The 72,089-nt window shown below is 42.6% G+C and overlaps 1 protein-coding gene across 1 annotated transcript; it reads right to left on the bottom strand.

The window, feature by feature from the left end:
* Positions 1–27,233: 27,233 nt before the first annotated feature.
* Positions 27,234–40,206, bottom strand: STC1 (stanniocalcin 1). Its single transcript, XM_059695960.1, has 4 exons — positions 39,846–40,206; positions 37,710–37,852; positions 36,812–37,023; positions 27,234–30,360 (listed from the first exon to the last, which is right to left on the bottom strand). The coding sequence occupies exons 1-4, from the start codon at positions 39,961–39,963 to the stop codon at positions 30,090–30,092; spliced, it is 744 nt and encodes a 247-aa protein (XP_059551943.1). The 5' UTR covers positions 39,964–40,206; the 3' UTR covers positions 27,234–30,089.
* Between the last annotated feature and the right edge of the window lie 31,883 nt (positions 40,207–72,089).

Below are 72,089 nucleotides of genomic sequence, written 5' to 3'. Positions count from 1 at the left end.
GAATGGGTGTGGATATAAAATAGTTCCAGGCCTTTGGCTAGAATTACCACATGAAAAATGCTGAAATGAACTGTTAGGAGCTATTATGGTAGGAGAACAATTCTGGGGTAAGGAGCGTTCGGGACATGCTGAGTAGGACATGGCTATGAGAGGATACCGTTTGTGTGACTTGTCTTTGACCCTTGCTCTTATTCTCTCCCTATACTCCACATTCATCCCGTTTGAAGTTAAGCTTGCCATAGTGGTAGGGCAAAAAAATGTGGATTTACTGCCTGGTTTAGGGCAACTTTATCCCCAAATCATTTTCCTTGTTGTAGAACTCGCACCATTGGTACTTTTATCAATAGTGTCTGGAGAGCAAATGAAGGCTGCCATACTAGGTTGTGAAGATTGTTTGTGGCTCTACTCTGGAGCCATCATTCATATTGCAGTACAGTGACTGATGCTCTCTGGAATCGGACAGGCCACACTCTAAGCAGCTGTGTCATATAAACAGCCTGATCTTGGCTCCACCTGGACCACTTACTTTCACAACTCGCTTAAATTTTATGACCTTGTTTTACAGAGCTGATTGTGAAGATAAAGCATGTTGTAAATTCTTAAAATGCTAGTCATTATTCACATTTTCATCCCATCTTTGTAATCTATTTGCTAATATTGGGGAGATTTGATGACAGGCTTTGGGTCATATATTTTCTCCCTGGCAAAGGTGGCTGCAGCCAAAGTAAAAAAGTAGAAAGAACAAATCAAGGTTCAGAACCTGAGGACCGACAGTGCAACAGATCTTATTTCTTTTTGTTGGCGGCCTCCCTTTCCCCAACCACCCGATTTCTAAATCTCTGTAAAACTTCCTCAGGGGCTTGGGTTTGCTCTGAAAATGAGATGTAAAGGCTAACAGTTGTTTTGAACTCTGGATGCATGTTAAATCACATGGAGAGCTTTAAGAACCACTGACGTATGAGAATCACCCCAAGTGATTGTGATGTAGTCATTCTGGGGTGTGGCCTGATCATTTGAATATTCTAATGATTCATGATTCTAATGTGCATCTGGGAAGCCAGGATTAAAGTTAGTGCTGGGCAAGTTAGGGCTCTGTTTGTTTTCTTTTTGTTTTGAGACTAGTGTTTGTTATATGGCAAGGCTGAGCTGGAATCTGGGTCTGAAGATAAGAAGGGAGCTGGGGAGCTAGGCTTTCAAAGCTCTGAGTTTTTTGCCTTTGGAGTCTTGTTCTGAGAAGAATACCGGACTGTATTTATGAAATAAGCACATAAATAGTAAGACATTCTATGTTTTTAAGAAGAAGGAAATTGGCAGCTGATATCTCCCTTTCTGTGTTAATGTTGGCCAACACTATTGCTCTACTGAAAATGGTTTAGTTTAGGAGGAGATAAGAGGTCAATATGTGAATAAAATAAGGTTTCCAGATCCAGAAAATAAACAGAATAAAATAAATTCAAATAAAAATTTGAATTTAAGGTAAATGGGGGTACATTTTTAGTATCAGTACGGCCCCAGGCATGATTTGGAACATATATATGTACCAAAGGATTATTTGGTGTTCATCTTAAATTCAAATATAACTGGATATTTTTCCTTTTTCTTTTTCTTTCTGGCAACTCTAGGGTAAAACTACTCAGTGAAGTTGGAAGAAGAACCTGAAACATGTCAGGATGAGCTGATCTAGGAATCAAAAGTCATATTTTGACTATAATGATAAAGGGTTTGTCATTGGCTTAGGTCTTGGGATTAGTCTGGCTCTGAAAGAAAGAACTGAGCCCTAAGTAGCCCACAAAGCTGTTTGAATGCTATGCTCTCTTACATTGATAAAATACATATGCCTTTCCAAAGTACTTTCACAATGCATTCTCTCACGTTATCCTCCAAACCACCACAAGTTTAGCTCACATTAGCCATAGTTTAACGGTGGAAAAAACCCAAGGGCTAGAGAAAAGAGACTATTCTGAAGTCCCAAGTGGGTTGGCATTAAATCTTAGAGTATATATATATATATATATACTAGGGGCCCGGTGCACGAAATTCGTGCACTGGGTGTGTGTGGGGGGGAGTGTCCCTCAGCCCAGCCTGCCTCCTCTCACATACTGGGAGCCTTCAGGTGTTGACCCCCATCACCCTCCAATCACAGGATCGGCCCCTTGCCCAGGCCTGACGCCTCTGACCCAGGCTTCAGGCCTGGGCAAGGGGACCATCATATCCCCCCAATCCCCGGCTCAGCCCCCTGCCCAGGCCTGATGCCTCAGCCAGAGGAGTTGACCCTCATCACCCTCCGATCACCAATCACCGGATCGGCCCCTTGACCAGGCCTGAGGCCTCTGGCAGAGGTGTCAGGCCTGGGCAGGGGACCCCCAGCTCCCCGCGGTTGCAGGCTCCGCCCCTGCCCAGGCCTAACGCCTCTGGCTGAGGGGTCCGGCCCGGGCAGCGGGGACCCACAGCTGCAGCGGCCCCACGATCGTGGGCTTCGCTTTAGGCCCAGGCAAGGGACCCCTAGCTCCTGGGACTGCCAGCTTCGACCGTGCCCAGCTCCCATCGCTGGCTCCACCCCTACTTCCTGCTATCACTGGCCAGGGCGGAAAAGGCACCTGATTCTCCGATCATGGCTGGGGGGCAGGGCAAAGGCGGCCCCAGGGCCGCCTTTGCCCTGCCCCCCAGCTCTTAGCTCCCCCCTGGGTTTCCGATCACTGTCAGTGGCAGGGGGCTTCTTCCTGCTTTCCCTTTCACCTCCCTGCATTGTGCCTACATATGCAAATTAACCGCCATCTTGTTGGCAGTTAACTGCCAATTTTAGTTGTCAGTTAACTGCCAATCTTAGTTGTCAGTTAACTGCCAATCTTAGTTGTCAGTTAACTGCCAATCTTAGTTGGCAGTTAATTTGCATATAGCCCTGATTAGCCAATGAAAAGGGTAGCTTGTACGCCAATTACCCTTTTTCTCTTTTATTAGTGTTGATATTTTCCTACTTGTAGCCCATAGTCATCTCTAGATGAGCAGTAAACAGTCTTAAAATGGAGGTGCCAAGGTTCAGACTCTGAGTGTGTGTGCGCACATGGACAAGTAATTGTAACTGTGTTGACATTCTTAGCAAGGCAGGAATAATTGGCTTAATAGGAGTCTAATCCTGTGAGTTTAAATCAGGCCTCCCTCCCCACTCCCCATTTCATAGCTGAGAATGGAATCAAAGGCAGCTTTGGACATCACAGCTCTGGTGAAGGCATTGCTCACTGGTTTGGGGTCTTGCTTCTTTCTCTGTTACTGCCTTTCTGCCTCCCAGCTCTTGGATTTATATCCCATATCTCATCCACAAAGTGAGATTTCAGGTTCTCAGGTTTCATCGCCATCATCCTCTGGATGCAGCTTGACCTGCTCCCACCCTCTGGTACTTCCTATTTTTGCCATCTTGACTGAGCTCCAAGGCCTATATGGGAATCAGCCTGCTGGGTACTTGGTGAGCTGACGCTCTAGCCCAGCGGTTCTCAACCTGTGGGTCGCGACCCCTTTGGCGGTCGAACGACCCTTTCACAGGGGTCGCCTAAGACCATCTGCATATCAGATATTTACATGACGATTCATAACAGTAGCAACATTACAGTGATGCAGTAGCCACGAAAATAATTTTATGGTTGGGTCACAACATGAGGAACTGTATTTAAAGGGCCAGAAGGTTGAGAACCACTGCTCTAGCTAGAGCAGGGCTTTTGAAAGAAGCAGGTGGTACTCATCTTGATCTGTGAGGGGCTGCTTTGGAAGCAGCCAGTCAGCTAGAGATCCTCTGCAAACTGGTCCTTTGGCCATCTCTGGGCCTTGTCTCCACCCACCTACCAGCCAGGCATGCTGCAGCACAGTTCATGTCCCTGAAGGCAGGAGCCTTCGTGGCAACTGGCTCCAAGTATTTATTTTAACTGGGGTCATGAACATAAGACCCCTAAAGTTTCTTAAGCTGTCAGCGAATGTTTATTAAACACTTTAATTTTATTAATTTGTTTTCCTTCTCTTCCTCTCCTATTTTCTTTTTGCCCTTTGCTTACCCCCTTTCTCTCCCCTGCCTTTCTCTTTGTCCTGCTCTCTCTAGTCTTGAGTCATGTGTATGGCAATAAGGAGCATCCTACGGTATGGAAGGTACAGCTCCATCCAGTAATATTTTTTCACTTTCCCACTTCATATCCATTATGTCCAAAAACTCAGTACTAGGCCAAGCCTGGAGATGTCTCTAAAGCTATGCATGCTCATCAAGTCCTTTAAGTTAAGGGCTACTTGCATGGGAAATGTTTACTGAACCTCTCACTAAGGGTGGGGGAAAGTAAATGAGAGTTATGAGGTAATCATTTGTATACTGGTCAAAGAAACTTCCTGTGTTTACCCCAAAATATAAAAATTTTGGGGGAGAATCATATACAGGAGCTCAAATTCTCTTGGTACCAAGTAACTTTGGAGTCAGAAAAGGTTTTGCGACTCAGATGTGAAATGAAGTAGAGTCAGGGTGCATCCATAGCTCCTGGGCTTTAGGGCAATCTGCTGTTACAATATACCTCCTTTTATTTTATGAATTTTTAATTTCTCTCTGTGAGGTTTAGAAATTTCAGAATAATGTGGTGGGGTTAGATTAGGGGGAAAATTCCAGCTAAGAGTCTAGCTCTGTCTCCCTTTAGGATAGTCCTGGTTTGTACTTTAGGGCAAATTCCAAACTCCTTGGCTTGGCCATTTAAGGTATGCCAGGGGTTGAGCTCTATCTGCTGTTCCATCTTAACTCCTGATGAATGTCATCTGCTTACCCAGACTGCCTCCCTTGCTGCCCACTGAATACTCCTCATGTTTGCCTCCTCTGGATCTCCCTGTGTTTCTGGAATGGGCTCCTCTCTCCATGCTCTCTACATCCTACACCATCTCAAAGCCTAGCTCAGAGGCCACCTTCTCTATGAAACTTTTCTGATACCCTCTAATCTAGGACATTCTTGTCTGTACCATTCTTTGAAGATTCATTATATACCAGGAATGATATTCAAAATAGTAAGCACTGATGATCAAAATGACTCCAGCACAGGGTTCCAAATGCCCTCCTTTTGTGTCTGATACTTCCCATTAATTGCTTGATAATGAGAAAGTCTTTAGGATCTGGGGCATGGGCCAGTGTGGCCTGAGTAACAGGAGCACAGAAATGGTAGGGCATTTGGACAGATGACATTTAGCATCCAGAGTAGAGGTATTTCAAGATTTTAACAGTCAGCTATACAACAAAGCCATAGTAATCAAAACATCATGGACTGGCATAAAAAGAGCATCTAGATCAATGGAACAAAATAGAGAGCCCAGAAATAAACCCACACAATTATGGTCAATTTATATTTGACAAAGGAGGCAAGAGCACACAATGTGGTGAATACAGTCTATTCAATAAATGGTGTTGGGAAAATTGGACAGATACATACAAAAAAAGATTTTAATAGTCGACATAGACTTAACAGTGTGTTAACAGATGGATATCTTCATATCCTATCTAATAATAGAGAAACATGGTAATTAACCGTAACTTCACTACCCTTCCCATCAGCTAATCAGGGTGATATGCAAATTAACTGCCAACCAAGATGGCGGCAGGCAGCTGAAGCAAACAGGAGGCTCGCTTGCTCCAGTGATGGAGGAAGCCAAGGGTTCCCCACCTGCTGCTGCCGGCCTCTGAGCTGCACTCTAATAAACAATGTTGCAATTATAGAAGCTAAACAAACCCCAGAAACCTGCTTTCAGCCAGCCGGCCTCAGAGCTGGAGCTGCAACAGTGTTTCAATTATAGAAGCCAAACAAACCCAGATACCTGCTTTCAGCAGCAGAGGTCTCAGAGCTGGAGCCGAGCCTCAGAGCTAAAGCCGACTCTCGGTTCCAGTGATAGCCATAGAAGATAAATAAATCCCAGAATAAAAAAAAAAAAAGGAAAAAAGGAGAGGTTGGGAGCTTCAGTCACCCACTAGCCTGAAAACGGCCCTCAGCCCCTCACCCAGACTGGCCAGACACCCTAGTGGGGACCCCCACCCTGAAGTGGGTGTGACCAGCTGCAAACCGCCATCATCCTCTTATCCAGGCTGGCCAGGCAACCCAGTGGGGACCCCCACCCTGAAGGGGGTGTGACCAGCTACAAACAGCCATCATCCCCTCACCCAGGCTGGCCAGGCACTCAAGCAGGACCCTCAGCCTGATCCGGGACACCCTTCAGGGCAAACCAGCGGGCCCCCACCCATGCACCAGGCCTCTATCCTATATAGTAAAAGGGCAATATGCAAACTATCTCTAACAGCAGAAGGACTGGGAATGACTGGTCACTATGACACACACTGACCACCAGGGGCAGATGCTCAATGCAGGAGCTGCTCTCTGGTGGTCAGGGTGCTCTCACATGGGAGGAGCTCTGCTCAGCCACAAGCCAGGCTGATGGCTGCCAGTACAGCGGTGGTGGTGGGAGCCTCTCCTGCCTCCTCAGCAGCACTAAGGATGTCCAACTGCAGTTTAGGCCTGCTCCCCGCTGGCAACTGGACATCCCCCGAGGGCTGCCGGGCTGCCAGAGGGATGTCTGATTGCCAGCTTAGGCCCAATCCCCTGGGGAGCGGGCCTAAGCCAGCAGGTGGTCAACCCCTGAGGGGTCCCAGACTGCGAGAGGGCACAGGCTGGGCTGAGGGATCCCCTCCCCACCGAGTGCACAAGTTTTTGTGCACCGGGCCTCTAGTATATATATATCTGTAAATTTTTTTTGTTAATCCTCACCCAAGGATATATATATATATATATATTTTTTTTTTTTTAGAGTGGAAGAGAAGGAGGGGGCGGGGAGAGAAACATTGATATGAAAGAGACACATTGATTGGTTGCCTCCCACACATTCCCTGACTGGGGTGGGGATCAAGCCTGCAACTCAGGTATGTGCCCTCAAGCAGGAATCAACCTGCAACCCTTTGGTGCATGGGCCGATGCTCCACCCAGTGAGCACCACGGGCCAGGGCTCATTCTCCATATGTTACCTGATTTTCTTAACCTGATTTATCTGTGTATATTTTGCATAGTTTTAGAAATAAAAATTTATTTCAGAAATCATCCAGTCCAGTGTTCTTAGTCTAGGGTCTGTACTATAGACTCAAAGGGAGTTCATGGCTTTCATCAGATTTTCAAGGGTGTGGGAACAGAAAAGGTTAGGAACCACTGGTCTGCTCCAACACTCCCACTTACAGATAAAAAACTACAGCTGAGTGAGGTTGAGCATAAGTGCTCTGTATACGATAGTTTTCAGGGGAATGTTTGCTGCCTGCGGTCCAAGTGCTCCTGGAGGCACTACCTCTTACCTAAAGCAATAGGCGAGGCTGGCACTGAAGTGGTGTGCAGATTACCCAACCTACTGGGAGAAGCATTCAGAGACCTGGAGTGAAGAGTCTAAAATGGGTGGTAAGGTCATGGAAGGGGTTGAAAGCAGATATTAATAATTTATATATCATCTATTATATTGAGCTATGTAAGCTTTGTGACAACTTTATGAGGTAGGAGCTGTCATCTCCCCTCTTACAGATGAAGGATGAGGCTCAGAGAGGATATGTAACTTGTTCAAATTCATACAACTAGGAGCACCAGGATTGGAGCTCATATAGTCTGGTTCTAGCTTCTTCATTTCCAACTATAACACCAGATACTGCCTCTTTTTTTTTTTTTTTTATTCCTTGTTGTCAGTATTACAGATGTTCCCCATCCCCCGCTTTGTCCCCTTCCACCCAGCCCCCTTCCACCCCAGGCCTTCATCACATTATTGTCTGTGAGCATGTGCTATGCATATATGCATATATATTTTCTTTGGTTAATCTTTTCCTGTCCTCTCCATCCCCTCCCCCCCCCCCCCCACTGAGATCTGTTATTCTATTCCATGCATTCATGACACTGGTCCTATTTTCTTCATCAGTTTATTTTGTTCCTTAGATACCACATATAAGTGAGATCATGTGATATTTGCCTTTCTCTATCTGGTTTATTTCTCATAGCATAATACTCTCCAGGTCCATCCATGTTGTTGCAAAGGGTAAGAGCTTCTTTTTCACAGCTGTATAGTATTCCATTGTGTAAATGTACCACACCAGCTACTGTCTTTTGAGCTGGGGTGTGGAGCCAGGGAATGAAAGGCAAGGAAGTATAGGTTTAAGTGGTCAGTCTAGTGGGGGCTGGGGGTGGGAGCACTGGCAGGTGCCTCCATCAAGTGCTGCTGCCCTCTTGATGGGATGCTGGGATGCTGGCCAGATGCAAAGGGCAGTGATGGGGTGAACAGAGTTTCTTTAGAGTCTGAAAGCAAATGGCATTCATTTATTCACCCATGTAGGTCCTGTGCTTGGTACTGGGCACACAAGATACATCTACTGCCTGGTGCTAAAAGAACTTGTAGTTTTGTTCTACCTCTGTATCTATTTTTGTTCTTCAGTTTATAATGGTCTTTATTATCCATAAATGAGTGAGATCATGTGGTATTTTTCTTTCATTGACTGGCTTATTTCACCTAGCATCGAACAGACTGTCAAACTACAGTGGGAAGGCCGGGGAGGGTTGGGGAAGGGGGGGGTAAGAGATCAACTGAAGGACTTGTATGCATGCATATAAGCATAACCAATGGACACAAGACACTGGTGGTGGTGGTGGTGGGGGGGGAGTGGTAGGGAAGGCTGGGGAAAGGTCAAGGGGAAAAAAAGGAGACATATGTAATACTCTCTGTAATACTTTAAGCAATAAAACAACAACAAAAATAATAAAAAAATATAAAATGTTAAAAAAAAAAAGAACTTGTAGTTCTTTCCAAAGGAATAGAGAACTGAGAATCTGACAGTTTATCTTTGGGGCTACATCCTCCATTTTCTGGTCTGTTCTTGCCTCTTGACTCCTTTCTCTTTTCTCTCCTCCAAGGCCCAGGGCCCTCACTTTTGCTTCTCTTCTGTCAAACATTCTGCTCTCAGGAAAGGAAGGGAAATCCTGAGGTGTAGGTAACTGAGGGAGCATAAACTATTACATTTCCTGGATATTATTTTAAGCATCTTTTGTCCAGCTCTTCACTTTGAACTTCTGTATCCCCCTGAAGAACCATATAGTCAATACTGCTACGACTGAGCTACAGACACCCATGCCTCATTCTCAAGCCAAGCGGTGGACCCTCCTCCAGCACTGTGTCTGGCCTCACCTCCTCTTGCTGTGCCTGCGCTCCCCTGGGATCTGATGACAGCATCAATCTCCTCCCTGGCACTGCTTGGCTGCTGTCCTGATCCCCCAACCCTGCTCCCAGCTGTGTCAGAATGAGTCTGGCTGGGGATGGGGACTGGGCTGGGCTGCCTTGTGCCAGGGCATCTACCTGAAATGCTTAGGATTGGGAGCAGCTAGGGGATGAATTTGACCATTTCGGAGGTCCAACCAGCCTCTGGAATTTGCATACTTTATCTTATCTTCCCAATAACACAATGTGGCCAGTATTAGTGATCTGATCTTACAATTGAGGAAATGAAGATTAGAGAGTTTAAGATAGCTTGTTTAACCTTGCTATGTGGCTAAGTGGTTGAGTGTTGACCTATGAACCAGGTTTGATTCCTGGTCAGGGAGCATGCCAGGGTTTTGAGCTCGATCCCCAGTGGGGGGCATGCAGGAGGTAGTCAATGATTCTCTCTCATCATTGATGTTTCTATCTCTCTCCCTCTCCCTGACTCTCTGAAATATATATATATATATATATATATATATATATATATATATATATATATATATAGTTTTAAAAAGATAGCTTGTTTAAGCTTACATAGCAAATGAATGGCAGAGCCTGGACTCCACATTCTTTGTCTGATTGCAAAGCCAATATTTTCCCTACCCTAACACCACAGAAGCAGAATCCTATTGTCTAGTCCAAGGTGGCGAGGAACAGAAATGAAAAAGAAAAGCGAAAGGGTTAAAAGTTGAGTGGACGTTGAAATCGAGCAGCTAGGAAAAACCAGGGAGGGCAAGGATAGAACCAGAAACTAAGACAATCACAATGAGTGAAGCTGCAGTGCCCGCAGCTTCATACATCTTGGTCCCATGGTTTGTGTGAAGGGTGGCCTGGCATGGGGGCACAGGACAGCATGGAAACTCCCCCGCCATGCTTTAACCCTCACTCCTGGACCTGCTCGGCTTAAAATGGCCACTTCTTCTGACTCAGCTCCAACCCCCAGGACAGTGCAAGGATAGGAAAAATGGGAACAGAGATTGTAAGACCAGGAGCAGAGCTGGCATCCTGGGATTTTAGACATTAGCAAGTTTGTAGGGAAGATATTTTCTCTCACTGTGGCTGGGGTGGGGGGTTGGTGGCAGGGAGGGGTGGAAGCCCTCTCAGTATTTCTGCCTGTTTTCCATAAGCTTGAGGCTGGCCTCATAAAGTTATGGAGGTGATATTGGCTCCCTGGATTGTCACATTTTGGCTTTCTGACTTCCTCTATAGTTCCTTTCTAGGGAGAATGATCGCCTCCCCTTTCCTCCCCAACACTATGTACTTCCTGGCCGAGACGTGAGATGGAGTCTGCAGGTGGCTTGGAGGAGCCCCAGTGGTCTCTGCTTGGCCCGAGGCTGGAGCAGGAGGATTCCAGCTCTGCTCCGAAAGGCTGCCTGAACTCAGCTCCACTTATAGGGCTCAGGGCTGCGCTGTGCTCTGCTTTTGGGCTTTAGGCAGTGTCTTGAGAACCACAGGGCTGAGAGAAAGGAAACAGGTGGACACCACGTGGGCTGCAGGAAGCTCAAGGTCACCAACTCCCCCTGGGGCCAGGAGGCGATTGCTCCCTTTGGAGAACGGTGTGTTAATCATCAGATCTCCGAGATGTCAGGCTGCAGAGGGAGGAAAGTTAGTCAGGGCTTGTTAGGTTTGTGATGAGGAACCAATTTAGTGCCGGCCAGAGTCACTTTCAGTTCTTCTTGTCCTCAGCTGTTCGATGTTAGAAAGAATGGAACATTGTAATTTGACACCAGGCACATTGCACTGCATTCTGTACTTTGAAGGTGCTTTCCTGGAGCCGTAGATCTTGGGTGCTTTCCTTGATAGCGGGAAGAGAGCGCCTGGTCCAGTGCCTGCTGCTGAGTGGCTCTCCATCAACGTTTATCGAATCATAATTTTATGGAGAAGGGAAGTGACCTTCCTGAGGGTGGGCAGCATATTAGGACCTGAGGAGGCAGGTCTCAGGCAGGGATGCCCTTCTCCATATGGACCGTTGAATTCCGCGCCCAGGGAAACCTCTGCCATAAATATGGCTACCCGAGTGAGCTAAGAGGAATGGCAAATGCAAATAAGCATTTCACATATCACATGCTATTTTCCTATGGATTTGCTAATTTTACAGGTGATTTATCTCATGATTTTTAGCAATAGGCCTTTAGATTTATAACCCTTCGCCCTTAGCTGCCCTGCCAGGTTTGTTTGTTTGGCATTTAATACTCTACAAACATTACATGCTCTATGGGGTCTACATGTTAGTGGGGGAGGCAGTATGGCTTAATGGGAAGAGAAATGGGTGGGAAACCAGGCAGTCCTGGGGTTCAGATCTTGTCTCTACTATGAAATTTTTGGCTAGTTATTTAATTTCTCAGCGTTTCTGTTTTCTTATCTAAAATGGAATCCTTAATATTAATTTTCATCCATTTATAGAAGATTCTGTTTTTAGTGTAGAAGCCTCCCTGCTCCTGCCCCCTCATTTTTTTTTAATAACCATATATTCATTACTTTGCAAAGCTGAATGTTCTTATATTGGCTCACACAAATGGAAATACACATCTGTATTTTAAATAAGATCACCTGGTGTTTATAGCATCTCTAGGGTATACAAAGAACTTTCACATCAGTTTGTTTAGTTTTTTCATAAGGGTCATTAATTTTCACAGCATTCTTATGAGACAGAGATTAGACATATTGTTCATGAGTTAATGAAAGTATAGAGAGGTTTTGGCACTTGTCCAACATCACAGAGAAAGCAGTGACAGCCAGGAGTATCATGGACATCTCCAGGTTGCGAACTCGGTGCCGGCTTACTATTAACTCATGATTGCATGCATGTCTTTTCTCCTGCACTTGGGTTGTGCATATCTTCAGTCCTCTGTGGTGGCACCCAGGGTAAGAGGGTGCACATGTAGCCACTCTCAGATATTGACCAATGACATCCTCACTACCCCGCCCCCATGCCGTCTTGGATTGGATGAGAAGTTACAAAGCTCTCTTCCATAATCAAAGGGGTTTCAGGCATTGGTGTGTTGGTGGTGGCATAGATTTTGGGGACCAGTAATGCTATTCCCTGTGTTATTAAAATGATGTTGTGAAGATGGGAACCTTTTTGCCTCTGGGTGAGGGCTGGTTGGAATCATGGGGTCATATTCTGGGCTCTTTGCATTGAGGGTGGACACAAGCTCTGCTATTGCAGAAGTGGTCTGGTTCTCATAAGCAGCTTCAGGATTGACTCTGGAATGACCAGGTCACCACCTGCTCCCAGACGTGGCCTCTCTGTTAGTGCTGGCCATTTCCAACCGTGGGCTTGACGCATGGACTCTTCCTCCTCAATGTTTTCTGCAAAGCTCGATTGTCTTTAGACTTGCTCATTAGACTTGGGACCAGCCTAGCTCTGTTTTGCCTGCTTTAACCGTGTTTTGATTCCCTTCTAGTTTCCTGGCAGTCTAGACTTGCACCATCCCTGGTTTGGGCCTCAAACACCTCTCTTGGTGTTGACTGCTTCATTTTGCCCCTCCTTGCTATAGGATTAGAAGAAAAGGGTAGTACAGGCCAATGATTCACATGAGGTTTCCTGTGCAAGGTAGGAATTGAACTGGGTCTTGAAGTTTGAGTAACATGCCAACAAGTGGAGGGGGTTAGAGAAGGAAGACGAGTGAGGCAGTGCAGCAGGTGTCATAGCAAAGGCATGGGTTGGTGTTCTACGAACTGGGTTCAGAGTGAGAACACATATGCAGACTCTGTGTATATTTTAATTACAATAGTTTTCTTTCAGAGGCTGGGTCAAACAAGTTTGGGTGCACTGAAGAAAAGCCCACAGGAAACTTTTCTCTTTCCCCAAACTAAATACAAGATTGAGGCTGTGGTTTTACATGTTTGTAAATGCATGTGTGCATTTAACTTCTATAACCCATTTTTTCATCATAAAAGTAGCGAAGTTTTCATATGATTTTTTTTTTTTACTGTAAAAGAAGCAGCTTCTGAAAAATGTATGACTAGTGTTTTGAGTATGAGAAATTGTCAAAAAGATTCTTGGGAAGATCTCTTAACTTCTCTGGACCTTGGCTTTCTGATCTGTAAAATGGGGTAAAACAACTTCTAAGTGTTGTTGAGACTGATTAATAGTACATGTGAAAGCAGCTAGCTCAGTGCTCCAGTAGGTTCTCAAAACATGTATATTTCATGGCTTTTTGTGCTGCCTTAAGTGTGGATTTAGTTGGGCAGGCTGGAGAAAACCAGAGAGCGGGAAAGCTCCTGTTTCTGCTTCAACCTCTTGCCTGGCCAACTGTTCAATGCTGAGTGATGAGAATGTTTCCTCTCCAGATGTGCCTGCTCCCCTGGCCCGGGCTTGAGTGTCTTGATTGCTAGAACTTGCACACAGAGCTAATGATGAGTTATCCTGCCCTTGTTAAAACTCAGCCTGGGGATGTAAAGTGATGTCAGCTCCTTCCTCTCCCAAGTGCCTGTGTCCTTGTCCTCTCTCCCTGTGATGAATTGTAGCTATTGATGGCCTGGAGCCTTTAATGCAAGGTATAGTTATAGCAACTCCCAATTTCATTGAGTTCAGGGTGACCTGATGTTGGGAGTAGCCTGGGCTCTTACTAAGCACACATTGGCTCTTGTTAAGTAGACGTGCTTGTGTGCTTTTGAAGACACATCTTGTCCCAGCCTAAGAACCATGGTGTTTGGTCACAAGTCCCTTCCTCAGATGATCTTTGCACCCTATTATCTCCATCTTACTTCCTACTACAGCTCTTTATTTAATGGTCACCTGCTCTCTTACTGGGTTCCAATTTTTTTCTAGGATTTCTGTCCTTGGATTTGAACCTTTGCTAACAAGATGTAGTCATTGTTCCTGGTCTTTAATTCCTAACTTTTTATTCTTATATTTGATTTAGAAGTTCATTGGGCCTTATATTTTCTCTTTAGTGACTGAAAGTGCTACTGACCATTGTCCAGGCACCAACACTTGGATCTCTGATATTGGATGTCCAGGATTCTTCAATTCTATTTTTTAGATGAGTCCCTGGATGTAAGCCTTTTATAGGTCAAAGTTTACCTGACCACCTTTATCCACCCGGGTGTGCAGAAATGCCTTGCTGGAAGTGCTTCTAGACTCCAAACTCTGCACCCCAGCAGAGATTCTGACTCTGATGGTTGGTTAGAATAGGGGCTGGGGTGATTGAGAGCTAAGGGGAAGTGGAGGCTAGACCTGCCTGGAACTCCTGGTGCTTCTGACACAAGTGGTTCATGGATCACTCACTCCGAGCAACACTGACCAATACCAAAGTTTCTAGAAGTCTGACTTACATAGCAAGGGAAATGTCATGCTGACCAACCAGGGTTGGAAATGATAGGTAAGAATGACTTGTTTTAAATCAGCTTCTTTGGGGAACTGAAAATAGTTTAATTTCCTAAATAAGCTAAATATTCTCTCCCTAAGTTTGTCTATCCTAAGCATTCTGCTTGATTACCTTTATTTTTTTTTTTCCAGAGGAAATTAAGAGAGGTACATTTCAGGCCATACTTTATTCAAATAACTTTAAAATTTGAATTTGTTCAAGTCTGTGTTTATGAATTGTGCCTGGACTTACCAGGTATAGAGTATATTCACAGGTACTATTGTCACTTCCCCTCCCCCAATCCTTGCCCTTAATCTGCCCCATACTCCAGCCAGCTCCACTAAATGTCAGTAATGTTTTTTTGATAAGTGCTTCATGGGTGATCTTTCTCTGAGCCATATTTTTAGAGAAGGAGATGAAAGGAAACTGAAAAATTAAAATCAAGATAAGCGGTTTCTTCCTTGGAATGTTATTAAGAGGATGTGGTCATTTAAAAAGTATTTTCCCGTCTTCTCCCCAGTGTTTGAGAGCTGAAGTCATGGAAGATGCTATCACACCTGGCTTCATTAACACAGCTAGAGTCACCTGTTTCAAGAAGCCCCGGAACATTAACCTTAAATGAAAAGAAAGTGGAACGAAAGGAAAGATAAAGGGAGAGGCTAGGTTTTGGCAGAAGGAGACGCAGGCTCTCAGCCAGGCCCCTGCAGCTACTCTGTTAAATGGCCCCATATATTTATTTTACAGGGAGATAATTTCCACTATCAGAGTATACTGAGTCTGCTATTGTTCAAACAAGATTTAAAAAAAAAACCAGTTAAGCTATAGAATGTGTTGATCTTCCAGGGGGACAGGGAGGGAGTTACTAAGTTAGCAAAGGAAATAGATGGTAGAGATGGTCAGGATTGGCCTCCTTGGGAGCCCAGCAGGACTTGCTGAGAAGGGTCAGAGGGTTCAAGAGAGGTTGCGTAGAGGATTATATACACTGATGCCACAGCCACTGAGCCTGAGGCCAAGGGCGTGTGCTGGCAGAGCAGGGCTTTTGCAGGAAAGGCAAAGTGCTGAGCTGGGAATGTGGTGCTACTGCAGCTGGCAGGATCCTTAGAGCCTTTGCTGGTGCTAATTCTACTTCTTTGAATGTTCCTAAAAGATGGATGGTGTGGGGATGGGGTATGAGTAGTCCTTTGGGTTGTGACAACCTTATAGCCCAGATTTTATGAGATATGCAGATTCCCAATGTCCTTTACTGACTTCATACCCCACCCGTCAAACCGTATGTCCTGACTGGGGTGTTGGAAACCCCCATGCTTGGTTTCTCTGACAGTTTGTGACAGAGTGGCCTTGGGTCCTGTAAAACTTCACTTCCAGGTCTGCTATTTCCCCTCTAGAGTCTAAAAAGGCAAGCGATTCTACTACATTCGAATATTAGAATAGTTTATTATTCAGCAGCATAATGAAGAGTGAGGAATGGGTTGATTGAAAGCGGGACAGCTGGTTTTGCTCTGTTTCCTGAGCACAGGCAGAACCTCCCTGAAAGCAAGCTGCCTTGGCAATGGTCATAGCCAGAGAGAGAGTGAGGAGGGGTGAAGAGCAGGTGTGGATCTATTTTCCCTTTTGGGAAAACAGCTTCATCATCATATGGAAAGGAACAGCAGACTTGCACCCTGGTAAGAAGTGCTTTGCACGCATACAAATTAAGAACAAATTATGAACTATTATTATTTTGTAGGGGTGAAAGGGGTTAATATTCCTGGACTGTGATGAGCAAAGAACCTGGCACTTAGTAGGATCTGGATAATGATGTTGCATGATGTATAAACTACCTTGACCTTGAGTTGTGTGACTCAGCAGTTTTCTTGAAAAACACACATCTCTCTTAAATGTTAAAATTATTGGATTTATATATGAGCAGCTGGTAATTAAATATATCAAGGGAGCTGGCTATGTTAAAGAGGCCATTTATATAAATATATGTAGTGAGAACATGATATTAATATTATGGATACTTTAAGGTCAACATAGAACAGTTTTACAGTAATAAGTGAATAATTTGTTTAAGGCCTGCTTTTTAATGTTGATTTAAAAAATTTTTATTTTTGTCTTATAGAAATAATGCATTGCAAAAATACTAAAAATTATTTTACACCCTCCCCCCAAAACAAAGTCTAATGGCAAGTAAGTCTATGAAACTAAAACAATCCCTATCAACCTTTTTATTATGTAACCTTTTAATCCTATATATGCATTAAAAAATGAGGTCATGTTACATATGCATTTTGCTATTCCTTTTTCACTGATATTTTTAAACCTTTTCTTATGCTTTGTATACTTTTTAGTGACTACATATTTAGTGACTAAATATTCTTTAATCACACTATTGTATACATATATTTTTTGTTAATTTGGTAACAGAAAAGTTTTTGTGATAAATATCTCCATAGTAAAATGTTGTATCTTTTCTTGTGCTACATTTCTATATATGTAATTTGTAGCTTAAAGGCTTTGTAAAATTTTAAGACATTGTACAGGTATTGATAGAATATTCCCCAAAAGGTACTCCATTTTGCATTCCTATCAATAGTGTTTGACTTTTTTCTTCTTCTAACACTGATCAAAACTGGAAATAGTTCTTCTCCTCCTCCTCCTCCTCCTCCTCCTCCTCTTCCTCCTCCTCCTAATCCTCCTCTTCCTCATCCTTTGTTCTTTTTTTTTTTTTAATATATTTTATTGATTTTTTACAGAGAGGAAGGGAGAGAGAGACAGAGAGTTAGAAACATCGATGAGAGAGAAACATCGATCAGCTGCCTCCTGCACATCTCCCACTGGGGATATGCCCGCAACCCAGGCACATGCCCCCAACCGGAATTGAACCCGGGACCCTTCAGTCCGCAAGCCGAAGCTCCATCCACTGAGCCAAACCGGTTTCGGCCTTTGTTCTTATTCTTATTCTTATTCTTATTCTTATTCTTATTCTTATTCTTATTCTTATTCTTATTCTTATTCTTATTCTTATTCTTATTCTTATTCTTATTCTTATTCTTTTATTCTTATTCTTATTCTGTCTTCACCCAAGAATATGTTTTATGAATTTTAGATAAAGAGGAAGGGATTGAATTTGGGAACACAGAAGAGGAACCCATCTCTTTGAGAATGAAGGAGTGTGAAGAATTCAGTTTTGGATATGTTATGTTCTTTGTGGCTATCATACATCAGAGTGGAAGTATCCAGTTGGATATGTGTATCTAAAGCTCAATAGAGTTTCAAGGAAAATACAGAGTTTTGGAATTCTTAACAAATAAATAGGAGTTGCAATCTAGGAGTAGATGATACTTCGAAAGAAGAGTATATAAAGTGAGAAGAAAAGAGGGGCCAGGACAGAGAGCTGGGGAATTCCAGTATTTAAGGGATGGGAAGAGGAAGTAGAGGCCGAGATGGAGCATTTATAGAAAGAAAAAGCATTGTTATGGAAGTTCTTTTGAGGACAGATGTTCTTCAGTGCCAAATGGTGCAGATTAATCCCATAAAATAAGGATTTTGGATTTAACAAGAGATATTTTTGCCCAGTTTAGAGTCATTTCAGTGAAGGTGGATGCCAGATTCTAAAGAGTTAAAGAGTGAATGGAAGGTAAGGAAATGCAAAAATACATGCAGACCTCTCTTTAAAGAAGATTGATTATGAAGTGATGAGAAAAATAGGGTAGTAACTGAAACATGAGATGACTCTGAGCGAAAGCAGGGAGGGAGAGGCTGCTGAGGTAGGAGAGGAACACCTGAGGCCAGAGATCCTGAACGGTGTGGGGAATGGTTGGGATGTAGAACTCAAGACAGTTTGTTATCCTGAGACAGGAAGAGGAATTCTGCCTGTTTTGTGGCAGGAAAAATAAGAAAGGATGGTGCGGATGGGGATGATGGTAGAGGATTGAGGGAGTTCCCATGTGATGGTTTCTATTTTGTCTGCAATAGGAGGCAACATTTTCAGCTGGGCCTTACAGGTGGGAGTGTGGGAGGTTTGAATGGATTGAAGAAGATTCTAATTATTGCTATGGTGAGTGGAAAAGGGAGCTGAACAGGGATGGATAAGAAGAATTCCAGGCAGCACTGAGGGTCCTGTTGGGCTTGAAGCTGCCAGATTTTATGTGACACCTAATTTGTGTATGGCCTTATGACATTTTTTTCTCTAGCTGAGAAGGCAGACTCCAGGGGTGGGATTTTTCCAGTTGAATGTGACAGAAGATTGATGGGGCAAGCTATTTGAGGGCAATGCGATTGCAGAGTTGAAGTGATTAACCATGGGTTCAAGGCTAGGCAGGGAGAGAATAATGATAGGAAGGATTTGAAAGATCAGGAGGTCCCTGGCTGGGTAGCTCAGTGGGTTAGAGTGTCATCCTGTTATGCCAAGGTTGCAGGTCTATCTCTGTCCCTGTCTCTTTCTCTGCCCCGCTTTCTCTCTCTCCAAAAATAATGAAATAAACGCTTTTTAAAAAAAGATCAAAAGAATGTAGAAGGGTCAAGGGCATGGAGGCTGGAGTAAGGTTAAAGAACTGGTGTAGTACAAATGAATGAATCCAAGAGCTGCAAGAGAAAGGGTGTTGCAGTTGGAAGAAATTTTGGATATAAGATTTCAGAATTATACCAGTTTCAGAAAAGGATAATATTTGACATATTTAACTGGTCTGATATAGATAATGACAAGTCAAAGTAATCCATGCAAAGCCATACTATTGTGATGTGCTGATTCCAAGGTGTGCATATCCGGTGGGTCTGAGGAAGGAGTAAGAGTTTGAGACCGGGATGAAGCATCCCCATGAATGTTTAATTTATCCAGACTGATGATATGACTTGAGAGGATAAGGGAAGCCATGAGTCTGTTACCAACAGCATCGATAAATGAGAGGCAATGCCTGTCCATATCATTCCAAGGTAATTTGGGGCTAGACAACAGCGCTAAAGATAGGAGGAAACTGGTATAGCCAGATGGTCTTTGTCTTAATCCCTTAGCGGGGGCTATAACAGAATACCAAAGACTGGGTGGCTTATAGACAAAAGAAATTTATTTCTCACAGTTCTGGAGGCTGGAAGGCTGCTGGCAGACTTGGTGTCTGGTAAAGGGCCATTTTCTGGTTCATAGCTGGCCATCTTCTCACTGGGTGCTCATATAGTGGAAGGGGTGGGGAAACTGGAATCTCTCTTATAAGGACACTAATCCCATTCATGAGGGCTCCACCCTCATGACCTAATCACCTCTCAAAGGTGCTACCTCCTGATTCCATCACTTTAGGAATTAATATTTTAGCCTATAAATGTTTTATGGGGGAGGGGAGAGAAACCAAAACATTCAGATCATATTAGCTTAAGCCTCAGTTGGTTAGAAGATTTATAGAACAGTGGCAGAATCATTGTCTGGAGCAGCAATGGGAGAAAGAAGCATGTGAATCCCACTCACCAACTTGAAATTTGGAAAAGGTAGCAACCATTTGGGAAGATTGCAGGGGACAATGTTCTCTGAGGAGCTAGAGCTCAATTAAGACAGGAAACTGAAGGTGACAGTGAAAGAGAGGGTGAAGATACAGTAGGCTGTATTTACCCTGGAATGGGCAGAGTTTGAAAGAAGGAGAACAGTAGGAGGTTGACACAGGACGGGACATAAAGCAACGCACTATGAGAGTTTGTGGGCAGGAGGGGCTCAATGTTAGAGAGGCTTAGATCTTGAGTAGTGACTTTTGATGACCAGGATATAAGGCATGAAGAGATTAGCAAGCTGCAAGATTTCCAAATAATTCATCCTAACAGTCTTCTAATGGATGGGGGATGGAGTGGAGAGGAGCTCAGGCAGTGTGGAGGGAGTGAGCCATGGCCTGCAGTGACTGTACTTTCAAGAAATCCCAAAATGGGTGAGTAGGCTGTCATTAGAATTGGTTCCAAGATTTTGACCAAATGCTGGAATCACCAATAGTCTCTTTTTTTAAAATTTATTTATTTATTTTTTTATTAATATATTTTTTATTGATTAAGATATTACATATGTATCCTTGTCCCCACGTTACCCTCTACCCCCCCCCCCCCCCCCGCTCATGCCCTCACCCCCCCCCCATTGTCCGTGTCCATTGGTTAGGCCTATATGCCTGCATGAAAGTCCTTTGGTTGATCTTTCCCCCTTACCCCCACCCTCCCCTACCCTCCCTCCAAAGCCCGACAGTCCAATCAATGCCTCTCCGTCTCTGGATCAGTCCTTGTTCATCAGTTTATGTTGTTCATTATATTCCACAAATGAGTGAGATCATGTGGTATTTATCCGCTCTCCAGTTCCATCCATGCTGTGGCAAATGGTAGGAGTTCCTTTTTCTTCTTCCTCTTCTTAAAGAATCCCTTTCAGCATTTCATATAATGCTGGTTTGGTGGTGATGAACTCCTTTAGCTTTTTCTTATCCGTGAAGCTCTTTATCTGACCTTCTATTCTGAATGATAGCTTTGCTGGATAAAGTAATCTTGGTTGCAGGTTCTTGCTATTCATCACTTTGAATATTTCTTGCCACTCTCTTCTGGCCTGCATGGTTTCTGTTGAGAAATCAGCTGACAGTCGTATGGGTACTCCCTTGTAGGTAACTGACTGTCTTTCTCTTGCTGCTTTTAAGATTCTCTCTTTGTCTTTTGCTCTTGGCATTTTAATTATGATGTGTCTTGGTGTGGTCCTCTTTGGATTCCTTTTGTTTGGGGTTCTCTGCGCTTCCTGGACTTGTAAGCCTATTTCTTTCACCAGGTAGGGGAAGTTTTCTGTCATTATTTCTTCAAATAGGTTTTCAATATCTTGCCCTCTCTCTTCTTCTGGTACCCCTATAATTCTGATGTTGGTACGCTTGAAGTTGTCCCAGAGGCTCCTTACACTATCTTCATATTTTTGGAATCTCTTTTCTTTTTTCTTTTTCGGTTGGGTATTTTTTGTTTCTTTGTATTTCAAATCTTTGACTTGATTCTTGGGATCCTCTTGTCTGCTGTTGGATCTCTGTAAATTATTCTTTATTTCAGTCAGTGTATGCTTAATTTCTAGTTGGTCCTTTTTCATGTCCTCCATGGTCTCACTATACTTATTGAGGGACTCATTAAATTTATTGGCGGTTTCCATAAAATTCTTGAAAAACCTTATAAACGTGGCCTTGAACTCTATATCCAGTCGTTTGCTTTCCTCCATTTCTGCCATTTGTGACCTGTTTCTTTGTCTCTGCATTTTGGCTGCTTCCCTGTGTTGATAGAGTGGCTTTGTGTGCTAGGTGTCCTGTAGGGCCCAGTGGCTCAGCCTCCCCAGTTACCTGAGGTGGACACTCTTGGTGCACCCCCTTGTGGGCTTTGTGCACAGTCTTGTTGTAGCTATGCCTTGGTTGTTGTAGGATCACTGGGAGGAATTGACCTCCAGGCCAATTGGCAGTGAGAATCAGCTGTGTCTGCAGTGGGAGAACTTCTGTGCTGGAGACACCCTTCTGGGGCAAGACTTGCTTCAGTGGGGCTTTGGTGCTCACTGAGACTGCCCCCTGAGTGTGTCCCTTATGGATCTGAGGAGTTGTGATCTGGATGGTCCCCCTCTGACCACTGGGTACAGTGGCTCTTGGATCTAAGGATGTGCTAATTTAGCCTCTGCCTGAGGTTACACAGCAGGAACTACGAAGAGAACTGCAGATTCCCCTTCCTTTTTTTGGAGTTTGGAAGTGCCCTGATGCTGCTCAGCTGTGTAGCAATGCAAGCTGCTGTGGGGCCTTCTCTTGGAAGCTCTGGGTCTATCTGGCCCGGCTGCAGTTAGGTAATTACAGGTTGCAAATGGCCGGGGCATTCATATGCAAAAGCCTCTGCCAAAGCCTGGGTGGGGCGGGGTCTCAAGGAATCAAAGGGGGGAGGAAGCAGCTATGGGGGAGCCTCAGCCCCGCCCTAAGGAGTCGCGAGTCCCAGTGTCCCGGTAACGGCTGCAAGCACCTCTGAGGGAAAGCCGCCCTCAAGCTCGCCCGCTGCCAGACAGACCAGTTTCTCCCCGTATGAGTTCTGGGTTCCCAGAGACTTCCCGGAACTGGATTTCAGAGCCGTCGGGAACTTGTGTCTCCCTCGGGATTCAAAAAGACAGCCGCGTCCTCAGGTGCCAGACCCTTTCTGCACGCGCGGGCCCCCGTACCTCTGCACTCCACCTCCGCAGCTCCTCTGGCTCTCAGTGTGCTTTTCTTTCCTTCTAGTTGTAGAATTTACACTCAGCCAGCCTTCCTGAAGTTCTGGATGATGTCCGTTTTGTGTTTTTGATGTAATTTTCAATTGTTGTGGGAGGCAGCAATTTCCCGGTGTTTATCTATGCCGCCATCTTAGTTTCTCTCCACCAATAGTCTCTTCTGGGGCCTATAGTGTATCTGTTTTTCTACAGTGGAGTACACTTGCATTGTGACTTAATTGTGCTGGAGTTAAGAATCACATTCTGTCCTCAACTGGAAGCCACAAATCCCTTAATACAGAGTGGGGAGCAGAAATGCATTTAGTTGGTGAGCAAGGGTTTGAATTATGAGTTCTCAACTTAGCCTGCTGCATGGTGCCTCCAGCTACAGTGTCCAGTAACATAACACATGGGTCTTCAATTGATACTTATTCAATAATTGGGCTTTGATTAGTTCTTTGCAAAATGGAGTGATGTATGTTGCTCTTTGTAATTTACAGTAGAGTGGCTTAGCCAATAATTCACTCTGGCCCTCAAGTTCTTCTCTGGGGTAAAAGAATAAAAGGACCAGCCCTGGCCGGGTAGCTCAGTTGGTTAGAGCACTGTCCCTAAATGTCAAGATTGTAGGTTTGATCCCCAGTCAGGGCATATATAAGAATCAACCAATGAATGCATAAAAAAGTGGAACAACAAATCATTGTTTTTCTCCCTCTCTTCCCCTCTCTCTCTCTTTCAAGTAAATAAAAAAAAAAATCAATGGAACCTAAGGAATGCAATGCATGGTGGAGCTTTAGTATAGGGAAAAAGTAGTGAACTCATGGGTATTATAATAACTACATTACCAAATAACTGAAGATACAAGAAACAAGAAAACATGAAGTAGCTTACTTTGCAGATGGTCATATTCCTTCTGGGTTCAGCTCTAGTCTGATGCCTTACACAGACTTAGCAAATATCTAAACATGTTTGTTGATGACTCTTTTGTTTCTCAGGTTACAAGGAGAAAGTAACAGCAAGTGTACAGATTTATCAGGGCTAGTGATGGAAAGAAATATAGTTAACATGGTCTTGTTACAAGCTGGAAGACTTAAGGATACTGAAATGGCACCTGGAGTTAGATTCTCTATTCACCATGGCAACATACCCTCCATCCCCCAGCATCCTACTGGAGGAAAAGTTATGGAGTAGTTGTTGATGGTGGAAAGGTTTCCTTCCTTCCTTCCTTCCTTCCTTCCTTCCTTCCTTCCTTCCTTCCTTCCTTCCTTCCTTCCTTCCTTCCTCCCTTCCTTCCTTCCTCCCTTCCTTCCTTCCTTCTTTCCCTTCATTCACAAATGCTTAGTACATGACAGCTTTGTGCTAAGGACTGGGCATACAGGAATGACTAAGTCCTCTCTCCTTGCAAGCAGTCTGCAGTGCAATTTGCTATAAGCTAGCCCATGTTGGATAGGCTTCCCAGGTGATACAGGCTTTGGTGAAAGAAAAGGGGTTGGGCAGAAGAATATTCTGAATGATAAGTGTGAAGATAACATATGAAGGTAATGAGGCAGAAATAGTCATGGTGTCTTTGTGGGGAAAATGAGAAGTTAACATTAACAGAATCAACGGTGCATGCTGGATAGATGCACCGTTTCAGGGGCTTACATTTGAAGTCGGGATGTTTGATATTTTCTTCTAGGCCAGTGGTTCTTAACCTTCCTAATGCCGCGACCCTTTAATACAGTTCCTCATGTTGTGGTGACCCCCAACCATAAAATTATTTTCGTTGCTACTTCATAACTGTAATGTTGCTACTGTAAACAATATGTAATTATATATGCGTTTTCCGATGGTCTTAGGCGACCCCTGTGAAAGGATCGTTCGGCCCCCAAAGGGGTCGTGACCCACAGGTTCTGCCTAGAATCTAGGCAGTGGGGAGCTACAAGAGCAAGGAAGTGAAATGATCCTGGTTGCACTTTAGCAACACTCTTGTAGTGGCACTGTGAAGGTCTCTAGGATTGAGAAACTGGTCTAGTCATGTTGAAACAGCTGGAACCTTGCTACCCAAAGCATCCTTCATCAGCATCAGCATCACCTGGGAGCATGCTAGACGTGCAGACTCTTGGGCGTTGACCAGAGGTACTGAATCATTTCATTGAGATTCCCAGGTGATTTGCATGCTGGGTAAATCTGAGTAGCACTGATTCAGGAGCTATGCTGAAAGCTCTTAGAGCATTTTTGTGGGCTCCAAGGGAAGGGTGATCAATCTTTCTTTATTCTCTTATATCACAGATTCACAGACCATTCCATAATGTTTTTTGAAAAGCTCATAGAAATTTTTGAAGGTTGATATATATTTTAAAAAAAATTTTAAAGTGTATTTCAATAATTTGAGAAATTCTTTACCTTTATGACTTTTCAAAACAGTTTAGACCAGTGGTTCTCAACCTTGGCTGCACATTAGAATCACCTGGGAATCTTTTTAAAATCCTGATTTCTGGGCCTCATCCTCCAGAAATTCTGTTTCTTTGTTATGGGGTGGGGCCACAACATTAGTAACAAAGAAACAATTTCCGGAGGATGAGGCCCAGAAATCAGGATTTTAAAAAGATTCCCAGGTGATTCTAATGTGCAGCCACGGTTGAGAACCACTGGTTTAGACTGTTAATGTGTGAATGGGTTCCAGGAGGTGCACACAGAGACTCTCCTATCTGTGCTATTTTTAGTTCTTAAGCTTGGTGATGGGATGCAGGTGTTCATATATTATAATTTTTCATTTTTGGTAAATTGCAATATTTTATCATTCCAATTCATAAAATCTTGATTAAGAAGTAATGTTTAGTGATTTACAAAAGGAAAAAGAGCCAAAACCTTCATCCAAAATCGTACTTCAAGACCCATGTCAGGGATGGGAGTAGAATCTAAATGATGCTGATAGTATTTATGTAAATGGGAATAGTTACATTCATTGAGTGCTCAATAAATACTAAGTGGGGGCACTTGCTATGTGCTAGAAACTTTTACATGCTTTATATAGAACTCAATGCTCACACCCATCTAGTAGATAGGACCTATTACTTATCTCTGTTTCATGGACATATTTGCATATGTAAAATAAAACACTAATGTATGAAGATATCAGACACTTGGCTCAAGGCCACAGAGATAGTTAAGGAATGAGAATTTGAATTCAGTTCATGGACATCCCAGGTCTACATGCTTAAACACCACTCTATAGTGTAATATATAACCTCTCTGCATAAATAGATATTATTGCAGAATGTTGAGGATGAAAGGTCTTAATGAAATAGATGCACTCATTCCCTTGGCCTGGTCAGAGAAAAGCAAGTGCAATACATTTTTAGCCTCTGAGTGATATCTCTTGTAGTATTTGTTAACTGTCCTGTGCATACCTGAACATGGGGAAATGCAATTTGGAGCTAGGAATGAATGATATTGAGAAAAATGTCCCCATTTGAATATTAAATATGGGGGAAATCCACCCAATTATGATCCACTAATTAATCCACTCATTAGAAAAACACACCCTGGTTGAAAAAACCTCACCAGAGAAGGCTCCCATTTTTTGTGTAACCATTTGTAACCATCCTTCAGACCCAGCTAGCTGTCATTCTGGTGTGAACACTTTCCCCGTTCCTCTCCTTTTGCTCTCATCTCTCTACTTGTGATGATAAGAGCCAACTAACACGTATTGAGCATTATAGCTTATTGGACATGTTGGAAGCACTTCACTTATTTTATCTCCTTCTGATACCTTTTGAATGGTTATCACTCTCCTCATTTTACAGAGGAAGAAACTGATGTATTTCAAGATTAAATAACTCATCTGACATCATGCAGTTCATAAGCGGCAGAGCCAGAATTCAAATCCCAGAAGTCTGACCCTGGAGCTGGCTGCTTGTCATCACTGAGCTATCTGCCTCCCTGGTCACACTGGTTCAATGGTCCCCTCTTTCAACTCTTTCTGAATCATTCCTTTAAAGTCTTGAGAGTATCCTGCAGTCTGGGCGCTGTTTCAGTGCTGGGAACACATTGGTGAGCAGGCAAAGGTGCTTCCAGTCTAGGTGGAGGGTGGAGGCCAAGGCTCTCTAGAAAGCGAGGACAGCCTCAATAAAGGCCTGGAAGGAGAGGGAGGGAATCTTTTCTAGAACTGCACGCCTAGCATATAGAGTTCATTAAATGGGAGGAAAGGTGAGCCTTGAGGCTGGTGCACTGAGCAGTGTCCAGACCATAAGCTTCTTCTGAGCTTGTAAAGAATTTGGGTTGCAATTTTACTGTGAGGGTAATAGGAGCCACTAAATGATTTTAAGGGAATTCGGAAGATGTTGATTTTAAACTATGTTCATTTGCATATTGATATTTTAGTGTCAATTGGTGAATTTTAAGAAACCAATCAGCCATTAACTTTGTGTTCAGAAAGTCTCATTCAAGAAGTTTTTAAAGAATAACAATGAAAGACATTGGGGGAAAAAAAACAATGAAACGTAACACTTTATTATTATTTTTATCTTTGAAGGAATTCACCAAAGGTTTCATATTATGCTATGGCATCTTTAATTATAAAAATAAGCAAATAAAATAACTTGCATCTGTCATTACCATGATATGTTTCATAACCTTTATATGCACATGGAGCTTAAAAATGTAATTTAACAATAAATAATGACATATACCAGATATGCTCACTGTTTATTCCAGTACTCAGCTGAAAACCTAAATATCATTTAAATTATAAATACATAATGCAAATATAATGGCACAAAAATGTCTAAAGTGCAACCAAATCACAATAGAAGAATCATGCAAACTGGTCTAGGTCAGCCCGAATCACTCTGCAGGAAACACAGGATGAAGCTTGGGATGTTTCAAGGAAAGTTAGGGCGACTGGGATGGGGAAAGAGAAGCAAAAAACTAGCAACATTGTGAGAACTGCTTCTTTCTGGATGTGTAGATATATGTATTATAAATACATACATAAATATCACTGTGGGGAGAAAAGGGGGTGGGTACCACGGTGTGAAGAGGTCACAGCAAACAAAGAGAATGTACTGGACTGAAGAGAGAATTTTGCTAGGAATACTCATATACTACTTGTCGCATTGGGGTCCTGGTTTTGTGGGTTTGCGAAATGGACACAACACACACACTTTAAGAGCTTTTCTGTTTTGGAGAAGTCAGTGTTACCTGGGGTTAGGGGGCACGGGAGGGTGGGAGGGGGAGAGTCGACTTAGAGTACGGTCTACCTGATTTCCAAGAGGCTAAGGCAGTGTCCATATGTTTGGGGACCTGGGGATAGGGCAGTTCTGAGTATAAAAATGCTCTTAACAATCTGATGTCAGCACGCTTAGAGGCTGTGTGGGGACAAAGGCAGCAATGCTTGTGCTGCTGCTGCTGGGTCTGCTGCAATCGTTCTTGGTCCTTGAGCAGCACGTTACTGGTTTTAAAGGCTTTATGGTAAAGTTGTATTGCTTTTCATTTTTCTGGAGATGTTCCCTCCCTCCTCCCACCAGGATCCTTATCACTTGATTTGGTCAAATCTTGAGTTTAGCCTAGTGAGAGTCAAGCACCAATAGTTTCTACCTAAGCGAGTTTGGAGTGGCCCTTACAGTCCTACCCGTCCACCCTCCTCCTCTCTCAACATTGACCTTTGGTGGGCAGTGACGTTCATGAGGGACTGTTGGGTTCAAGGACAGTGACCCTGAGAAACTACTGTTGTTCATAGATAGGTTAATCATTTGGCTTTGGTGGCCGCCATCTTGTAAACATCACGGCAGAAACGATCCAACCACCAGCTCTTTTTTTCCCTCCCTCTCTCTCTTTCGCTCTCTCTCTTTCTCTTATTTATTTATTTATTTATTTATTTATTTATTTATTTATTTATTTATTGGCAATCCTACAGAGATGGCCCAGCTGCCAGGACTACTTTGGCAGGCAGCGTGCTACAGGACAAAAATGTAAGAGGAGTCTATTAAGGCTGGACAGGACAGCCCAGGGTTATTTATACCCCCTCAGCCCCAAGTCCCCCAAACTGAATACCCAAAGGCTCATTGACTCGTTCCTGATCGATTTCATGGAAAGTCTCCCACCTCAGCAACAGTTTGCCTGAGTACTAGGCACTGATGAAAGGTGGTGAGGAAAGAACTGCCACGTCCCAAGGTATAGTAGGCCTTCTCACACTCTTAGTGGTCCAAGCCAAAGGGATGCACTTTTTGGTTCCTGTCATTCCCAGTTGGATGTGACAGAGCTGTTTCAGGATAGGTCTAAGTCAAGAGTAGCCTCTGAGTTGAGGTGGGCTGGGAGATTAACATCTTACCTGGGGTCCTTCAGATAAACCTGTTGGTTTTTCCTATCTCATACAGGCCCATCTTAAGTTTTGATGTTGACAAAAACTACTTCTACCCCCTTAGTTATAAAAAAGGCCACAAGGAGCATTTATGTGGATATCTGGAAGTGAGATAGTTATTCCATTCCCAGGAAAAGAAAAATAAAGCTAAGTTACAAAACTAAATCTATATGCAATAAAGTTATTATATACTGCTTTGTTTAAGCAGAGTCCTCTGGAAATTTATGTACAGTACATTAGTTTTCAGCTATTTATATTCCACAGTTAGACCTTAAGATTCTCTGGTTTTAAGACAATTGTTAAAGATACTTTAAAGCTCTGAGCAGTTACAGTACATAAAGATGTTAGCTTTTTGTTTTTCATTAGATGCAAGAAGAGGCAGGCTCAAAGCCTGGTTGGAGAGCCAGGCTTGAGCAATTTGGTAAATGTATTGGAAAGGAACTTAGACATTGGAGGATCAAGACCATAAGACACTAGCTCATGAGAGATCAAGAATTCAAACATGACATTCATATTCGTCCATGGCCAGCACAGATTCATAACACGAATTCCATTTAACATCTTTATGAGCATTTAAGACATGCATTTAAATTAAGTTGCTTCTTATCAGCTAACTCTACTGGGGCAACCATTCTAAAGGGCTCCACATCTTCAAATTACAAGGGCAGGGGAATTACATGAACGTTTTGTGTTTGAGAGTAGTTTTGAGGGGAGCTGGGAAAAGACATGGTAGAGGAAAGTGATAAAAGAGGGTTTTTTTTCTCCTGAGGAGAGGCAGAAAGATCACACATATTCTGCTGGTGGGAATGCTGCCATCGAGGAATGTTGGGATATTGGTTACAGAAGCCTAGTTTCATGCAATTTTTCTTTAAGGGGGCTAGAAAATAGGAACTACTTAAAAAAATCAAACCAGGCACAGTACACTCAAAGTTGGTGTGTGAACACCCTTAAATGACACTAGTTTGGTGAGGTTGTGAACACCACTCCCTGGTCATGCACTCTCTGGCGAGGTGCGTTTGATGTGGGAGGGAGAGGTCACCTCACCTCGGAGGTTCCTGAGGAGGACTTTCAGCTTCTGTGGCTCATTGGTGCGCCTCCTGTTGAAGTCAGCTCGTGGGTGTGTTTGGGCACAGTGATCCGTCTGCAGGATGTGAAAGAGGCTGGCCATGTTGGGCCCAATTTTCTCCATCAGGCTGTCTCTGATTGTGCTAACAGTGTCTCCATCACATTCCAGTAGGCTTCGGACAAGTCTGTTATAGTATCTGCATTGGGAAAGAGAATGCAGGAAATGGTCATTCAGTGAGAACAAGGCAAACTGGCTTTCATCGGGGTTCCAGCCAACACCCATCCCAAATGGCCAGGCCATGTGAACCCAAATAGTTTACCAGCTGATCGTCACCTTGGCCTCTAATCTTTGTGCAGTGTCTTATTAGTTTGAGTGCTTCCTGGATTTACAACACAATGCAAGACAGGTCTATCTTCAAGTTTAGAGCTCAGGGAGTTTACTTTGGATAGTAGGCTGACGACAATGTGTAAAAGTTTGAGAAATAATTATAGAGCTAGATGGGGTTGTCAAGATCATTTAGTGACTATTTAATCATCTCATTTTACAGAGAAGAAACTAAGGTGGGACAGCTGAAGTGACTTGTCCAAAGTCACACACTGGGTTTATGGTAGAAGCAGGACTTCAACAAATATCAGGAGGTAAGCCAACACTCGACACATATTAATAGTCATTGCGCATCCTTCACCTTTTTCACCCAGCCCCACAACACCCCTCCATCTGACAGCTTTCAGTCTGTTCTCTATCTGTGAGTCTGTTTCTACTTTGCTTGTTAGTTTATTTTGTTCTTTAGATTCCACATATGAGTGAAATCATATGATACTTGTCTTTCTCTGACTGGCTCATTTTGCTTAGCATAATACGTACTCTTCAGGTCCATCAAAGCTGTCATGAAGGTGAAGGGATTAAGGAGAAAACCAAAAAAACTCATATACACAGACAGCAGCATGGTAATTACCACAGGGGATGGGGTGTGTGGGAAGGTAGAAGAGTATGGGAGGGAAAAAAGGTGATGGAAGGAGACTTGACTTGGGGTGGTAAACACACAATACAAGGTACAGATGAATTGTTATAGAATTGTACACCTGAAAACTCTATAATTTTATCATCTAATGTCACCCCAATAAATTCAATAAAAATAAAACTAAAAAGGAAATAAAAAAATAGACTGCACATAAATTTGCAGTTATTTTGATGCCTCTTTGCTATTTTCCTTTTTCTTGGTGGTGTATGGGCATATGAATACATATTCAGACTAAACTATCTTATTTTATTTTATTTTATTTTATTTTATTTTATTTTATTTTATTTATTGCTTAAAGTATTACAAAGAGTATTGCATATGTTTCCTTTTTTCCCCCCCGCCCTTGACAATACCCTGGCCTCCCCTACCCCGCAATGTCTTATGTCCATTGGTTATGCTTATAGGCATGCATACAAGTCCTTTGGTTGATCTCTTACCCACCCCCCTCCTGCCCCCCCACCCTCCCCGGCCTTCCTGCTGTATAAACTTCTATCTTTAAAGGAACCTCCTGTCTTCAGTGTCCTTGTTCTCCAAAGGTATACTGTAGTGAGAGGGCCAAATTCCAGGCAAGGAGACTATTTACATGGAAAGATTAGTGGTCTTCAGTGGTTCATGCTTCACTAATCCCAGGAAACCTTCTCTCACTGGTCTAGCCTTAGCTGGCCTCTTCCTTTTTTTGACATTTTATAGATATTTGGTTAGCATCACACAGGTCAGCATATGGTAGTTTTGTTTTCCTGGGTAGACTCTAACCTTATTGAAGGCAGGGGTTTTGTTCTTTTCTTTATACTCCTCATGTGCCAGTATCCTAAGGCAATATTGCCCATTCACTGTTGATTTGTTGGTTTAATTTTGTGGCCACAGAGGAAACAGAGGTTTAAAAATATAATTCTCTCCCATAAGTCATGATTCCCACAAGAAAAATTATCTGTAGGTCTGGAAAGTTTTACCCAGGCTTGTGCTTGGTATAGATTAACTTCATCTTTGGTGCAAGTCCTTTAAGCATCCCAAACACTGCAGCTAAATATTATGGCTCAGAAAGGATTAAACTCTCTGATATTTACAACATATAAATTATTTACCCTGTTCTTTGGGAAGACAGTTCAGTTATTTTCAAATTTGAGTTGGGATACGTTTGCTCCATGTTGAGGTGGTGACAGTTGTCAAAACCCATTAGCTCTGTGTTTACTAATAAGAGACTGTCCTGATGGCCGTGATCTGAAGTATTGATGTGGGGAGACCCTTTCCTCAGAGGAACCTGAGCATCACTGGGGCCACAAGATCATCCGTGAAAAGAAACCTGTTTATTTTTAACTCACCTCACAGAGCACAGGATCAAACATCTTTCCAGAATAACTTAACCCCCAGAGAGGTCCTTTCAAGGATGTACAGTAAATAGGGTGGAATGTGGGTAATGAAGCAAAGCGGTCACCCTTCTGTGAGTGAGCAGAATGAATTTGGGGACCAAAAGAGAAGTGTCCTGTCTGGGTTTCAGACACAGTCCTGGCCCCACCCCACACAGGAGGCTGGATTAGATCCAGCTGTTGTTAAAATTGGGATTCTCTGGCACAGAAACACATTTTCTACCCTTTGGAATGATAAAGCGCATGAGTCAAAGCAGAGCTCACTTGGATGGGGAAGTGGGGAGAAAAATGGTTTTGGAAAAACTGAGAATAATCTACTTTGTAGCAATAGCTTCAGAAGTCCACATAACCACGTAGGTCCCTAGCCATCTCTTTACTTGTGGGTTCTGCTAGCTCATGGGTCCCCTGGATCTCTGTGTCGAGTTCACAGGGTGATTAGATTATAGAGAATGAGGTTTCTGATTCTTACTCCCCTGTCCCCCAAATAAGGACTTGATAACTTAGAAGTTCCCCTTTCACTTCTAGAAAGAACGATTCACACCAAATGACCTCCCAAATGAGCTGTAGAAGATGGTCTTTGCTTAGATCAACATTGAAAGTCTTGTTTGGCTGAAAAATTCTAACACCAGTTAGAAAACACAGCTTCTGTAGCTGGCCTTGCCTATTGGAGGCCCTGGCCCCACTTTGTCAAACCCACTCTCCTTCTCCTGCTCTTGCCTTTACTGTTGCTTCCTCTGCTAGCACAGATGTCTCATCTGCGCTTGGTATTTCTTGATGATGGCCCTTGCCAGCCTGGTTGCTTTTAGTGACTCCCTCCAAATCTACCCTTAGCTTCTCTCTTGGACCTTTTTAGCTCAACAAGGGCAGGCTAAGAGGGCTCCTTGGAACATGATGCTCATGGCTTCAATAGCAGCTTCTCCAAGTGTGGAAAATCTGTCAGGCTCTCCATTTGCCAGAGTGAGCGGCAGGTGAATCCTGGCCATCTCCATTTGGGGCTGGAATATAGCATTGAACTCTGGGACTATGTGAGTTAATGAGATAGAACTTTCCAATCTATAGCCACTAAGTGAGATTATTGAAGAGATTGTGTCTCCAGGAAAAGTTGCCTTAGTAACTGTCACATATTTACTGAGCACCACCTTGTATCAAGTAAGATGTGTCTTCTCTTTGAGGAGAGAATGCACACAAATCTAATTGTTGATCACCCTGAGGCACATTTATTCAATTCTGCTTGGTAGTCTATTTCTGGATGGTGGATGTATTCTGCAGGCCTTACTGGCTGCCATTTTTGAAGCAGAAATCAAATAGCTTGGCTCAAGGCCATGTGAGTTCTAGGCCCAACTTTGTCATTTACCAGCTGTGTGACCTTCAGCAGGTCACTCCCCTCTCTGGGCCTCTGTGCTTTAATCAGTAAAACGAGGCAGTAAGTCTAGATAATTTCTATGGTCATTGTCAGCTGTGACATGCAATATTTCTAGTGATTTGATATGTATTTCCTTCTCAATTTAATAGAAACAGTACAGTTCTGTCTAAGTCCCATCCTTTGCAGGAAGAGTTAGAATGAATCAAGATTTTTTTCTTCACCTTTATGGTGTGGCGGGGATCTACAACAAAGACTTGATGGGCTAAATGTTTGGATCATGCAGCCTAGAATGACTTTTTAAAGCAAGTTTCTTCCTTCCTACTTTAAAAATTCCATCACTAACTTTTTTTTCCTTCGTAAAGAATAAGATCAGATATTCTCCATAGCTACTGTTTCAGCCACGCTTACCCAAATACACACATACTGCCTAGGAACGCTCTGTGTGAGGGTTTATAAATAGTCCTTTGTTTCCCTTGATCAATATTATTCTTCTGTTTCCTGTTCCCTATGCATGCCCTAGAGAGCTGGAAGTGTCGCCCGTTTTCCCACTCTGGATGTGGACTGGTCTAGTTCCTTCCCCAGCCTCACACTGCCCAACCTGCCAATCAGTTTTGCTTGCTTCTCTCATGATTGCAAATTGAGCCAGGGGGGCACTCCAGCTATCCTTTCTCTTCGAGTGCATTTCTCTCATGGAAAACTTCCTTGTTCTGGCTCCTGGTCTGGTCACAGGCTTTTGGATTCTCCCAGGCCCAAATCTCAGGCTAGATAAGTCACAGGAAGGTGGAATGAACCTGTAACTACTTCCTTTCACAATTCTGTGCCAGTTGGCATAAGTTAGCGTGTAGCTATGGTGGGACAGAGGCTGGGAAAGCAGGATGTTTCAGGAGAGTGAGGAGCTTAAATAGAGCAAATCAAGCCCAGAATGGAACCGGAAATCTCTACAGTTCTCAGCAGGAATAATGTTAGCCAGTTGAAGTGAAATAATTGGAGAAAGGTAAGAGTTGCATGGAAGGTTCTGATCTTTCAGAGGTGGCCATCCCTCACCCCCCCGTTCCTAATACCTGCGATTCCCCTAAGATTAAAGAAAGAGATGTGACCATTTTCTAAGGGTGGTGAGATGAGGCACTAAATGAAACTAATAATGGCCCGATTAAAACGATTACTGGTCTCTTCTGAGATAGTCAGGATCACCCGTCTAGAATCTGTGCCTCCTTTCCATAGACCTCTCCCTTCATCATGGAGGGCAATGCTCACTTAAAATAGATTAGCATTGCCTCAAATTGGTTACATGCCACATTATAGATCATGAATTGTCATCAGGTCCTTAAAGATCAACATATATAATAATGGCTTTGCTAACATACTCCTACCCCTCAGCTACTACACAAACAGCATCCTTTATCCCTAGCCCCAGGTCAGACTAAGCACTCTTTATTTCTCTTCCCTCTGGTGAAGGGTGTCTCCAGCAATTAGCCAGGTTCTTCCCTGCCCCCCCCCACCCCCCCAGATGTAATAAGAATCTTCCTATGAGAATTTTAAGACCGAAGTCAATATAAAGAGACAGGCCATTTGAGATCAATGCTGGATATGCTTTTCCTGTCTTGAGGAAATCAGTGAGGACCCATGGCACAGTGGCTTTCAAGGACCAAACAAAGGATGTTTATTAATCGACACCAGGTTCTGAAGAGCACTGACCTGCAGTTAAGAGTGAATCGGAAATTTTACAAAGTTTTAATGTCAGGGGGCTTAACCTTTCCCGATGAAGGAGCTCCTTTCCTCACCTCCCAGTTGCCCTTACGAACGTGCCTGAATCTCTGGGAAACCCCAGAGGAGTAGGCTGTTGCCACTGTCTGAGGAAGGGTGGCAGCCCCTGGCTGGGAAACTAATCAGGTTAAGTCCGCATTAGCTCCCAGATAGTCAGAGTGACATGCATAGGACTGATCTTTGTGAATATGTAAGGATTTGTTTGGAGAGACAAAGAATCATAGCACTTCAGGATTGGGAGTTAAGTTTTAGTCCAACGCGGCATCGCAGTAGACTGAACTTGACCATCCCTCCATGCCAGCCCTGCCAGTGTCTCTCTTAACTTGATCACGCCTGAGGAAGCCCAGGTCTTGCTGGGAACGTTCTAGGCCATGAAGTGAGGATGTCAATCCCCCTCATGTGTTAGGTGTTCGGTACTAGTTGGTGAAGACTGAGCCAGGGGCACAGAAAAGCATGCTGCTTAGGCATTACCAGCTCAGTGGCTTTGGGCCACATAAGGTGAGAATGTAATCTGGGGAGTCACCGGGACATCATTCCAGGAAATCTAGGACTAGAGGAACGGGATAACAGTGGCCTGGAAGGGAACGTGGGAATCATCTAGATTAGCCACTTCACTTTTCACAAAGGAAATGTCAGTCCCGGTGAAGTGAGATGGCTTGCTCTCGGCTACCTAGTGAAATATCTGATTGGGCGTGGGGCTCACTCAGAATGCATGCAGGCTTAAAGGACTGCATTATGACATTTGACCAGAGTTTTTATAACGGCTAATTGTGCTGTGCATAGTCATTCAGCCAAATTTGATGTCTCAAAAGCTGGTTTTCATAAACTTCATCATTCCCTTCAGGCTTATGGCAAGAAACTGACCATGAAAATATACCTAGGGTTGCTGAAAATGAAGCCTTCCATTAGCTACATGGAAAGACTTTTCCTATAACAGTAAAGAAAAAAAAAAAATCCAGCCTGCTTAAGCTGTCACAACCAATCGCAAACACATTTTTCCTGCAAAAGCTGGGAAGACTGCAAGCTAAAATAAGAGCATGACTGTGGCAATTTAAACCCCCTTCTGTGTCTGGCTCTGCCAGCCAACCACTCCCTCTTCCACCCTAATTGCAAAAAAAGTAGACTCGTTTTGTACCTGTTGGAGAAGTGGTTGGGGAGCTGCACGACTTCTGTGATGGCTTCGGGGTTCCGCTTGGCGATGCTGCACACGTTCAGCTTGCTGTAGCACTCCTCCTGCACCTCAGCAATCATCCTCTGGAAAGTGGAGCACCTCCGAATGGCGAGGAAGACCTTGGCGGTGACCCCGTTGGCGATGCACTTCAAGCTCTCCTTGACAAATGCTTTTCCCTGCCAGGGAAAGGGGTCGGAGGAAAACCTTTAGCTCGAGCTGACAAGAGAGGACGGGGCCTACAATGTGTGGAACTTAGGGGGCACCTGGCACTGTCCTGTGCCATCTGCATGTCCTTGCAATGAGAAAACTGTGTGCGTGGCCAGGATAAAAAATGTCCCTACTCTCTGAGACTACCTTGAAAACGGAGCTCCATGGAAATAAAATGAGACAAGAGGGGAAAAAAAGAGAGGAACTATAAACTACCACCCTGCAGCTTAAAAATAGCCACAACATGGCTTTGGATACTTGGGATTGATACTTTGATAACTCAAACTACAAACTAGTAGTTAGTATGCTAGACCATACAGTGAGAAGAACTTATTTGTTAGAAGAATATTTTTATTTCCTCTTGATAAAGCACCCCGCCTTATAAGACAGCCTCTGTCAGCATGTTACAATCGTGCCTTAAGAGTGGGTGGGGAATGTCTTCTATAGAACCTATATCCAGGCCAAAAATGTGTGTGTGTGTGTGTGTGTGTGTGTGTGTGTGTGTGTGTGTACTAACACATCGACGATGAGCATTTAGAGTGGGGAGTCTAGGAAGGAGAGCTGGTTCCCTACAAGACTGGTTCCTAAGCACAATAGTCTAACACACTGTTAAAGACAAGCAGCCAGGGGGAGTAAGGGGTCAAGGTCTTATTACCTGAGTGTCAAATTTAGCAGCGCTGTACAAGAAGGATTTACAGATGTCATACATCCCATCTGTGTCACAGGTGGAGTTTTCCAGGCATGCAAAAGCCCCACAGCCAACCTGCAGAGCACTGTTGAGGCAGCGAACCACTTCAGCTGAAAAAGACAAGCCCGTCCAATCTGAGTCAGACGAGAGGGCGGTTCCAATGGGTCAAGTTGGTGTGGTGGAAACATTCAAGGACATGGGGTCGGAAGAACTTACAGTAGGTGTCTGTGATGGGCCAGTAGATAGACTCACTGAGAGGGGTGGGTGGTGAGAAAGGGAGGGGCCAGGTGGATCCCTTCGGCTTATAAGAGCCAGGGCACTTGAAGGAGAGGGGATGTGTTTTCCCTCTGGGCCACATGCTCCAGCCTCACCATTGCCACAGTTTGGGGGGCTGGAGAGGAAGGTTGGAGTCCGTGGGATGCATGATGCTTGAAACAGCTCTGCAGAGCCAACGGGCATCACTTAGAGCCTGCAAGTAGGAGAGGCAAAGCCGTGGCTGGTGGTCAGGGTTAGGAGGTGCAAGGGCCAGGGAGTCCATTTGGCTCCCGAAGATGCACTCCAGAGTAATAAGGATGGAATTTTAGTCTAAATGGCGGAGAAGAATTTGCCAGGAGTCCCTTCCGAATTAGGGCTTTTAACTTACCTTCATACGGGCAGATGGGAATTTGAGCCGTCCATGTTTCACCCCCACCCCCACCACAGGACAGTGCTTAGAGGTATGCACAATGTCTCTCATATTAAAAGCCATTTTTTTTAAGAGAGAGAGAGAGAGAGGAGAGAGAGGTATGGAATAAAAAGGCCGAGGCACCCCTTGTGCAAGACTGGAAGAAAACCGCAAAGAACTTGCATGAGGCTTTCTACATTCTGGATAAGATCTCCCATAAAAGTAATTTCTCTCCTCCAGAAGGGGGTGTTCTGGCAGGCAGCTCTGCAAGAAATGATCTGCAGCCTTCATGCCATAGGATTCTCCTCCGAGATCAAAAGCACGGTTCGGTTAGGCGTCCCCTCCCCCTCCCACCACCCGCAGCCTCTGGGATGTTACAAGTCATTTCCCTAATTATATATTTTCACGGGTTCAAATTATAACTTTGCTTTGAGCAGTTTTAATATGCATTAGGGTTGCTATTGTTTTAGGCAAGCTCGAATTGTGAATCACGGCATCTCTATAGCAACTAAGTACAAAAGGAAGTGAGGCAAAGCCTGCTCGCGGCAGGGACCTGCTCTTGCGAGGGGAGCGTCGTCTGCAGCATTTGGACACCTGCGATCCCAGCTCTGCTGACAGTTGGGGGAGCGAGGCAGCGATGAATGGGGAGCCAGGCAGACGAGCAAAGTCAAAAGGCAGAGGTGCCGGTGCCGGCTTCCTAAGGACTCTCTTCCCTTGGAGGCCAAGCTAGTACAGGATGAACTGCTCCCGGAGTCAGGACTAGAGTGAGACCTTCCCTAGGAGATACAGCTGCTGTTTCACAAATACTCCTTTCCCAGGGGCTCGCTGGCCAAGGGCGGCATGGGCGCCTGAATGGAGCCCGAGAGCGAGCGAGCCGGGAGGAAGAGGAGGAGCAGTGTGGGGGGTGGGATGTGTAGGGTTGTCTCTGAATCTGCTCGGGATTTGTCAGACTTGAGGGCTATGGCTCCGTAAATCAATCTGCAGGGGGAGATTTCGGCGTGCTCTCCGAAGGGGTGGGGAAGTCAAGTTACAGGGTCTTAAAGGTGAAGAAAGAGGGGCATCAGCCCAATCATGTCTCACCTTAAGATCAGCGTTGGCTTCTGGAAGTATAGAGAGCGCTTTGAAGCATGCCAACATTCAAGCCTCTCCCCGCCCCCTCCCCGCCGAAGAGGGTACGTGCCAGATTTCAGGCAATCAGGCTAGGCTTATGCAATGAAATACCCTCAGCAGAGCGCCCAGCTTCTTCGTTAGTTGCGTGCAATTTATTAAACAAAGGAGCTCCACTTCCTAAGGCTATTGGATTACCCTGGCAGTTTAGGGCCATCAGGCATGAAGCACATTTATTATCAAGATCAGCCGGCACAGACACCGTTGCAAAAGCGAGAGGCAAATGAGGACAGCTCTTTGGGGGAGAAACCGGTCCTGGGTTTGCCGCTTACCTGAGTTCTGAGCTGCCACCCGGGGTTTCCTGGGGCTCACAGAATCATTCTGCTCCGCCTCATGGGTTGCAGAAGCACTGATCACCAGCACCAGAAGCACTGCTGAGTTTTGGAGCATTCTCTGAGAAGTTTCCGCTAAGTTTTTGGTTTTTTTTTTTCCTCCCCCCCTTTCCTCTTTCCCTCTCCCGGCTCGAGGGAAGATGTGGATCTGGATACACTGAAAGCCTAGGTGAGGATTCGATGAGGATATTTTTGTTGCTGCTGATGCTGCTCCCGCTGACGCTTCCGCTGCTGCTGCTGTTGCTGCTGCTGCTGCTGCTGCTGTGGCTGCAGTCGCTGCTGCTTGCACCTCTGGCTTTTGCAAACTGGGGGCCCAAGAGCTGCACCCAGGGGTTTTATAGCCGTTCTTATCGGTCCTTAGGATCGGGGACCAATCAGGTCCCTCAACTAGTCTGGTTAGCCAATCGAGGGCAAGCCCATTGGTCTGGAGCTGTTTGACTTCTTAGAAATATTTTCCAGCAAATTAAAAGTACCTGCTGCCAATGCTTCATATGTGCGTGTGACTGTATGTGCATAGACGTGTGAAAAAGCTATTTTCATGGCATTAAAGGGTAACTTTGTATTGCTGGAACCAAGGGAAAATCATGTGGCCATCTCAGCTCCAAGGGGCTGTGGAAATCTATCCATCTTTTTTAAAAAAATGAGCTGGGGGTGGGGAGTGGGGAGTGAGCAGGATGGGGGAGTGTGCTCTCTTTGGATTTTCATTCAATCTCGTTAGAACAGTTTTACTCTAATTTTAATAGCACATTCTCTGTTTTGTAAGCTACACACACACACACACACACACTCCCTCCCCGGCTTCCCAGCATATGCATGTTCACAGGTCTGTGATGCATTTTGATTGTATGTGAGTATTCTGAGTTCTCACTCACATATAGGAGCCCCCAAGGAGGGACCTGTATGAGTGGAAGGGCCCTGATGAACAGGGGCATGGCAACTCTGAGCCATGGCCCCAAATTCCCTGTTGCTTAGCTTCATGACCCTGGTCGAGTCTTTCTACCTTGCTCCATCTTTGTTTCCAAGCTGTGAAATGTCAAGGCTGGAGTCTAGCATTCCTTAGACCTCTAACACTATGATTTTCTAGTCGCACAAATGAACCTTGACCCCCATCTTTTTAGTCACCAGCGGTGACTAAAACTCCAGAGTGTTAGTTATCATGGGTACACATATGCACTTCTACATGCATGACACTCAACTGGGAGACAGCATGAATGCCTGGAAAATTAATAAACTGTGTGTCCAAGCCCAGCAACTTCATAATCACATTGAAATAATAAGCTGGCCAATGCAAGACTAAACCTGCTGGGGAAACCAGTTCGTTTCTTGGGGTGGGGGAGCGAAGCGGGTGGGGTGGCAGGACTGGTAGGAAGGGGTAGTAAAAGCCCAGAATGTGTAGGACAGAAGACTGATAAGCTTTAGACTTAATGGGAAAATTACAGTGGTATTACAGCGGATCATGCTTCGGTAGAAGCTCAGATTTTCTTATAAGTGGGCTGTAGGCAACACTGAAGCTTGTCCTTAACTTGTGAAGGTGGTTAATCATCCAGAAATCCAGAAGAGGATTTATCAGGGTGGAGAGGGGGTCATTAGGGCTGGGTGAAGTGAAGGGATTAAGCAAAAAAAAAAAAATTATTTAAAAGATTTCAGAAGGTAAATGAGAAAGGGCCATTGGAGATTCATACAGACACAGGCAGAATGATCTTGCAAAGAAGCAGAGCCAGCCATTGGTTTCAGTTTAAATCCCCAAATCTTCAGGGAAAGGTAGAAGAAAGAGTGCCAATTTTATTCACTACACAGAAGAATCAGCTCTATGTGTGTGTGGGCAGTGGATTTGCTGAGTGATTATAGCCCCCCTTGCAAAAGAGAAGGTTGTTTGGAAAGTACGAGAGATAGAGGAAATAAAAGATAAGAGAAACATCTAAAAAAAAGAAAATTTGAAATTTCCATGAAATAAGTACATTTTAATGATATTAACTAATCTGATTGATATGTCTCAAGTAGGGTCTAGGGCCGAATGCTAGGGTAAAAGAGAAGAGATATAGAGGAAGGAAAAGTAATGATTCTTGTCACAGGAGCACTTGCAGTCAAGTTGAGAAGATGTTTAACCTCAGCCTTATCTCCTGAAGGCTCAGGATGTCAGAACCTGGCATGGTATGGTCAACACCGGCTAGAGATGTGGGCAAGGCTCATGCAGGGACCTTCAAGGAAGGATCCGTGAGGGAAAGATGTGAACTACTGTTACTTATTGATTTCAAGAATTTAGGAAAAAGCTATGATATTTTCTTTTTAAAAAAGGTCATATTCTGGAAGTCTCAGAGGTTGATTTTATTGTTCTTAGTCAGGAGTGGTAGATGTATAGTTGAATGTTCTCTTCTAGAAGAAGAGGAGAGATGCATGGATTTGCCCTCAGCCCCTCCAAGGATCTTGATTTCTGTTCCTCAGCATTCTCTACCTGCTTAGCCTCTCTTCATTGTTAAATGCAGTGTTGTTGGTTTCTCTTGTTGGACTTTCCCTGTGTTGGTCTACTGGCTTAATATGACTTACTTCCCACCACCCACATTCTTATTCTCTGGTGCTCACAGCAGAACACATTGTCCTACAAGTGTCAGGACGTGGTTTGTGTTTCCTCTGATGTTGATTTATTGCTCCTTATTTCACTCCCTTATTGTCATGTGCCTGGACGTTCATTGCTGGGTGTGCAGAGTGTCTCACAATGACAGATAAATAAGCTGTCATCTGAAGAAATCCAATAGTGGTCAGTTATATTGGCTTGCATATAACTAATTTCAATGAATTTGAGAACATCAAAGGACCGAGGTGGAGTCTAAGAGAAACACCCAATGTCAAGTTTCTTCCCAGGAGTTCATGGATATTTGAATGTCCACAGTCATTGAGTTCCTGTCTTGAACTTTAAATTAATGATAGAAGAGTCTTTGGAACCCTGCCGGTGATGTCCTTTGTAACTTCTCCTGGGGGGAGGGGTATGATGGAATATAGAGGAATTTGAATATTAAATTTCAGAATTCAGATCTTATCCTGCAAGCAACAGGGGTCGGTAAGGGTTCTTGAGTAGGAATTGTTAAGTGATGTATTGAGGTTAATGTTTGGGGAAGATCTTTTGATTATACTTATGATGGTTTGGGGGAAGAAAAGAGTGAAGGTTATAAGACCAGTTAGTCATATCAGTTTGTGTTGATGAGGTCCTGATGATGATGTAGCAGTAGGAAAGGAAGAAAGGAAAAATATGATAAATATTTTAAATAAAATGGAAATTCTCAATTGACCTAAGAAGTCTATAGAGAACAAAAAGCTTTCACCCAGTTTAATGATAACAAAGATGATGTATATTTCTTCTTTATTGGTTATAATTTTATTTGACAAGGCTATCTAGCATCTCCATTAGGCAACCACTTTCTGTTACAGTCATAGACTTACCTAACAAAAGACTTGACTGGGCCCTAGCCAGTTTGACTCAGTGGATAGAGCATCAACCTATGGACTGAAGAGTCCTGGGTTCAATTCCGATCAAGGGCACGTTCCTGGGTTGCAGCCAATCAATGATTCTCTCTAATCATTGACGTTTCTCTCTCTCTCCCTTCCTCTCTGAAATCAATAAAATAAATGATAAAAAGACCTGTCTGGGCTATAGATAGATGAAGAATCTTCCCAAGTCTGGCTGAACGAGGTGGAGGTGCCCCCAGGTGCAGTGGTGGGAGGGGAGGGGAGCCTTACCATTGCCCTTGAGCAGGGAATGTGCAAAGAAGTGGATGGGAGAATCTGCCAACACCCAAGGCAGGGTGGTGATGCTTTGGCTATGCCCGTGCAAGGCTGGTATGAGTTCAGTGAGAAGATTAAGCCAAAAATATCTCTGGGGCTTTGTTGGATTTGGCTAGCTTCAAGCTAGGCAGTGAACGGCTCGTTGCCTTCTTACTGAGAGGAGCCCAGGAGCATGGTTTCTGGGTAAATGTTTCTTTCGCTGTGAACAGAGTACAAGCCCCGTCAAGGTTGGTCTGACACAGAGACCAAGGTTGGAGTGTCATTGTCATTCTGTTTTGGGAATTCTGAGCTGACCGCACTGTTGGACTGTTGAGCCATGCCTTCCTAAGCTAAGAAGGAGAAAAAAGGAGGAAAATGAGGGAAAAAGTTTATTTTCATTTTATATGAAGATACCAGGTTTCTGTGTGCAGTCTCAAATTCCTGTGGGAATCTTTGCCTCTTTATTTGTCTTTGATTGCTTTAAACTCTGCCAGCGAAAGAGAGGGAATAGATTGAGGGCAACCTTCCCTTCCCACCCCCCAGTTTAGAGAGGGTTTCTGAGTGTTTGGCACAAGGTCAGGTGTTGTGGGAAATTCAGGGAAATGTTTGACCTTTTCCTGTGCTCCACGAATTCCCAAGCTATTTCTTAATGCGTGAATGTTGTAGTTGAGGAAGAATGCCTGTTTTCTGAAAATATAATACAGAAGTAGGTTGGAATAGAGTTTACAGGTTTGGATTCAATTACCATTTACTGGGTGTCTATCTGCTCCCTGCCAGGCATTACTGCAGATGCTTCTTATCTCCAAGAGAAGAAATGCTACCCTTCTCCCCACAGGAAGGGGAGCAAGGTCTCCTGAGATTTGCTTATTATAGAAGTAGCCTGGGTCCCTCAGTTGTGTGAGCATCACCGTGGAGGAGGGGGTATCTAAGCTAAAAGCACTGCCCTTGGGGTGGAGGTGTGGCAGGAGGAAAAAGAAATAGATAGAATGACCTTACGTGTCAAACCAGAACAGGAACATTGAAATTCACCTCTACTCCTGTGAACACTGGCTTCTCATTTTTTTAGGTATAAGCTACGATGTCACTTTATATCAGGGAGAACAAATTCATAGTTCCAAGGCAGCCCGCAAATCTTCGGTTTCACACAAGGATCCTGAAACAAGTGCGATGAGGATATGATATGTGTCATTGACTCTGCCATTACCAAGAGCCCTTTGGCAGACCTAAAGTGCCATTATGCTGTGGGGACACATGAGGGCGCTCGAATCAACCAGCGGCGATGAGAAGTTTCTCTTACATTAAAAAAAAAAAGAAAAGAAAGAAAAAAAAAGAAAAGAAAGTGAATCCTGCCTACCTTAGATTGGCCATGGTTTCAGGCCATCGGGATGCTTGCTAGGGAGATAACTTACACTCTTGGTCTAGATCATTCACCCGTAACCTAGCTGCTGAGCTTACAGACTAGCATGGCCCCACACATTTGGGAGTTCTGCAGTATATAGCATTCCACACACCAGCCTATTGTTGCCTACTAGGGAAACAGTCTGCAGGCAAGTTTCTTAAGTATTCTGCCCCAGTACTAAGGGGAGCCTGATACCTGTATCTAACTGTTCAGGGCAGATAAGATGACACATCAGATAACACATGTTCACTACTTTGAAATCCTTGGTTTAAAAGGGGATTGCATTTCTAGGTGGTAGTGAGCATTGCTCCTCATTAGTGAAGAAAAAAACGTCTGTGACCTGTTTTTCTACTTAGCATTCTTTCTTCCAGTGGTCTGTGGACAGAGGTCAGGGCTGAATAACTATTCACTCCATTTCTGACATTTTTTGTGGCTATCCTATTGTTTGGAAGTCTTCCAGGGGAGTGTGGGAGGCAGGGTGGGGCATACCTATGCATGACTCCTCTCCAGCTTCTTTGTCCCACCCTCAGACATCTGTGTGAAGAAGACATCTGCACTGTTAGATGCTGGGACTGCTTGGGAGTGCTCCAGAGGCGGGGCAGGCCTGTCACACTGCTCAATGCGAGAAAGCCTTCCACCCAGTGTTTAATGCAACACCCTCCAGTTAGAGATCAGGGCTTGCCACTTGCAGCCAACCAATCCATCCATCGATGTGTACTCCTTAGGCCTCCTGTTCCTGCAATGCTGTTAGCACTGTGACATTACAGACGGTGCAGTGTGGGGAAGAGAGGGCGGCATGGACCTGGACGCAGGCAGCAAATGCTCAGTGTTAAACTGTGCTGTAATGAGTGAGACTGATGGATGATACCAATGAGTTTGTGAAATAGAAATGGGAAAAAAAATCCACCCCAACAGCCGCGCTGAAGCATCATCCATATTTATCCCAAAGCCAGCTTCTCATTTGCAAAATGCTGTCCAAGTATAAAGAGGTGTCTTGCAGCCATTCCTGAGTGCTAGACACATCTATTATTACTAGTTTATTGGCTGAGAATGGGGGATGTGGAGAGGGAGCAGCTTTTAGTTACCTGGCAAGTCAGCAAAGGGGCCAGACTAGGAGATTATAGACTTTTTTACTTGATGTTTGGAAATCTTGCCAAGAAATTTATTATGGCAATTCAAATGCATTTTATAATCAAGTTGCATTTAATATGCTTTAGGCTAAAGTGCAATTAAGATAAACCAGTTCCTGGCTCTGGATGGGTATCATGGGAATATCAACATATTCCGATTACTCTATCAGAGTAATAAAGTGCAGAATGCAAAGTCAGAATGTAAACTGCAAGGCTTTTATAATGGTAGCAAAATGGTCACCAAGTGCCATTTTGTTTGCTTTCACGGATCATGTTTTTTGTCAGCTGTTTGGGAAAGGAACTCTCTCAGCCCTTTTTAAAATTAATTGTAAGGAAATTTAGTGGAATAAATGGAAATCCAAGTGCAAAGGAAACACTCTCTGGCCTCAAGGCAAGTGTTTTCTTGAACATGTCATTCTGCATTCTCTAGTGACAATAGGAAGGGGGAGGAAGAGAGAGAAAAAGCTGCAGCTTCCGAGGAAGTGGTGAAATCCTTAAGGGCAAAAATGTCATCAGGGGAGTCACTGTGCTAAGACAGGGACACTTAGTTCACAAGATTGTGGGGCAGTGCATATCATCTTCTCAGACAGCAAATTTAAATACTATGTCATTGCTTCTTTTCGTATTTGTACTTATAATAATATTTCACATCGTTGTAATTCGATGTCTTTACTTTTTCTCTTTATTAGATTAACAAAGGAAGGGCAATTCCTGTGCTTGTGTGTGTGTGTGTGTGTGTGTGTGTGTGTGTGTGTGTGTGTGTGTCCGGGGGAGCTTTATTCTTCATTTGGTGTTTAAATGACTCATAGAAGACTTTGGAATATGGAAAACAATGAGAATTGAGCCACACTGTTAAAGTCAAACATTAGAAGTGAGATATTAAACAGACCTTGAGAAACAGATTGATTTGAAGGAAGGGTCAATGTCTTGGTCTTTTTTAGTCATAGCTTCTCTCTCTTTCTTTTCTTCCTCTAAAGAAATAGAGAAACAGACTGATAGTTTAGTCTTATTCTAAGAGTCTCAATGTCTTCCTAGACCACAGATAAAGACACATAGAAATAGAATCCTTTCTCTTATGACTTAGGTGTCCTCATGCACAAACTCCTCATCTCAACCCCAGCTTACCCTGAGCTGAATGAGAGTGACCCTGAGCCAGGTGCAAGGAACTGCCTTCTGTTCACAAGGCTCTGAGAATTTGTGCCCCTCCTAGTGTGTCTCCTTTCAAAAAATGAAATCTCTTTAGAAGTCCTTACAGAAGCTCTAAGATTTTCTTTCAGTCCCTCTCACACCCCTTTCCCCACTCCTTAAAATGTTGCCTTTTTCCATGAATTGGAAAGACCCACTGAAAGCCCATAGCTCTTTTTGGAAGCCACCAATGCAAAGCCACTAGCTGTAAAATAGGTGCTTATCACAGGGTGAGGCAGATTTATACAGAAGAAGCTGTGCCTTCTGCAGGATTCTGTGGCTACTGCCAAAAAGGATTTGGTACTTGGTTAGGAATCCAAACCCACTTACTCACTGGGCACTGTGGACTTGTGGGAAGTATGTGTGTGTGTGTGTGTGGGGGGGGACCCCGAACCTACCTCACTATTAAGTGGCTAAATAGGACTGCTATGATCATGCTTGGGGCTTGGTTATAATTTTGGTTCTTAGTTGAAACTTTCCAGCCCCAGGGTGTGTGTGTATACATCATACAATGTGTATAAATGCTTTAAAAGTAACCAACAGCTTTTTAAACTGTTAGGCTCTCGTTCTAATGGAGCTCCTGAATCACAGCATAGCAAACATGTCACAGTGCATCCACATTCTAGGAAAAGTATTATTTTTATGTAATTATACATGATGTTTGAACAGAAGTTTATGATATTTTATATTTTGTAGATGTTTACTAAAATATGTTTCAAATTTCTTATTGTATTTTGTCTTTTAGAACCAGCGAATTTTCTCTCCAGTTCTCAATCATCTTTAAGAGCTTGAAGAGCTCATAGTCATTGGGAACAATCCTTGGGGCCACATACAAAACCTGAGAAGCTCAGGAGAGGCCAGCATGGTGAGCCCTACAAAGTAACCACATAGGATGGTCTGAACATAAAAGTCCTAACTGAAAGTGGGTCGTGGAGAATAGTCATGTCCAAAGTCTAAAGCTTCCCTGACAAAGGTCAATCTTTACCTTACGTGAGCCTGTCTATTGTCTTTCTGCATCTGAGATAACATAGCTTTGAAATATCAGAGCTATGATATTTCCAGACCTCTGAAGACACAACCACTAGGCACCAGAGCAGAGGCCACAGAACCCCTCATTGTTATCTTGTTGCCCACATCTCTACGTACTATAAATATTAGTTGTTAAATATCTTATACCTTCCAATGTAAAAGAACTATGTGCTTTTCTGTTTTGCCTTTTTTTCCAATACCAGAGGTATCCCCATTTTGCTTTCTCCCATCTCCTTAATCTACCACCAATGGATTTCATTGGTATTTATCCTTATGTCTTCTTTTATTTGAATGTATAACATAAGTTGCAAAACTTCCATTCTCCAGAAAATTTTCTCAATTTGTTCAGATTTTGTTTCCCAGAAATTGCTGTCAGTGTGCCTCAATTATACTCAAATATTCTCTGCAGGTTTGGATGTTTCTTATGTTGACAGTGCTACTATGTCTTGAATAAGTTGGTTCTGAGCTTTTGGTTTAAGAAAGAGTTATCATGCAGGACCCAGAGATTCATTCTCTTACACCAAAAGTTCCTAACATACATAGCATAGGGGTGCCAGAAGGACAAGAAGAGCAGCAAGGATTAGAGAACCTATTTGAATAAATAATGACAGAAAACTTCCCTGACATGAGAAAGAAAAAGCCACACAAGCACAGAGAGTCCCAAACAGGATGAACCCCAAAAGACCCACCCTAAGACACCTGGTAATTACAATGGCAAATGACAAAGAGAGAATCTTAAAGGCTGCAATAGAGACAGAGAGTTACCTACAAAGGATCTACCATTAAATTATCAAATGATTTCTCAACAAAAACACATCATGCCAGAAAGGAAAGAAATGAAGTATACAAAGTAATGCAAAGCAAGGGAATGAATCCATAAATACTCTATCCACCAAGGCTATTATTCAAAACTAGAGGCCCAGTGCACAAACATTTGTGCACTCTGGTGGTTTCCTCAGCCCGGCCTGTGCTCTCTCACAGTCTGGGACCCCTTGGAGGATGTTCACCTGCTGGCTAAGCTGGCAGTCAGACATCCCTCTGGCAACCCAGGAGCCCTCAGGGGATGTCCACTTGCCAGCAGGGAGCAGGCCTAAGCTGCAGTTGGACATCTTTAGCGCTGCTGAGGAGGCGGGAGAGGCTTCTGCTACCACCACTGTGCTGGCAGCTGGCAGCCTGGCTTGTGGCTGAGCAGAGCTCCCCCTATGGGAGTGCACTGACCACCACGGGGAGGGGCATCTCCTGCATTGAGCATCTGCCCCTGGTGGTCAGTGTGTGTCATAGTGACCAGCCATTCCCAGTTGTTCTGTTGTCAGGGTCAATTTGCATATTACCCTTTTTATTATATAGGATAGAGGCCTGGTACATGGGTGGGGGCTGGCTGGTTTGCCCTGAATGGTGTCCAGGATCAAGGTGGGGATCCTGCTGGGGTGCCTGGGCAGCCTGGGTTAGGGGCTGAGAGCCATTTTCAGGCTGGCTACACCCCCTTCAGGGTGGGGCTCCCCACTGGGGTGCCTGGTCAGCCTGGGTGAGGGGCTGATGGCTGTTTGCAGGCTGGTCAAGCCCCCCAGTGAGGACCCTCACCCCATGGGGGTGTGGTCAGCCTGGGTGAGGGGCTGAGGGCTGTTTGCAGGCTGGCCAGAGCCCCTTCAGGGTTGGGGGGTCCCACTGGGGTTCCTGGCCAGCCTGGGTGAGGGACTGAGGGCTGTTTTCAGGCTGGCCACACCCCCTTCAGGTTGGGGGTTCCCACTGGGGTTTCTGGCCAGCCTGGGTGAGGGGCTGATGGCTGTTTGCAGGCTGGCCACAGCCCCTTCATGGTGGGGGGGGGGGGCTCCTGTTAGGGTGCCTGGCCAGCCTGGGTGAGGGGCGGAGGGATGTTTTCAGGCTGGTCACACCCCCTTCAGGTTGGGGGTCCCCACTGGGGTGCCTGGCCAGCCTGGGTGAGGGGCTTATGGTCATTTACAGGCTGGCCATGCCCGTGGGCTGGAAGCAGGTATCTGGGATTTATTTAACTTCTATAATTGAAAGTTTGTAGCCTTGGTCCCGCTCAAAGCCTGGGTTGCCCTTGGTCACCCAGGTTCCAGCCCCTCCTTGAGCGGAGGCCACGCCAGCTGGAAGCAGGTATCTGGGATTTATTTATCTTCTATAATTGAAACTTTGTAGTCTTGAGCAGAGCTCAGGGCTGGCCAGGGCAGGCGGGAAGCTTGGCTTCCTCCACCCACAGGGGCAACTCAAGCCTCCTGCTTGCTCCAGCTCCATGGCCGCTGCCATCTTTGTGACAGACTGACGGAGTGAGGGAGTGATGGTTAATTTGCATATTACTCTTTTATTAGATAGGATTGAAAGGGTAATCAGGAACTTCACAGATAAAAGAAGGCTAAGGGAGTTTATCACTACCAAGCCATCAATTCATGAAATGCTAAAGGGACTGTTGTAAAAGAAAGAAAAAAAAAAGGAAGAAGGAACACAGGCACAAACACAAAAATGGCTATAAACAAGTATCTATCAATAATAACTAAACATAAATGGACTAAATGCTCCAATGAAAAGAAATCAAATGGCTGAATGGATTAGAAAACATGACCCATATATATGCTGTCTACAAGAGACCCATCTCAGAACAAGAGACTCACACAGACTGAAAGTGAAGGAATGGAAAAATATCTTTCAGGCAAATGGAAATGAAAAAAAAAAAAGCTGGGGTAACAATACTTATATCTGACAAAATAGACCTCAAAGTGAAGGCCATAACAAGAGATAAGGAAGGCCACTTCATAATACTAAAGGGATCAATACAGCAAGAGGATATAACTCCAGTAAACATATATGCACCCAATGCAGGAGCACCCAAATACATAAAAAAACTTCTGGAAGATATTAAGGGAGAGATAGACAGCAATACAATCATAGTAGGGGACTTTAATACCCCAATGACATCACTGGATAAATCCTCTAGACAAAAATCAGCAAAGAAACAGCAATTAAGTCCATCACTAGATCAGATGGACTTAATTGACATCTTCAGAACATTTCATCCAAAGCTAAAGAATATACATTCTTCTCAAGAGCATATGGGACATTTTCAAAGATAAATCACTTATTGGGTCACAGGCAAAGTCTCTCCAAATTCAAGAAGATTAAAATTATATCAAGCATCTTCTCAGACCACAATGGCATAATATTAGAAATCAACTACAATAAAAACAATAAAAAAATTCAAACACTTGGAGGCTGATAACATGCTATTAAACAATGATTGGGTTACCAAAGAGATCAAAGAAGAAATTAAAAACATCCTGGAAACGAATGACAATGAAAACACAACAATCCCAAAACCTATGAGATACAGTGAAAGCAGTCCTGAGAGGGAAGTTCATAGCATTACAGGCCTACCTCAAAAAACAAGAAAAACTGGTAATAAATTATCTAACTCTACAATTTAAAGAATTAGAAAGAGAGCAACAAGAAAAGCCCAGAGTGAGCAGAAGGAAGGAGATAATAAAGATCAGAGCAGAAATAAATGACATAGAGACAAAAAACCAACCAAACAAAAACAAACAACAACAACAAAAAACAATACAAAAGATCAATAAAACCAAGAACTGGTTCTTTGAATGGATAAACAAGATTGATGAACCTCTAGCTAGGCTCACTCACTAAGAAGCAAAGAGAGAGGACCCAAATAAACAAAATCAGAAATGAAAGAGGCAATATAACAACAGACCCCACAGTAATATAAAGAATTGTAAAAAAAAAAAAAAAAAAAAAAACATGAACAACTCTATTCCAACAAACTAAATAACCTAGAGGAAATGGACATATTCCTAGAAAAATATGACTTTCCAAAACTCAACCAAGAAGAATAAAAGAAATCTCAACAGTCCGATAACTAAGGAGGAAATTGAAGCAGTCATAAAAAGACTTCCAGCAAACAAAAGCCCGGGACCAGACAGCTTCACAGGGGAGTTTTACCAAACATTCAAAGAAGAACTAAAACTTATCCTCCTCAGACTATTCCAAAAAATTCAAGAGGAAGGCACAGTTCCAAACTCTTTCTATGAACCCAGCATTACCCTAATCCCAAAACCAGATAATGACACTACAAAGAAAGAGAATTACAGGCCAATATCCCTGATGAACACATAGATGCTAAAATCTTCAACAAAATTCTAGCAAATCGGATTCAGCATTGCATTAGAAAGATCATACACCATGACCAAGTAGGCTTTATTCCAGGGATGCAAGGCTGGTACCATATCCACAAATCAATTAACATGATATATCACATAAACAAATTGAGAGACAAAAATCACATAATCATATCAATTGATGCAGAAAAGGCTTTTGACGAAATCCAACACCCTTTCCTGATAAAGACTCTCAGCAAAGTGGGACTAGAAGGATCATACTTCAATATAATAAAAGCCTTATATGACAAACCTACAGCCAACATCATACTCAATGGGCAAAAACTAAAACCATTTCCCCTAAGAACAGGAAGAAGACAGGGGTGCCCACTTTCACCACTCCTATTCAACATGGTACTGGAAGTGCTAGCCATAGTGATCAGATAAGAAGAAGAAATAAAAGGCATCCAAACTGAAAAAGAAGAAGTAAAATTGTCATTATTTGCAGATGACATGATATTGTACATAGAAAACCCTAAAGACTCCATCAAAAAACTACTAGACTTAATGAATGAATTTGGCAATGTAGCAGGATACAAATTTAACACCCAGAAATCTATGTCTTTTTTATACACCAATAATGAACTCATAAAAAAGAAACTAAAGAAAAATCCTATTTACCATTGCAACAAAAAAATTAAGATACCTAGGAATAAATTTAACCAAGGAGGTAAAGACCTGTAATCAGAAAAATTACAGGATCCTGAAAAAAAGATAGAGAAAGACATAAACAAATGGGAGAATATACCATGTTCATGGATTGGTAGAATCAACATCATTAAAATATGCATACTACCCAAACAATCTATAGATTCAATGCAATACCCATTAAAAGGCCAATGGCATACTTCAAAGACCTAGAACAAACTCTCCAAAAATTCATCAGGAATAAAAAAAGATCCCGAATAGCTGCAGCAATCTTGAGAAAGAACAAAGTTGGAGGGATCACAATACCAAATATCAAGCTATAATACAAAGCCACTGTTCTCAGAACTGCCTGTTACTGGCACAAGGACAGACATATATACCAATGGAACAGAACAGAGAACCCAGAAATTGACCCAAGCCATTATGCTCAATTAATATTTGACAAAGGTGGCAAGAACATACAATGGAGTCAAGACAGTCTCTTCAATAAATGGTGTTGGGAAAATTGGACAGATACATGCAAAAAAAAAATGAAACTAAACTACCAACTTACACCATACACAAAAATAAATTCAAAATGGATAAAGGACTTAAACATAAGATGGGAAACCATAAAAATCGTAGAAGAATCCATAGGCAGCAAAATAGCAGACATTTGTCATAGCAACTTCTTTACCAATACAGCTCCTAGGGCAATGGAAACTAAGGAGAAAATAAACAAATGGGACTTCATCAAAATAAAAAGCTTCTGCACAGTGAAAGAAACCAACAAAACAACAAGAAAGCCTACTGCATGGGAGAACATATTTGCCAGTGTTATCTCTGATAAGGGTTTGATCTTTAAAATTTATAGGGAACTCATATAACTTAACAAAAGGAAGATAAACAATCCAATAAAAAATGGGCAAAGGACCTAAATAGACACTTTTCTAAAGAGGACATACAGAAGGCCAAGAGACATATGAAAACGCTAGAGGCCCGGTGCACGAAATTGTGCATGGGTGGGGTCCCTCAGCATGGCCTGCGGGGATTGGGCCGAAACCTGCAGTCTAATGCTACCTACTGCTCCTGCCTGCAGCTCCCGCTCATCCTGGACCCACTGTGCTTGCCATGGTCTCATGAGTCAGTCCTGATCAGGAGAGGCTTGCACCACTGCAGTGGCGCTCGCCAGCCATGAGCCCTGCATCTGGCGCCCATCCCAAAGGGGTGGGGGGAGTGGTTGGAACATGATCGGCCATCCAAACAGGTGGTGGGATACCCTTGCAGGTCTGGGGTCCAGATCTGTCCTGCTGACGTTTGTGCTGGTTGTCGGGAGCTACCTGGCAGCTGCTTTTACGTCGTTTTTTCCTTGCGGAGCATCTAGGGAGGGGAAGTGGCTAAAGTGCCTGAGGCTGACTTCCAGGAGGCCAGTGGCACTGTCAGGATCTTGCTGGTGGCACTGGTCCGTCGGTGCCTGGCCCATTCTCCAGAGATTGTACCTGCAGGACTACTGGGGGAGTGAGTGGCTGCCACCAGACTGGTGGGCTGCTGGGACAGGTAGGTCAGCTGAGTGGCACTCACGCTGTGGGAGTGCACTGACCACCAAGGGGAAGCTCCTGCGTTGAGTGTTTGCCCCCTGGTGGTCCGTGTGCATCACAGTGACCAGTCAACTGGTGGTTTGGTTGTTTGGTCGTTCAGTCACTTAGGCTTTTATATATATAGATGCTCAAAGTCACTAATCATCAGAGAGATGCAAATCAAAGCAATGAGGTACTATCTCACACCTGTCAGAATGGCTATCATCAACAAATAAACAAATGACAAGTGCTGGAGAGGATGTGGAGGAAAAGGAACCCTCTTGCACTGCTGGTGGGAATGCAGACTGGTGTAGCCACTGTGGAAAATAGTATGGCATTTCCTCAAAAAATTAAAAATAGGGAGAAACCAAGATGGCGGCATAGGTTAACGCCGGAGATTGCTGCCCTTGAACAACCACTTCAGAGATATAACTAAAGGACAGAACTGACATCATCCAGAACCACAGGAAGGCTGGCTGAGTGGAAATTCTACAACTAGGAGGAAAGAGAATATCATACCCAGACTCAGAGGAGGCGCAGTGCTTAAGTGAAATACTCAGGTGCGGAGTGCGCGCGCGGAGCGGGCTGGTGGCGGAGGGCTCGGTTGTTGTTTCCAATCGGGAGGGAGTTTCAGACTCTGAGCTCCATATCCTGGCGAGTCTCTGGGGACCAAGACTCAAACGGGGGAAGTGGGACTGTCTGGCTTCGGTCGGAACTCGAAGGCAGCTTTCTCTCCGAGGTTTGCAGCCATTGCTGGGACTCTGAGAGGCAGAGCCCCTGGGGAAGGAACTGAGAGCCGCCATAATTGCTCGCTCTGCCCGCCCTGTAGATCCCCGGGGACCCGCCCCGGGCGCAGAACCATTTGCTGGATAGCCTCAGGCAAAGGCTAGATTAGCACCGCCCTAGAGATCCAGCACAGAAGCCCTCCCACTGAAGACACAGCGGACTCTCATAGCCAGTTAGCCTGGAGGTCAAATCACCCCCAGTATTGCCGACATCAATCAAGGCTTAAAGGCAACAAGACTGCGCACAAAGACCACTAGGGGGTGCACCAAGAAAGCATAAAAAATGCGGAGACAAAGAAACAGGACAAAACTGTCAATGGAGGATATTGAGTTCAGAACCACACTTTTAAGGTCTCTTAAGAACTGTCTAGAAGCTGCCGATAAACTTAGTAAGGCCCTGGAAAAGACTGGTGAGACCGCCGATAAATGTAGTGAGATCCTCAAGAAATCTAATGAGACCCTCGATGTTGTGATAAAGAACCAACTAGAAATTAAGCATACACTGACTGAAATAAAGAATATTATACAGACACCCAACAGCAGACCAGAGGAGTGCAAGAATCAAGTCAAAGATTCGAAATGCGAAGAAGCAAAAAACACCCAACTGGAAAAGCAAAATGAAAAAAGAATCCGAAAATACGAAGATAGTGTAAGGAGCCTCTGGGACAGCTTCAAGCGCACCAACATCAGAATTATAGGGGTGCCAGAAGATGAGAGAGAGCAAGATATTGAAAACATATTTAAAGAAATAATGACAGAAAACTTCCCCCACCTGGTGAAAGAAATAGACCTACAGGTCCAGGAAGCGTAGAGAACCCCAAACAAAAGGAATCCAAAGAGGACCACACCAAGACACATCATAATTAAAATGCCAAGAGCAAAAGACAAAGGGAGAATCTTAAAAGCAGCAAGAGAAAGAAACCGAGTTACCTACAAGGGAATACCCATACGACTGTCAGCTGATTTCTCAACAGAAACTTTGCAGGCCAGAAGGGAATGGCAAGAAATATTCAAAGTGATGAATACCAAGAACCTACAACCAAGATTACTTTATCCAGCAAAGCTATCATTCAGAATTGAAGGTCAGATAAAGAGCTTCACAGATAAGGAAAAGCTAAAGGAGTTCATCACCACCAAACCAGTATTATATGAAATGCTCAAAGGTATCCTTTAAGAAGAGGAAGAAGAAGAAAAAGGTAAAGATACAAATTATGAACAACAAACATGCATCTATCAACAAGTGAATCTAAGAATCAAGTGAATAAATAATCTGATGAACAGAATGAACTGGTGATTATAATAGAATCAGGGACATAGAAAGGGAATGGACTGACTATTCTTGGGGGGGAAGGGGTGTGGGAGATGCGGAAAGAGACTGGACAAAAATCGCGCACCTATGGATGAGGACAGTGGGTGGGGAGTGAGGGCGGAGGGTGGGGCAGGAGCTGGGAGGAGGGGAGTTATGGGGGAAAAAAAAAGAGGAACAAATGTAATAATCTGAACAATAAAGATTTAATTAAAAAAAATTAAAAATGGAACTTCCATTTGACCCAATAATCCCACTTCTAGGACTATATCCCAAGAAAACAGAAACACCAATCAGAAAGGATACATGCACACGTATGTTCACAGCAGCACATTTTACAATAGCTAAGATTTGGAAACAGTCTAAGTGCCCATCAGCAGATGAGTGGATTAGAAAACTGTGGTACATCTACACAATGGAATACTATGCTGCGGTAAAAAAAGAAGGAACTCTTACCAATTGCAAAAGCATGGATGGAACTGGAGAGCATTATGGTAAGCGAAATAAGCCAGTCAGAGAAAGATAAATATCACATGATCTCACTCATTTGTGGAATATAATGAACAACATAAACTGATGAACAAAAATAGAACTAGAGTCATAGAAGCATCGATCAGACTGCCCAACCTATGAGGAAAGGCGGGGGTGAAGGTGTAAAAGATCAGCTAAAGGACTTGTATGCATGCATATGAGCATAACCAATGGACACAGACAGGGTGGGTGAGGGCATGTGCTGGGGGGTAGGGGCAGTTGGAGAGAGGTAAATGGAAGGAAAAGGAGACTTATGTAATACTTTAAACAATAAAGAATTTAAATTAAAAAAAAGAATATAGTTAACAACACTAGAGTAACTATCTATGGTGCCAGGTGGGCACTTGAATTATGGGAGGGAACACTTTGTAACCTATATGAATGTCTATCCACTGTGTTGTATACCTGAAACTAATACAAAAAAAGTGCTGAATGCTAACTGTAATAAAAATAAAATTTAAAAAAAGGAATAAAAAGAGAAAGCTTTTAAATTGTAAAATCCAATGTTTCTCAAATGTAATTTTAAAAAATGAGTACTACTTATTAATACTCAGGACTAGTGTTCTTTGGAACTAACTGGGGAATGCTGGCTTTAAACCAATGAACTGCCACTCACCTTCTCTGTTTCCCTTGGTGCTGCTGTGGCCCAGCAACCTCAGGCTCCCTGTGTCGTTAGCAGACATGCAGAGTTGTCAGGCTAGGCTGCGTGCAGATATGTAGGAGTGCTGGGATTTTGGAATTTCTCTGCTGGGTTCAGCTCCTCATTGGCCAGCTCCCCTCACTGCTTCTAATAGTAATTACTGCTGAGGTTGTTACTGGCTACCCAAAATATTGCAGCCAAAGGACATCACCTGAGTTGCACTTTTTGGTGTTCTTTTCATTGTCCCATTGAAATTGCTCTTGTTTCTTGCTAGGGAATGCCTCAACCTCTGATTGAAGGTTATTTTCTTGTCCTGAAAAAGGGAAGAACGAGCATAATGACTGCTTTGATGAGTCTGGGAGAGTGCCATATTTCTTGGCTTTCTCTCTATGTAAGGAAAGCTATTACTACTGCCTATGTGAGGCGCCCCAAGCCCCACTGCTCAAAACTTCTAAGCTTCTGCCCTTCCCCACCCACATGTAATGTAGTGTGTGTACACCTGGTAAAGGTTACAAAATTTAACTTTTTAAAGCACCACTTTCATGAAAGGACATCTCTGTACCATCTAAATAGTTGATTCTCAATTAGTGAGGTTTTTGGTCTGGATTATAAGGCTATGTGTGGTTATGGTCTTCTCATGCCTGTTCTGGGAGTTATGGAGAGAACAGATATGTACACATATATATGCTTCAGGGTTTACAACTGTGTGAAATGACAACTGTAAACACCAAGTTATTGAAATTAAAAGGATTCTCCTTATTATTTTTTGTTCTTTCACACTATGTCTAAGCCAAGAACATCAGCAGGGATGGGGAGAAAATATGTGAAATATTAAATAGGCATTTAATGTTTTATGAGGGTAAAAGTCCAACCATATTCTTATGTATAACATTATGTTCCAACTCTGTTAATACCATTAGTTTGCTTAAGTGGTAGCTATAGGCTAAGTGTTACAACTCAAAAATTCAAGACAATAATCAGAATTAACCTGGGAGAGTGGTCAGAGATTTCCTAGAAGAGGAGGTGTTTGGACTACAGTGATAGTGGGGTTGGAGAAAAATGAATGGATCCAAGAGACATGTAGAATATTGGATCAATGGAACCAATATGTTTTCTCCTTTGTTCTACATTAAGCATGTCAAACTCAAAGGTTAACACAGGCCAAATAAACAAAGTTTAAGTTTATGTGGGCTGCAAAAAAAACAAAAGCTTCAATTTTCATAGAAATGTAGGTTTATTTCGATAGAGACATGCTGAATACAAAGGGCTGAAATAAATGAGTATCTGTTAACATAAAATAATAGAACACTTGAATAAAAATTAATATTTATTCTTGAACATTAACTTACCAGACACTGAATAACTGCACAAATTAATAAGTGTAACACAAATAAACCTATATTTCTTGTTCTCCAAACGCAAAATATTTCCTGTTGCGCACACCAAAAACGTCAGTCTAAGACTAATGACGTGGCAATCGGCTGCTAAAATATTCGCTGGCTGCTAGTATTAGTGGAGAGAAATGGTGCGCCTGCGCATACGTAAGGTGCGTAAGGGAAATGAATGCAACGCAATTATAGTAATCGGTCATTAGTGAATGTTGTACTTCATTATTAATAATTATGTATAACAGGATATTGTAAAAATTAAATTACGACATTTTAATTAAAACGTTTCTTACATACCGTGATATTGGCTGGGATGCAAAAATATTCGCTGTGGGCCGCATGGGGTCGGTCCGTGGGCTGCCAGTTTGACATGCTTATTCTACATCATTCTGGCTACAGAACTGTTCATTGAATATCTTTGTTCTTTTTTTAGTCTCCTATAGGTTATTGAAAAACGGAAATGAAAATATACATCTAGTTTAGAAACCCACCTAAAGCAAGTATCTCTCCAGTCATAGTAGTTTTAATAATTATTTTTGTGTTAAATTACTTTATATAAAATAATGATTTTCACATTGTGAAAATTTGCAATATGCAAGACTAGGAAATAAAAAAAGAAAAGCCCTACTTTGTTTCTCACCTTTGTCCCTTTATACAGTTTCTATACACCTTGACCTTCTAATGATTGTTTTCAACAGTTTGGTGAATGTTCTATACAATGATCTCATTGTTTTAAAATTTAAATGGAATTAAAATGCACATATGGCTTCATAATTTGCTTTTTTTCCTTTTAAAAGCATTTCATAGACACTTTAAATGTACACAGACATTATTTTAAAACTATTTTATATAATTAATGTGTAAAAGTTATAATCAATTCCCTAATGAGGGGATATTTAGCTTGTCCCAATATTGTAAATTATTCTACATCATTGTTAATGACTTTTGGGGCACTTCTGTAGAACATTCCTCAAGGTGAAATTTCTGGGCCAAGGGGTAAACACATAAAATTTGATGGAGGCTAAAAAAGCATCCTTTTTTACATGATACTTTTGAACACTCTATGAGAGTATTTAATCCATACACTCACCAATGCTGAAAATATCAGCAATTAGAAAATACTTGGTGAAATAAAATTGTCATTTTAATTTATTTTCTAGATAACCATTATGTCTATCAAAGTGAATTCTTTCCTCATTTTTATTTTCATTCTTGCTTTATTTGGACTTTCTACTTTTTAAAGCATAAATGAACAATTTATGTTTTTCCTATAAAGATTATTCATCTATATTTCCATTATATTGGTATAAAAATTTCCCCAGTATTCCATTTGAATTTGTAAAATTTCCCTTGTACCTGTGACAAGACCATTTGTTGGCTTTTAATATTGCTTATTTGTAACTTCTCTCTGTTTTGTTAATCATACTTGACAACAATTTGTTCATTATATTGCTTTCAAAGCACCATTTTGTTTTGTTGTTTTTTCTTCTAGTTTTTTAGATTATTAATTTATATTTTCTCCTTTATTAATTTATTTTTTCTACTTTAAAGATGCTTATTTTGCTGTTTTATAGTATTTTGATTAGAAGTTTAATTTATTTGAAAAAGTTATTGTTAGATAATGCATTAAGTATATTTCTCTGAAAGCTATTTTGACTACATTGTAAAAATTTTGTTATCTGGTGCACTCATGTATCATTTCATTTTCTCATTTGTAATTTCATTTTGGAATCCCTTGAAAAATAAATAATTAGGTCAACTCTAGTTTTCTAATGGTATCACTAAGTTTTTCTTATTTTTTGTTCTAGTGATGGCTAGCATTAATATTCTTCCTCAAGAATATTAGCATGCTACAACTTTTGCTTTTTCTACTTTTTGCCACATCCCAAATTGTCACCTGGAATTTTAGATCCAGATTCATATTAATATTTCAAAGTTATAGGTCAATACTTATTTAGCTTTAACTATACATTTTAAAAAAATATATTTTATTGATTTTTTTACAGAGGAAGGGAGAGGAATAGGGAGTTAGAAACATGGATGAGAGAGAAACATCCACCAGCTGCCTCCTGCACACCCCCTACTGGGGATGTGCCCACAACCAGAATCAAACCTGGGACCCTTGAGTCTGCAGGCTGACGCTCTATCCACTGAGCCAAACCGGTTAGGGCTATAAATTTTTATTAGATTCTCTAGTAATCACTATTTATACATACCATATCTTCTTCTTTTAAGGCACATTTAATTTGGTTGTTTGTTTTGATGGAGTAAGTTGTTAAGTCATTCTTTCACAGAGATTCTCTGGTAAATTTTCTGGGTTTTAACATGCTGAGAACATCTTTATTTTTCCTCATTTAGTATAACCTGGTCAGATATAGAACTCCAAATTCAAAGTAATTTTCTCTTAGATCATGGCGATAGTTCCCCACTATTTTTTAGCATCTTGTGTTGCAGGTGAGAATTTTGATTCCTATTTAGTTTTCATTTCATTGATGGTCAGCTACATTTTTTTTAAAATTTTCTGGAAGATTTTGGTTTTCCTATTTATTTTTAGAGATCTGGAATTTTATCAAATTTGTCTAGTTTAAGGTTTTTTGTTTTGATTTATTCTGACTAATTTTTTGAAAGATAAAACAAACATTAACATGACTCAAAATTGAAAAGGCACAGGGCTATTTGGTGAAAAGAGTCCCTCTCATTCAATTTCCAGCTGATATAATCAACTTCTTGTGTATCCTTCTAGAGCTATCTCCGCCCGCCCGCCCCCCCCTGCCACTGTGGTAGCTTATTATGTACACTGTTCCATGCTCTTTTTCTCCCCCATTTAACACCCTGGAGAACAACATATCAGAATATTTGAATTTTTTTTAAAATATACAATTCTGGATAATTTTTTTTCCTTTATGCACTTCAAAGATGTCATTCCATTAAATCCTTGTGTGTGTGTGTTTATGAGAAGTTAGTAGTCTTTCTTAATTATGTTCCACTGAATGAAATTGGTCTTTCTTCCCCTCTAGATGATTTCAAGATACTATCTTTGGTGCAAGATTATAATAATCTTCACGAGAATGGTTCTTTTTATATTCATCCTGCTTAAAGTTTACTGAACTTCTTGGATTTGCAAGTCAGTGTTTTTCATCAAACTGGGAAAAATTCAGCCATTATTTCTTCAAATAATTATTCTGCCTCATCTGACTCTACTATCCTCCTTAAATTCTCATTACATATGGTAAACCATTTTATATTTTCCTACAGGTCTGTAAAGATGTGTTCATTTTTCTTCAATCTTTTTAAATCTTTACCATAGATATTACTCTGTCCTAAGACAGACTGGGATAAACATTCAAGATGACACATTCACATGACTAGTATTGAATGCTGGCTGTCAGCTGGAAGCTCAGTTAGAGTTGTCAAATACTCCTACATGTGGCCTCTCCATGTATCTTGAACACTCATCACGGCAGCTGCATGAGTGTTCCAATATAGAAGCTATAGGGCTTCTTATAAACTTGCCTAAGAGGTTCCATAATTTCACTTCCACTGCCTTCTATTGGTCAAAGTGTTCTAAGTTCAGACCATGGGAGAGTGGCAGAGTCGCTGTAAAGAAGAGAATACAGGGTGGAGACATTGTTGTAGCTATTTTTAGAAAATAAAGTATGTCACAACTTCTACAGAGTCTTTTTCTGCTAAATATACCATGTGGGCCATCTTGGTTCTGGTTTTACAGATTACCTTTTTCCTCGATGATAGGTTACATTTTCTTGTTTCCTTGTGTGTTTAGTAGTTTTTAATTGAATAACAGACATTTGGAATAATACACTGTAGTGATTCTGAAGATACTTTGGGAAGTGGATATTCCCCAAGCCCTCAATTATCTGAAGATTATTGAGGCATGTTTTAGCAGGCAGTGCAATTACTGGCTGATTGTTCTAAATTTGTGTATGTTTGATTTTATGCTTTATACGAGAGGCCCGGTGCACAAATTCATGCACAGGTGGGGTCCCTCGGAGTGGCCTCCAGGGATTGGGCCCCAGCTTGTGCTCCCAGACTCGCAGCCCCGCCTGGCACCTGCCTTGGCCTGGCACCACCCCCTCACCTGCTCCACCATCCTGCCTGCGGGGTGATTGGTTGGGGCCGGGCTCCCTGCCCCCTGCCACCATGGCTGCTGGTTGCCATCTATGGGGTGATTGGTGGGACAATCAGGCCCCCGCTCACACCCACCTTGGCCTGGCACCACCTGCTCACCTGCTCCACCATCCCACTGTGGTCCCACTCTCTTTGGGGCCCATTGGGGCTGGCAGTGCCTCCACTGCTGCCTGCTGCCAGCACCGCATCACTGACACCCGCCATGTTCCATGCCACCCCCTGGTGGTCAGCGTGCATCATAGCGAGTGGTCGAACTCCCGGTCGAACTCCCAGTTGGACAATTTGCATAGTAGGCTTTTATTATATAGGACTAGGGGCCCGGTGCACGAAATTCGTGCACTGGGTGTGTGTGTGTGTGTGTGTGGGGGGGGGAGTGTCCCTCAGCCCAGCCTGCCCCCTCTCACATACTGGGAGCCCTCAGGCGTTGACCCCCATCACCCTCCAATCGCAGGATCAACCCCTTGCCCAGGCCTGACGCCTCTGGCCTAAGCGTCCAGCCCGGGCAGCGGGGACCTGCAGTGGCAGCGGGGGGGGGTGCCGCGATCACGGGGGCTCCGCCCCTGCACCTGCAGGACGCCTCTGGCTGAGGCGTCCGGCCTGGGCAGCGGGGACCCGCAGCTGCAGCGGCCCCGCGATCGTGGGCTTCGCTTTAGGCCCAGGCAAGGGACCCCTAGCTCCTGGGACTGCCAGCTTTGACCATGCCCAGCTCCCGTCGCTGGCTCCACCCCTACTTCCTGCTATCACTGGCCAGGGCGGCAAAGGCGCCTGATTCTCCAATCATGGCTGGGGGGCAGGGCAAAGGCGGCCCCAGGGCCGCCTTTGCCCTGCCCCCCAGCTCTTAGCTCCCCCCTGGGTTTCCGATCACTGTCAGTGGCAGGGGGCTTCTTCCTGCTTTCCCTTTCGCCTCCCTGCATTGTGCCTACATATGCAAATTAACCGCCATCTTGTTGGCAGTTAATTTGCATATAGCCCTGATTAGCCAATGAAAAGCGTAGCTCGTACGCCAATTACCATTTTTCTCTTTTATTAGTGTTGATAGTGGATATTTCCCAAGTCCCAAGTCCCAAGAAGTCTTGGCAGTCCCCTATGGCAAATGGATTTTAACTCCCAAATTCTTCCCAAAAGATATTGTGAGAGTTTTGTTTAAGGCATTGCTTGTTGTAGAAGGCCTAGAATAAATCTCACACTAGGGCATTCTCCTTATTCCTTAGGAAAGCTTCCCTGGTAATCCAGCCTGATGTTGAGGCATTAATGAGGACTCTTTACTCCAGCAGAGTCAGAATTCCCTGGTACTGTTCTTACCTCGGCAAAACCAAACTCTCAGTCCCATTCTCAACCTGAAGCACTTTCTACCTGGTGAGCCTGGAATGGAAATGTCCTGTGCAGGTACAGCCTTGTCCTCATAGGGAGGTACTCAACACAGGTTTTTGGAGCCCCCACTCTGCATATCTTTCTCTCTTGTCCTTTCTCCATAGAACCCATCATTTCAACTGCTCTGACATCAGGTTTATGCCTTCTCAGCTCAGCAGTTCCCTTTTCCTAGAAATTGCAGTCTTATCCTACCTATTATACAAGATCTTAAAAGAATATATGTGTGTGTGTATATATATATATATATATATATATATATATATATATATATATATGCTGTCCAGATTTATAGTTGTTAATGGTAGAGAGACTAATGTAGTACCAATTGTGCCATCATGGCCAGAAGCAGGGGTTCTATCAATCTTGTTATTTATGACTTCTCAATTTTGTGTTCTATTTAGAAAAACTGCCTCCAGTCTAAGATTACAATAAAAAATTCTCTAATATTTTTCCAGTACTATTTATGGTTTTAATTTTTAAAGATTTTAATCTCTGATCTAAGATTTATTTTTATAATGTATGCTATGAAATATGGAGCCAATTTTATTTTCTCTCAAGATGGTTGTCCTCAAACCATTTATTTAAAAAGTCCTTAATTTTAAACCACTTATTAGAAGTGACTCTTATATAATTTATTGTATTTTAATACTTGAATATATATTTTTACTTTCTAGTCAATTACATTGGACTATCTGTTCATATACTAACATCACTGTTTAATTGTAACTTTATGCTGCATTTTAATATATGGTAAAGCTATTTCCTCCTCATTAACCTTCTTTTTCACAATTGTAATAGCTCTTCTTGATTATTTTCCATATCAACTTGTAATGTAGAAAAGTCCCATTGTTATGCATTTAGTTTATAAATTGATTTAGCAAAAAGTATTATCCTTGCAATGTCATTCTCTTCAAGAATGCATATTGCCATTTTATTTAGTTAAGTATTCTTTTGCATCACTGAGTAGCACATTTCTGATTATGATCACATATAGGTACATCTTTGATGTGTTATTTTACGTACTTAGATCATTTTCTATTGTACCTTCTAATTGGTTGTTGCTTGTGTATATGAAAGCCTTTGGCTGAACAGCATTCCAAATGCGGTATGTATCTACCACATTTTCTTTGCTCATTCATCTGTTGAGGAATATTTAGATCGTTTCTACATTTTGGGTATTGTGAATAGTGTTGCAGTGAACATAGACCTGCTAATATCTCTTTGAGATCCAGATTTCAATTCTATTGGATAAATACCCAGAAATGGGATTGCTGGATCATATGGTAGTTCTATTTTTAATGTTTTGAGGAACCTCATACTGTTTTCTATGGCAGCGGCACCATTTTGCATTCCCACCAACAGGGTACAAGGGTTCTAATTTCTCTATATCCTGCCAAAACTTTAATAAGGCTTCAGTTAAACAAGCTGAATAAGTTTTAGAGATCTGTTGTGTACACCATTATAACTATAGCCGACAATACTACATTATACAATTAAAATTTTATTAAGAGGGTAGATTTTACATTTATTTTTTACCACAATTAAATAAAATTTAAAAAGAGAAAGCCTTTGGATAAAATATGGGTATTGGTTCCTCATTTTCAACCAATTTTTAACAACTTCCTGTGATGGTATAGATCAGCTGTTCTCAACCTGTGGGTCACGACCCCTTTGGGGGCCGAACGACCCTTTCACAGGAGTCGCCTAAGACCATCGGAAAACACATATATAATTACATATTGTTTTTGTGATTAATCACTATGCTTTAATTATGTTCCATTTGTAACAATGAAATTGGGGGTCACCACAACGTGAGGAACTGTATTAAAGGGTCGCAGTATTAGGAAGGTTGAGAACCACTGGTATAGATGGTACAATTTTAATCTAGCAATATCACAGTTGCAAAATTAAGAGGAAATAAAAACCAATAGTGATATTTATCATAATGTAATCCAGCTGCCTTGAAAAGTGAATAAATAATACAAATCCCCTCTTAGCTCAGAAGGCACTTGAGATTGGTGGAAGCTTTTTACTTCATATTTCTCAGTTGACAGGATTGCTACCATTTGGTTTGTCTCTGCCATGACTTTCAACTTTTCTTCCTGACAGCTTTCTTTAAATAGGATTCAAGCCAAAATGTGTTATTTGGAGCTCTACTCACCTGAATATATCATCAAGCCCCCCAGGATGATAATCCTGGGCTATTAACAATGTGATCAGCAGATACGTGACTTCAGACCTGAGAATTAGTGGATGCCAGAAGGTCCAGGACCTGGAATAACTCATGTCTGTGAAGGAATAGGGTCCTCCTAACGCAGTTCTAGATGCAGCACTTGTCTCCATGTGTCTGTGAGCCATGTCTTTCTGCAGCCACTGCCCAGCCCACCCCACACCATGGGCTCTGCCACCGGGAATGATGTTTCCTGTCTCCTGTGCTTTAAAGAGGACTTGTGATTCAAGTTTGAGAAATGGGGTAGTAAAGCATCGTCTCTGGACAGCCCTAGTAAAAATGCCAATATGTTCCATGGCAGATTCAAAGGTTAATGTAACTCATTCCAACACTCACCAATGAGCCTGTAGATAGCTGGTTATTCTGTATCACATCCTAATACTGGGGCTTGACATGGGGCCAGCTGAATGTTAATGAAGAGTTAGAATTGACTAATCCAAACCATGAGGTGTTTGTCTTAGTCTGTTTGGGCAGCTATACCAAAATACCACAGACCGAGTGGCTTACTAAAAACAGAAATTTAGCCCAGCCAGTATAGCTCAGTGGTTGAGCACTGACCTATGAACCAGGAGGTCATGGTTCGATTCCTGGTCAGGGCACACGCCGGGTTGCAGACTTGATCCCTGTAGGGACTGTGCGGAAGGCAGCTGATCGATGATTCTCTCTCATCATTGATGTTTCTATCTCTCCCCCTCTCCCTCTCTGAAATAAATAAAAAAATATTTAAAATATAAATAAAAACAAACTTACAGTCTGGAGTCTGGAAGTCCGAGATCAAGGTGTTAGCATGGTCACATTCTCGTGAGGGCCCTCTTCCTGGCTCACAGCCGGCTCCTTCTTACACAGTCCTCACATGATGGAAGGGCGAGGGATCTCTCTGGATCCTCTTTGCTAACACTACTCCCATTCCTGAGGGATCAAGTACATCCCAAAGGTCCCATCCCTACATAGCATTAGGATTTCAATATTTGAATTTTGAGGAGACACAAGAAAAGAAATAAAAGAATAGCACAAGGCAGGGAATAGTCTTCTCTTAATCCACATTTTGCATTTGGATGGGCCTAATTTGACAAAGACTTAATCAATATAAGAAATTATCATGACTGCCGAAACCGGTCTGGCTCAGTGGATAGAGCGTCGGCCTGTGGACTGAAAGGTCCCGGGTTCGATTCCGGTCAAGGGCATGTACCAGGGTTGCGGGCACATCCCCAGTGGGAGATGTGCAGGAGGCAGCTGATCGATGTTTCTCTCTCATCGATGTTTCTAACTCTCTATCTCTCTCCCTTCCTCTCTGTAAAAAATCAATAAAATATATATTTAAAAAAAAAAAAAAAAAAAAAAGAAATTATCGTGACTGGAGATAGTCCTTTGTTGGTGAGGCCAATTTTTATCTCTTTATACCTCCCACTCTCACCTGGTCCTCAGGTGAGCTTGGTGAGCCTGTTTCATTCTCCCTTTTGCTCTCTACAGCATTGTGTTGGAACCACTAATCTGGTTACCCCGTTATTTTATATTTGAGGTAATTCAGTTCTATTTATCTCCAAATGGCTTTCCCAAGATCTCTTCATGACGTTCCCAAGGTCTCTTACCTTATAGCGTAGAATAGTCACTGGCTCCTTTAAAAACACGAAACTCCCATCCTCTAAGCGCTGCACTGAAGGAGGGAATCCTTCCTGAGGATTCTTTTTGAGACCAGCCTCAGGGAATCAAAGCACCACTATACAAAAGTTGCTGATGAGCTTGTATGCAGTTTGTATTTCGTTTTAACTTTTGGAATTACCTTTAAATAAAGTCACAGCAAGAGTGAAAATTTTGACAGTGACAATCTTGGGTTTAAGAGGACTGATATGAAGTAAAAAGAGATTTACTAGTGGAAAATGTGAGAAACTCTTTGGCAGCTCTATGAGTTGATGCCAGGCATATATGCAGGGAATAGAGATTTGTATTTATTTGCCCAATATCTCAGGGTGCATGTTGTCTTGAGAATACTGGAAGAAAAGCACACTATGCAAGAACAAAAATAATTTTCTAGAGAAAGACCTCAACTAAAGTAAGAATAAAGTCATGATTTGTTGGCTTCCCCATGGCCATTCCTTCTTTCTTCTTTGATTACTAACAATTGATTTAACTTTGTGTTAAAGAGTCTCTATCTTTTCTTTTCTAACAGAGATCATTTCCAAGCCACTTATCTATCCATCTATTTATCTGCTCATCTATCTGTCACCGGTGAAGGGGTTCATATCCCCTGCCCGCTGACCCAAGGATTAAAATCGAGAGGAGGTGAAACAAATGTAGAAAGAAAGAGGTTTACTAAAATCAGGTGAGATGAAAAGGGAGAGAGAGGAGCTCGATGCATCAAGGAGCACACACTGGGAGTCTGGCTCCCTGTACTGCTGCTGCGGTCTGGCTCCCATAGCGCCGGGTTTCTTTGCACAGAGTGGATCTCTTTGTTTTTCAGGTTCCCCCATTAGGCCGGCATTGACTTGTGCTGATTGGTGCAAGGGTTTGAGGAGTACCCAGAGGAAATTCTAATCTTATCTAGGACAACCTCAGGAAATAACTAAAGGACATTCTCATCCATCTAGGAGGGGCTCAGTCTGTCTTATATCCATCATCTAGTATCACAATTGGGCTGTATAGTGTTTTTTATGGGTTCATTTCTTTCTCATATTGTACTATAATTGCCAGAGCATATATACTTTTTTAAACACTAGGCTAACTTCTTTGATGAAAGGGTCCTTGTCTTATTTTAACTCTGCATCCCTGGGGTCTAGCAGAGAGAACTGTGGGATGAATGAATGAATGAATGAGCTCATAATATAGAATATAGAGACTACACTTAAATTTTTGGGGGATGTGTGTATAAATTAAATGGCTAAAAGTGACATTAATATAAACTAATAGATGAGTTGAGAAAAATGAGAGGACAAGAAGGTGTTATAGGGATTAGGCACTCAGGTAGTCCTTGAAGGATGGAGAGGAATTGGGTCAATTAAGATGTCAGAAGATGTTTGAAGAAGGGAGAATGATGTGAACTAAGGTTTGGAGCCAGGGATATATAAGTGTATTTGAGGAACAGTTTGGATCAGCATACTCAAGTAGATGACTTGTGTTGGGAAACAATGGGCAGAAAGCCCAAAGTTTGGTCTGGTCTGTGAGTATCTTGAATATCTAAGAGATTCAAATTTTAACCTTTAACCACAAGTGGGAATGTTGGGCTATGAAGTGGGTTGGAAGGTACTAGCTGCTTTGATGAGAAAACTGTCACAGTGAAAACACAGAGGTAAGAAAGAGTTTAAAAGCACCTTATTCATTTCAGACATTCTTATATGCCATGCACCATGTTAGCTGCTGGGAGTAATACACTGAATGAAAGTCAGTAAGTGCCCACCCTCAAGAGCTGTAGAAGAGGAAAACAGGCATTTCTGATACACATGAGATAATTGGCAATTAGAAGGAACATCTGGTAGTCCTTGGGTGGGGAAGGTTTCCCAGAAAAAGTGACATCTCAAATGATTGGTAAAGGATAAGAACAAAGTTGCCAAGTAAAGGAAGGTTTCTGAAAAGAAAAATCCAGAGTGCCATAGAAAAGAGCATAGTGTTTTCAGGGCATTACACATACTTTAGCTTGGTTTGAGCATGGAGATAAAGAAGATGGGGTAGGGGTGTGTGGTGACCAGGAAGTGGTGACTGATGGAATTAGAACAGTGAGAATGAAAAGCCTTACTTAAAAACCTAACCTAGTTAGAGATTGCATTATTAATATTTAAAATATTTTCTTTCTTATACTCCCTCTGGGATATTTATCAGGTTACTATTTTTTTTTCATGCTATGTCATCTAAATAAATTGCATTCTCTTTTCCCTTTAGAGTAAGGGTTTTATTTAGGTACCCAAGTCAAAACCACTATCAGAGACTCTAATTTTCTCCATTGGTGATCTAAATTCTTTTAATAGATTTTTAATATTATTATCATTCTTGAGTTCCTGGAATAAAACTCATTTTATTAAAAAAGTATTTTTCTTGGTAATTGTAGATTCATTTACTACTACTCTATTCAAGATTTTTGCTTATATATTTTGCTGAAGAGATTGTTTTTCAGCTGTATTTTTGAGTGCTCATATGTCAGAGAGAATAAGTTGAACTTGGTGAAATAAATCATCAAGTAACTTCCCATTATTTTCTATGGTCTGGTACTTATTAAACAGTATAGGAATGATCTTTCCCTGAAATTTTGAAAGCTGTATTATATAGTAAGTAAAATTTCTAATGGAATCTTTAGGATTTTCTGTATATAAAAATCATGTCATCTACAAATAGAGAAAATTTTACTTCTTTCTTTCCAATTTTGATTCCTTTTTTTTCTTGCCTGATTGCTCTGGCTAGGACTTCCAGTACAATGCTGAACAGGAGTGATGAGAATAGGCAACCTTGCTTTGTTCCTGATCTTAAAGGAAAGCTTTCAACCTTTTATCACTGAATAGGATGTTAGCTCAAGGCCTGTCATATATAGTCTTTATTAATTTGAGGTACATTCCTTCTATACCTAATTTGTTGAGAATTTTTATCATGAATGAATGTTGAATTTTTTCAAATTCCTTTTCTGTACTGATTGAGATGATCACATGATTTTAAAAATTCTATTAATGTGATGTATCACATTTATTGATTTGAGTATGTGTAGTGTAAGTGTCTGCTAGTAGGCTTTTTTCATGGTAATGCAAGTTCATGACATTACATTTTTGATTGGTGAGACATCCATTTCAAAGACAGCTGTCTTAAGTAAATATGTTGCCAGCCACAAGACTAGGTAGAGAGCCAGGCCACCTCACCTCTGACATTTTCTTTGCTTTAGAGATCTCTGGTTGGCTTACATAATAATGTTTGAGTGCTTATTTTT

Source organism: Myotis daubentonii, chromosome 5 (genome assembly GCF_963259705.1).
Source record: "Myotis daubentonii chromosome 5, mMyoDau2.1, whole genome shotgun sequence".
Taxonomy (NCBI): Eukaryota; Metazoa; Chordata; class Mammalia; order Chiroptera; family Vespertilionidae; genus Myotis; species Myotis daubentonii.
This window is presented reverse-complemented; position numbering and strand designations above follow the sequence as displayed.

Coding starts and splice junctions, on each gene's coding strand:
- STC1 (XM_059695960.1), bottom strand. CDS start 39,963: ATGCTCCAAAACTCAGCAGTGCTTCTGGTGCTGGTGATCAGTGCTTCT. Junction 37,853..39,845: donor GGTGGCAGCTCAGAACTCAG/GTAAGCGGCAAA, acceptor TGTCTTTTTCAG/CTGAAGTGGTTCGCTGCCTC. Junction 30,361..36,811: donor CCCAACCACTTCTCCAACAG/GTACAAAACGAG, acceptor TTCCCAATGCAG/ATACTATAACAGACTTGTCC.